This window comes from Magnolia sinica, chromosome 2, assembly GCF_029962835.1.
Source record: "Magnolia sinica isolate HGM2019 chromosome 2, MsV1, whole genome shotgun sequence".
Classification (NCBI taxonomy): domain Eukaryota; kingdom Viridiplantae; phylum Streptophyta; class Magnoliopsida; order Magnoliales; family Magnoliaceae; genus Magnolia; species Magnolia sinica.
This window is the reverse complement of record NC_080574.1, coordinates 109,590,375-109,662,463: the sequence shown is the minus strand read 5'-3', so window position 1 is coordinate 109,662,463 and position 72,089 is coordinate 109,590,375. Positions and strand designations below refer to the sequence as shown.

The 72,089-nt window shown below is 39.1% G+C and overlaps 1 protein-coding gene across 2 annotated transcripts; it reads left to right on the top strand.

The window, feature by feature from the left end:
* Window positions 1-20,082: 20,082 nt before the first annotated feature.
* LOC131237371 (thioredoxin Y1, chloroplastic) lies at window positions 20,083-52,810 on the top strand. 2 transcript variants are annotated; one of them, XM_058235091.1, is made up of 5 exons: window positions 20,083-20,376; window positions 35,313-35,401; window positions 51,961-52,138; window positions 52,249-52,322; window positions 52,739-52,810. In XM_058235091.1, exons 1-4 carry the CDS (start codon window positions 20,200-20,202, stop codon window positions 52,312-52,314), a joined length of 510 nt encoding a protein of 169 aa, XP_058091074.1. In that variant the 5' UTR covers window positions 20,083-20,199; the 3' UTR covers window positions 52,315-52,322; window positions 52,739-52,810. The 2 variants fall into 2 exon arrangements, with proteins under 2 accessions (XP_058091074.1, XP_058091073.1); XM_058235090.1 differs by lacking the exon at window positions 52,739-52,810 and having other exon boundaries at window positions 20,092-20,376; window positions 52,249-52,556.
* Window positions 52,811-72,089: the final 19,279 nt, after the last annotated feature.

The following is a 72,089-nucleotide window of genomic DNA, read 5'->3' as shown; positions in this document are numbered from 1 at the left end:
TCCAAAAATTTTAAAATTTTGTGGGGGTGTGTCCCACCTATGGTAGTGTCACTCTGTAAAATTTCAGCTCCAACGGACCTCATTTAGGGGTCCAAAAGAATGGGCAAAGATAGTTGGACTGCCAGATTTTCTGCTGTACAGTGCAGCAATATGCCTTAATAAAACCATAATTCAAAAATATTTCCTCTGAGGGTGGGCCACCTTTTTGGGTTACGTCTCATTGTATACATGATGAGGGACCTTGGCCCTCAATTTCCAGAGTTTTAGAGGCCCTGGACCCACTCCAATGGAGTGCCCAAATTTAAGACAGCAACATGTTATAATTATGCTTGGCCTTTGGGCTGAAATTTTGAGGAGTGAGGCCCACCACATTGTGAAGATCTTAGAGGGAATAATTTATACCTTTGGTTCCTTAAATGCTGGGCTTAATAAATGTACTTTTGAGGCCCACCTCAGTTGAATTTTAATTTGGGTCCGTGAATGTAGCTAGTTGTTGAACTCTTTAGGCCCAATTGGGTTGGGACTTTTCAGACAGGCTCATTGAACTCATGGGCCATTTTTACCATAATATTGTGTTGGGTTAGTGGGCCGGATTACACAAGTAGATGGGCCCTTGGTTGCCCACCAAATCAACTTTAATACTTGGGCCGGGTTGTAGGCCCAACTTACTTGACTAAGAGCATGACATTTGCCCATGTGGTTTGAGCAATGGGTTGCCCACTAGGCCACCACAATATATGGGATTAGTGGCCTTTATGTTGGGCCCTAACCTTTCCCCTATGGGCCCATAGCGGTTATGGGTTGGGCTATGTGTGTCCCTTGGACCCATGTTGTAGATAGGCCTTGGGACGCCTTTCTGAAGCCCAACATGATATTTGCGATATGATTATGGCTGCCCGTTTCTTATTTCTGATGTTGCGTGGGCCTTGAGCCTTGATCCATGATCAATTAGAGATGGGCTACCTCTTGGGGACCAATTGTGGTTGGATGTCCACATTGGTGGCCCTAAGGTAGGCCCACGGGCTTCTATGGGTGGTTAAAGGTCCACCATAGACCCTTCCTAGGCCCGTTTCATCTATTTAGGCCATTGTTCTCCTTAGTCTCGTGGGCTACCCCAGGTGTATGGGCCCCCACTAGAGGTTGTATTCCTTATGAGGAATTGGTTAAGTACCTAGACCCTTCATGGTTAGGTAGAGAGTTCATCTTCACCTCATCGGCACCCCTATTCATCTTTATGGCCCACTCCCATACGCATCATATGCATGATTGGTTGAGGTATGATTAGCCACGGCTGTGTCATTGTGTAGGACATGTTGCTATCTCCTCAAGAGATGGATACTTGAAATTGATGCATGTGTGATTGTGTGATTCATGTACCTGGCATTGCATATCTTGTGGATATTCGCCCTTACTTCATCAGGGCCTTGCCTCCACAGGGGTATTCGTGGATGGCCGTATGTGTGGACACCGGAAATAATAGTTGAGCATACCGGGTGCATAGGATGCCCATGGGTGAAATTCCCAAAACTTCCATGCTACCAAGGATCTGCTCCAACGCCGTGACCGGGTGGAATACATGAGCGCACGAGGGCCTTATACCTTTAGGCCGCGACTCCCACTATCGTGTAGTCAGTTGGATAGGGGTGTGGCCTTACCTGCCTGGTGTGAGGAGGCATTGCTAGGCTGAGTCTGACCAGCTAGTAAATGGGTCCGCTACCTTCAGGCCTTGTTGGTGATTGGTTATCCACAGGCGGGTAGTGAGGTCTCTTACGCTCGTTTGACTATGCGGGGGCTGTAGAGCGGCAGTCATTCAGCAGTGTAATGGACCCCGGTGATTTCCTTATGATTGAAAATGTACTTGACTTATGGTTTGGATATGAGCACTGACATTACTTGCATCGCATTAGCATTGCCTGTACAAGCCCCCCTTCATACATTACCTTGGTATGGCACCCATTACTTATTACATCGCATTCATGTGAAGCCTTGGTAAGATTAGTGATATGTTCATTGATCATGCTTCTCTCCTTATACCTCCCGCTATTCTTCTGTACACCATTGTCACACACTTACACCACCTCTAAGCTTCTATAAGCTTATGCACGATTGATGCGTGCAGGAGACTCTAGGTAGGCGTCGTAGCAATAGAGCGTGGAGTAGAGTTGAGCAGTGAGGACTCCAGTGTTGCTGATTTCTTTCTCTTTTCCTTTTATTCTCATGTATGTCCTTTTGGACCTTTTGGATGATTGTAAAAGTTCAAATTTTTAGTGGATTTTGTGATGTGTGCCTTTGTTATTCTCAGATGTACTTGCTATGATCTTGGGTATGCTCGCATTGGAAGTGATTATACTGTTATGAAAATCCTCCTTGTAGGATCCCAGGATCGGAACCTACCTCAGGAGCCGAGAATGGGGTACTACGGAGGCTGTTGCGGCCAGAACCGGCCATCGGGTTCCTTGTGAGTCCGGTTACCGAGTCTAGGGCGTGACAATTCGTCACATGGGGTTTCATGGGATTCCGCATCACATGGACCGTTCAGATTAGACACCCATGACACATGTGCAAAGGTGCGCACGTGTGAGTATGACCCATATATATATATATATATATATATATATATATATATATATATATATATATATATTGCACATATTAGTTATATAAGAAGTAATATAATATAATTTAGAGAGTTTTGGTAAAAATGTATATTGTGTAATGTACAAATAATCATATAAAATGCATTGTAGATTTTTTTATATGCTTGAAGGGATTACTTTTTTAAGGCAATCCTTAATATACAATAGATGGCTAAAATAATAAGGTCAAATTAAGGTGAATTAGATCATCAAATCAATGTGATTTTCACATGATAGCCATTGAAATGAGTCTTGGACCTAATGGACATGTTGATCAGTAGGATTGTCAAATGATCTGTTAAATTTTTGGGCCCTCAACAAACCCAAATTAACCCTAAATATTAGAAATTCGATCTAATACTATTGTTAATTTGTGCGCTTTTAGAAAACACGTGAAATGAATATAGAACAATCAAATAAACAATAACCAATCAAAGAAATACATAAACACAAATTATTTAACATGGAAAACGATTTCGAAAAAAAAAAAACTATAACACAAAATGATAGAAATCCACTATAATCAAAGCCTTAGGGATTAGATAACTTACCTTCTTCAATTATAGATGAAACCCGATCTCCCCTTATAATGCGCACCTAGGAAAACCCTGCCCATTGAAAAAATTCATTCCCAAGCCCTTATAAGCGCTTAGAACCCTCTCACCTTGCAAAACTCTTTCCCTTGGAAAGAAAACACTCGTATTAACAGGCCATTGTTACAACCAAACTTAAATACTTTGATTTACATTGATCTACATAACCCATTCTGTTGGACTATATGTAACCTTCGGTCAAACCGAACCAAACTGACTCCGCTTTTCAGTCAAACCGAAAACATGTAAATCTTCACAGCATGCAACGCGAGAAACCACCCAATTTTTGGTCAAACTGAAAGTGACGTAAGTCCCACTGAAACAAGACTTCTCTGCACAACAAATTGGAAGAATCCAAGGCATCCTGCACAATAATTTCCACCTTGACTTGCATTGTATAGTCACCTACCTTAAAGACATCCCACGCAAGCTCCACCTTGAGTGTAGATTACTCGTTGCATTCTCCACTTGGAACATAGCTCACCCCTAAGCAAGGGTACCCAATCTCATCAATAGCTGGAGAGATTGATCAAGTTCAAACAATGCTTAAACTTCTCTATGGTCGCTAACTTCATTAATATGTCCACGACATTCTCATCTGTGTGAATCTCCTGAAACAGAATCTCTCTCAAAAGTAATGGGCTCCCATATCTTGTGGAACCACATATCGATGTACTTGGTTCTCACACGATACACCCAATTTTATTGCCAGACAGATAACACTTTGACTATCACAATGTAACTGAATCATCTCATGCTTCAATCAGAGTTATCTTATTAGACCTTTCAACCATAATGCCTCTTTTGACACATTCATTACAGTCATATATTCCGCATCAGTTGTAAACAATGCTATCATAGACTATAGTGTACATCTTCGACACGTCGGTCTACTTAGTAATGTGGAAACATATATTGTAGTGGACCTAATGTTGTCCAGATCACCTGCATAATCCAAATCCATGTAGCCCATAACTCAACCTAAAATTCCATGTCCACCGAATATGATTCTAGTGTTTACTATACCCCGAGATACCTTAGAATTCACTTGACAGCATTCTAATACTTTTTCATATATTCGTCATATATCTGTTAAGCACACTAACTACCTGTGAGATATTCAGCCTCGTACAAACCATTGTATACATGAGACTCCCCACTACACTAGTGTACAACACCCATGACATATCCGAAATCTCCTCTTATGTACTTAGACACGACCTGGCTAACAACTTAAAGTGACTTGCGAGAGGCATGCTAATTGGCTTAGTACCATCCATGTGAAACTTTTCTACCACCTTCTGCACATATCGCTTTTCAAAAAGCCATAGCTTCTCAAACTCTCTGTTTCTATATATATCCATGCTTGTGATTTTTTTCATAGTGCCTAGATCCTTTATGTTAAACTCCTTACTTAATAGAGACTTAAGCAAGAGTATCTCCTTCTTCTCCTTTATAGTAGTTAACATATTATCAATGTAAAGCATTAGTAGAACGTACGACCTATCCTCAAGCACACTGTAATATACGTAACAATCGTACTTACATCTCATATACTCAATCTCCACCATGTACGAATCTAACTATTTGTACCACTGCCTCATAAAACTGCCTTACCCCATACAATGACTTCTTCAACTTACACATGTGGCCTTCCTTACCAAACTCCTCAAATACTTCAGGTTGCCTTAAGTAAATGACTTCCTCCAGGTTTTTATGAAGGAACGTTGTCTCTACATCGAGGTACTTCAATTCTAAATTGGATTCTGCTACCATTGTTAGTAACACCCTGATTGACGTATGTTTCATGACTAGAAAGAAAATCTCATTATACTTTATTCCTTCCCTCTGCGTGTACTCCTTTGCTACAAGTTGTGCCTTGAATTTTCATCCCTCCCTTGTTCTTAATGCTTCCTTTTTACCTAAACACTCATTTGCAATTCATAGCCCTCTAACCTTTAGGAAGTTTCATTAACTCCCATGTCTTATTCCTATGTAGAGATTTCATCTCCTCTATGATGGCTGACATCCACTTGTTGTCATCTTTTCCAGATTTTGCCTCTTGAAAGGTAAAGGGATATTCATTCCCTATGAAAAATGCAAAAGAAACTATGTTCTTAAACCCATACGGCTCTAATGGTTCTTTTCTCCATGTTCCTGGTTATACTTTCCTGAGTATCGTAATGGTGTTTTGCTCAGTTTCTTACTCCTGTTGAATTTTACCTTCAGTAATTGACTCAACTAGCTCCACGTACACCGACAATTTCTCTGTCTCACCATAGTTTTTGGACTTTTCCATAATTTCTTGGTCTCAACATGGTTTTTTGACTTCTTTTCAACCTCCTTATTGGCCTTCAACATTGATGCCTCATCAAAAATGACATCTCTGCCAATGACCACCTTCTCTAAATTTAAATCCTAAAGCTTGTAGCCCTTAATACCTTCCTCATACCTAATAAAGATGCACTTCCTAACTTTTGAATCCAACTTTAACCCATGTCCACTCTATAAGTGGATGTATATTGGACACCCAAAAATCCCCATCCCTAAGTAATCAACATCTTTACCTGTCTAAAAGTTATTTGCAACCTTGGAGTCTAGCGTTGTAGATAGTGGCCAATTTATAATATAGTAATTTATGTTCATTACTTCTACCCAAAAGCTTTTAAGCAGCTTCGCATGCAACCACATACTTCTCATCATCTCCAATAGAGTTTTGTTTATCTTCTTTGCTACCTTGTTCTGCTGTGGGCTCATTGGAATTAAGAAGCGCCTTGTGATGCCTTATTCCATGCAGAATTCTATGAATTTTGCCTCTCTGTACTCCGTACCATGATCTCATCTTAGACACTTAATATGTCTCCCGGTTAGCTTCTCTACTTTCGCCGTTCATTTCTTAAACTTGGCAAAAATCTCAAACTTGTGTGTTAAGGAGTAGACCCAAACCAACCTCAAGTATTTATCTAATATAGCTCATGAAGTATCATGCTCATTCCTTAGACGGTACTATCACTAGCCCCCATACATTAGAATGTATATAATCAAGCACTCCACTGCTAGTATGTGTAGCAGTCTTGAACCTTACCCTGCACTACTTTTCATAGATGCAATACTCACAGAAATCTAAATTTCACGTCTTAACTTCCTTCAATAGTTTTCATTATAGAGTTCCATTATACCCCTCTTGGCCATATGTCCTAACCGCATATGCCATAGATTAAATCTATGTGATGTGGTAGCAACCTCACCTATAACCATGCTCCCAACTAACTTGTACAAACTTTTCATTTTATGTCTCTTTATTAATACCATTGTACCTCTGGTGACCTTGATTACACTACTAGATGCAGTGAATGTGCACTCATTCGTATTTAAAACTCTTAAGGATATTAATTTTTTTTTTTAGATATGGGACATGCCTAACATCACCTAGAGTCTGTATAACTCTATCAAGCATCCTTGCTTTGATGGTCTCTATTCTGATGGCCTTACATATTGTGTTATTCCCCATCAAGACACTTTCACCATAATAGGACTTGTAGGAATCAAACCAAGTCTTATCCGAGCATATGTGATATGAACATCCTAAATCGAGTATTCATGTGTCGGAAAGATGACTCGTACCTAAAGAGACCGAGAGGAGGTCTCCTTTTGAGCTCTCTTCTGCTACACTAGTCAATTCACCTATGTTATTTTTACCCTTACTTTTTAGGTCATCCTTTCATTTAAGGCGGTCTCTCTTGAAGTGCTCTTTTATGCCACAATAGAAGCATCCATCCTTTCCATTCGATTTTGATCTTGAATTTTTCTTCCTATTAAACTGAGATCACTCCACGAATCTCCCATGTCCCTGACCCCTTTTCACGACCAACCCTTTCGCTTAAGAGTCCTCATTGCTAAACTTTGAAATTACATAGAACAGTCTACCACGACACATGGAAGCTAGGTGGAGCTATAGAATGGTGGCTATGTCCTAGGAGGGTGGTTAGGATCGAATAAAATTTATGCCTTTTAAATTCAATTGCTTCTTAAACTAATATGTCAATTCAAACTAAGGCCCCATTTGTTAAATCTGAAGTCTAAAGACTGAATCTGAAATATGAAGCCTGAATCTGAAATCTGAAGCCTAAATATGAAATAGAAGTTAAAAAACTTGTTTGATAATTATGGCTGTAGTCTAAAAATTAAGTACTAAATTTGAAACAACCTGTTTGTTAACAAACATCTCAAATGTCTGAAATATATTGATTTGACACATTTGCCCCTATCTCTTGTATGGAAATGTTTTACATTATAAAGAAATTATTTTTTGTTAAATGAAAATAAAATCATTATGTTTAATTCAAATAAACTAAAATATTTAATAGAAAACTAAAATATCATTATTCATGTGACTCTCAATTCTTCTTAGCGGGAAGATTGTCACCATGTGTCGTGTGAACTTGAGCACCAATAACAACAAAACCTTCAAATAAGGCTCACAGAACTAGTGAGACAATGGCGAGATTCGCTACCGAAGTGACATCACCAAGTTCTGTGGGCACACTATGATGTATGTGGGCCCCACTATGATGCATGTGCTTTATCTACACCGTCCATCTATTTGGAGATATAATTTTAGGCCATGAGTTAAAGAATGAGGCAAATCCAAATATGTAGTTGACCCCACCACAAAAAACAGTGGGGAGATTGATGCCTACCGTTGAAGCCTTCCTAAGGCTCACCATGATTTTTATTTGAAATCCAACATGTTCACAAGTTAACTCAGACATGAAAGAAGGGAAAAAAACAAATATCAACTTGATCAAAAACAAATATCAACTTGAAACCATTAAGTTTTTAATGGTGGGCGTAACTCTCCCCACTGTTTTCTCTAGGGAGGTCCATTGGAGCTTTGGATTTGACTCATTCTTTAAACCTTTACCTAAAATTATCTTTCCAAATGGATGGACAGCGTGGATACAAAACATACATCATGATGGGGACCACAGAACTTGGTGACGTCGCTTAGTGAGTCTCGTTAATCAACCTGGGACGTTGATTTCCTGCGGAAGCCTTTCTCAAGGATTCTGAGAGGGGTCTACTACGATGTTTGTAAGAAATTGAACCCGTCCATCTGTTTTTCGACATCATTTTAAGACATGCTACCAAAAATGAGGAGGATCCAAAACTCAAGTGGGCCATAGGAAATGAAACAGTGGGGAAAGGAATGCCTATCATTGAAACCTTCCTAGGCTCCACCTTGCTGTTTATATCCCATATAAACTGTTTATAAGGTCATTTTCACTCAGATAAAGTGAAAACATAAAAAATGTTTCAACGATGGTCACTTTTACTCGGTGGCCATTACAAAACTTTTATGGCCATATAAATGTTTCAACGATGGTCACTAAATCTCCACTGTTTCCTCTCGTGTGGCCCACTTGAGGTTTGGATCCTCCTCATTTTTGGTCTCACATCATAAAATGAGCTTCAAAAACAGATAGAAGGGTTGGATTTCTCACAAACATCGAAGTTGGCCCACACAGAATCCTTGCACAGGAAACCTGTCAGTATCCCATCCATGTCCACGGAAACGGATTGGCTACTCCCCTGTCACCAGCCATTGGTGCTATGTGGGCCCCACCATGATGTATGTGTTTCATCCATGTCGTCCATCTATGTTTCTAGATCATTTTATGGTATGAGACCAAAAATGAGGTATATCTTAATCTCATGTGGACCACATTACAGGAAAACAATATTGAATGAACGTCGACCATTAAAAACTTTTTAGGGGCCATGAAAGTTTTAGATCAAGCTGATCTTTGTTTTTTTCCATTCATCTGGGTCTATATGACCTAATCAACAGATTGGATGTCAAATAAACAGTACATTGGGCCTTAGGAGAATTTTAATGGTGGATATCCAATCATTATTGTTTTCCTATGGTATGGTCCACCTGAGATTTATATTCCTCTCATTTTTGGTATCAAGCCCTAAAATGATCTTTTAAAATGGATGAATGGAATGGATAAAGCACATACATCATGGTGGGCCCAGAGAAGTGCCCCATGTTAAAAGTTGAGATGTGTATAATGCAAGGGAGAAAATCTCTCTTGCAAAGGACAATTTTGGATTAAAAAAATAATAATCACAGAGCGCATTTTTCATGCCCCATTAAGCCAGACTCCCATCACGGAAAAATTTCAGCATAAAATCGTGGAGCACTTTCCTTCTTATGCATTAACAAACACCACTAAACATGGAACATTTTCCAAATTCCATGTTAAGTATAAAAGTTCAGCATTAACAAACAGATCCTAAGTAAAATAATTAACTCTAAGGTTTCCAAGCCAATAGATGGTCCAATCACATAGATTACAATAGATATGTCATTCAAGCAATTAGTTTATATATGATAGTGTACATGTGTGTAGGATGTGCTAACTATTCAAATCCTAGCATTCATATAATTATGCATACATATAATTCACTAATCAATCACATAAGCATAATTAGAAAAGTACTCAAATGACAATCTCAAACACAAGCATGTATAGTTGTTCGGTTTCCCTACTTCCTTCCTAGCAGACACACTCTCCTTGAGTATACCGGATTTCACTATCAGAGGTTTTAAATCAAGTTCACGTCTAACCTTTACAAGCATACACTCTCACTAGAGTCCTACACAATAACTTAGCCACATACTTACTCGTGTCGGTGGCCTACGCAAGGACTTACCATGTACACACCAGTGTCGGTGGCCCGCACAAGGACTTACCCACGTACACACCTGTGTCGGTGGCCTACACAATGACTTACACACGTACTCACCCATGTTGGTTGCGATATGGTCCTATACAAGAACCTACGTGAGTTTGGGTTACAAGCTCTACACTTAATCCTACACAAGGAATGAGTATATAGATTCTTACAATTGACGACTTGCTTGTCGGATTAAGCCTCTTTTGCAGTGCCTTCTCGGGTTGCTTGATTGTTGCTCTCCCATGGTTTAATCATCTCCCATTGTGCTCCTCAGATTGTTGATGCTAATAACTGTCAATGCTTTAGCTCCAAGATTAAACATCATGTATGCAATGCTCCATTGAGGTAAACAAGAAGATGAGAGGATAGTGAAATATCCTACAACTAATGAAAGGTTGTAATCTTAAGTGATTCACCTAGATGGCTCTTATAGAGGATTTAGACAAATGATATACCAATTAGGTTATGTCTAATCTCTAGAAAATGGTGGAGTTCAAGCTAATCTTTAAGGTGGATATTAGAATCATCATTAGAGTATTAATCTTAAGAAAGATAGCTTATAACTCATTGGTTTAAAGGCTTAGAATGAGGGATATGAACACGAAATCACGTAGGCTTCTATTGCACAAAAAACCCATCATTTTTTTTAAGAACAGAATGCGTTCTTATAAGAAACCAATTTACAATGTCCATAAAACGGCTAGTTAACGACTTTGTTGATAAGATCGAAAGGCCCTTCGATGAGATTGGAGGTCATTTGATGGGATCGAATTGTCTGTTAATCCCATCGAAAAATTCAATAATTAGACAGTTTAGTTGTTGAACTGTTTCTTCAATCGGATCGAGCAGGTCTTTGATTTCATCGAGACCTATCGAAAGTCTGTTCATGGGATAGAGGATCACTTGAAAACTATTGTTTTGAGCTATATATTTTACAACAGTTCCACACCTTTTTTAGCCTTATATATCATGTTCCAATTAGGCTCCTAAAGCAAATGGATGATCAAAGAAGGTTCACCGATCAAGCCATGATCATCTAGAGGTTTAAGATTGTTTTAGGTTCAAGGGTTTGGGTCACCAAGGAACCTCATATACATGTTCTTTTCTCTTTGATGCTCATGTCCATTTGTGTCTTTGGTTCAGCTTTGAAGGGCTCAACCGACTCCGTGACATAATAGCTTACATAATTGACAAATAAGGTACACAAATAAGTACACTAATAGACTTCTTTCTCATCTTGTTAGAAACAAGAGTCACGGTGATACAGCTTTACTATATTCTTACATAACAAAGAAGTGACGTGATGGTCATATGATGTAGAAAGTAATCTTAAAAGTAGCACTGCGAGTTCATGTGCTCCAAGAGATCGAATCCTTCTTTCATTCGTAGCCCAAATAGTTGTTTCTTCACAAACAACTTGTTAGTGAGGAATTTTTCTATGTATAGGTCTTCTAGCTTCTTCCACATATTTAGGAGAGATTCCTAATTCATAACCTTGTACATAACTTTTGCAACACCCTATACCATGAATTCCTAGTTTATTGAACCATTCACCAACACTCCAGTCAAAATCTAACTATTAGGAGTTGTCTTCATCTACAAATCAAGTCGTTCATCCATTGATTTTCAAGATAGACTATCACGTCATTAGAGAAACCTATTTTAGGATTTCAATCACCATGTTAGATAAATTGAACCGCATATTATCAATCATAGGACTTATATCACACGATCCATTTTTTATTCTACTTACATCATGATCATTGACAATCTACTCAAAATTAATACAAATCTAACCATATTATAAGATTAATCATTAGTTTAGATTATGAACTTGTTTAACCGCAAGATCGACCATCTAACAATTCATTATAGACCATGGAGTGTCTTGATCATTCCTATGATCATTGGTGGACTCCCACTATCATTAAAGTATATTTGAAGGCTAATTTAGACCGTCTGATCTATCATCCATTAGTCCATGATGTTTAGTCAAACAAAATCCTCACTTAGATGTACCAGATTGGCTATTCAATTCAACATCACTAGTTAGATTCCGTGTAATTACTCTTAGAACCCTAGATACTCAAATTATTTATTTTGTGAAATGATCTGGCTATCAGATCTTCATAGGTCACAGGATAACCATAAAGAAAGTGTGACCTATATGAGCTTAGGATCTGCCTCATCTCTGGATGGGTGTCCTAATAGGACCTATTGAATTTGATGAACAGAGTAGATTTATAAAAAACATCACTATGGGCCCCACACCCTATGTATGTGTGCATTAGGGGTAGTGCACCGACAATGCACCAAACCGGAAATCCAGTCAAATTGGGAGCTGACCTAATGATGCCCAAAATTGAGACATCTTCTCTCTCTTTCCCGCCCGAGTAGAATTTGAATGGACATTATCTATTTCTCTCGATGTGGCTCACCATCACGATCGGCCTGGATGATCTAAACTGTTCATTGTGTGTAAGTAGAGAGTCCGACCAAACCCCGGTGGTTTCACATATAAGAGCACACGTGTATAAGCATAATCATAATCACAAACGATGTGTGTGTGTGTGTGAGTTTGTTCTGAAAATCGGAAATCATTTCGCTGCTAAGCTGGCAATCTAAGTAGGGGTTCTTTACGCCATCCTAACCCTCCATTTCCGTCATTCACAACCCTTCAAATTAGGGCTTATCTAGTAAAGATAGAGGTGCGTGCGGAAAGAATCTTTTCCCGTTCGTGCGCTGTCACAATCCTAGCTACTCATCCATTTCTAAAAACCTTCTCAAGGCTTCTCGTGTGTCGAATCTAGGGCATATGGATGCCCTCTACATCAGATTAGGAGATTTGGCACGAGATCTCGCGAGTTCGGAAAATATCATCCATAACCATATATCTCATGCATCTCAGATATATCATTAATATTTGTTCAAAATGTGGGTCCTACTATTTTCTCTGACCCAATCATGCTATTCCAAAGCTTTGGATTATAAGATTTACCATTCATTAACAATCCTCCATTAACAGTGGGATTATCTTCCCCATTTAACCGAAAAACCCATCACCACATGATGGACCCCATTCTCCGATCTAAAACGTTCATATGATGGCCCATAGCATTAGGAGTCTATCTATGTCGTTAGAATAGTGTCATGCAAGATATTTTGGACAGATCATGTCTAAATTCAAGGAAATATCATTATGTTGTGCTCGAGTTTAGCTTTAACTAGGCGTAACTAATACAGGGATTAGTTAGCTCAAACTCTTAAGAATAAGATTAGTAAGGCCAATAAAAGACTACTTTTTAGGGTGAACTTTCCAAAAATAGAATATATATATATATACACATATATATAGAGAGAGAGAGAGAGGGTGTGCGTCGTTCTTCCTTGCCGCTCTGCGTCAGTCACCTCGGTTCGAGTCATAGGTTTAGGCCTGAGTTTGGGCTGAGTCCAGACCCTATCTAGCCAAGTGGAGAGAAAGAGAAGAGAAGTAGGAAGAAAGGCTACTAAATTGAGTTTGACTCAGCCATGTGGTGTTGCATCTACCGAGTCTTGAGTGACTCAAGCCGAGTAACTCCCACTGACTCCTGGGTGCTTTGTTGGGTTGGGCAGGAATCTGAGTGGCTATTGATAGTCGGGTAGATCCAACAAGTTGTGCAGTTGGTTCGAATTAAGTGATTCGGTTTGTCCCCATGTGATTGATGGGTTGACTTAGTCAGTTCACCAAGTTTGGGCTTTAAAAAGAGGCTTGAGTTGGGACCTATTTCAAATCTGACCTCTTCAGAAGGATGTTCGTGGGCTATATTTTTCCAATGATCTCTAAGAGGAACTCGGTTTACCACCAAGTCAGGTCTTGCCGAGTTTATGTGTTTGAGCGAGTCTCAGATTGACTCAGTAAGTTTTGTTGAGTTTATATTGATTGCAATCTGACCACTAAATCATTTTGGGTCAGTTGTCCAAGCAAATTAGTGATCAAGTTCAAAAGACTCGGTTTAAATCAAGTTGAAGCCTAGTCGAGTCCAAGCAAGCCTAGTTAAACATCTAAGTGAGTAATCTTCTTAAGTACTTTCTATTTTAACTTAATAATTTCCTTAAGTACTTTCTATTTAAACTTAATTAGAGTTTAATCTAGATTAATGATTTTAAATCTTGTAATATGTAGGAATGGAATTTCTAAGAACTATGTTTAAATTCATCTAGTCGAAATTTGAATTGGTACGTGTTCAGAATCGGGTCAGTTGAATTGAGGTGAGTTGATATACCAAACCTCTCATTGAGTTCCAATTAGAGAGTAATTTAGTTTAAATGGACTTTTACCTCTTGAATTAATGTAATAAATTAGGATTTCCCAAATCATCCCAATGGACTCCATCTTATACGATCTAGTTCCATGTTTCAAGAATTTGAACAGGTCTTGGATTATTTAAATCCTAATTATTCAATGTTGAGAATTCTTGTTAGGTTCTGATCCCGAGCTTGATTCGCATCTTTTCAACATTAGATCACGTCACGACTTGAATGTGAGGATTACCCTTCAAGCTTTTTAACATTATGATAGTTAATTTAGTTCATTTGTCATTATTACATGCTTAATATAGTATTCAATGAAACGAATGATAAATGCTAGTTTCTATTTAGATAATTCTTTATATATGATTAATGTTTAGATTGAAATTCAAATATTTTAACATGTTATGGATAAAAAAAATTCTCTATTCTAATTTAAGATGAGTACTTTGCATGTGTATTTGTTATTGATGATATATGTTGAATTTATTATGGCTTGATTTACTACTTGAAAATTATTTAATGGTATAATTAGAGATTTCTCGAACTAGTAGCCATTTGTGTAATGGATTAAATAAAATTTTATTGTATATTTACCATCTTGTGTATCATTTGTGCCTTTATGACTTTTAAGTTAACCCATTTTTGTCGTATCCTTGAATGAGATTTTTGCCCAATATGGCTATGATGATCTATTTTTATATAAACTTACAATGGTAAGTCCTATTTTTTTTATCATGATATGTAACACCCGTAATTTTTGTTAATAAAATTTTAATTTTTAATTTTAAGTGGGAAAGAGATCCACCCATCTTATCATCTTTCCTCTTATCTCTCTTTATTGAAAACTTTCCTCATATCTCGTAGTCTCCTAACGCATCATCTTTCTTAAAAAGGGAACGTAAGAGAGAAAGAGTCCTATCAAAACTAAAAGAACCGAAGAAAAACTCGTAGAAAAAAAAAACACAAAAGGAAAAGTGGGAAGGAGGATTTTTAGAATTCACTTATTTAGGTTAGTATTTTATTTTATTTTTCTTCATTTTATTTATGCAATACTTAATTTGGTATGATCTACACATTCGATGGATTGGATCAATCAAACATCTATTGTATAGGTTTAATTCATGCATGTAAAGAGGTATGCGCATGGCTTTAAGGCTAATATGTAGAATGTGAGATTTTAAGGTATGCACATGGCTTTAAGGCTAATGTGTAAAAGGTGAGATTTTTTCCATGATGGATAGCGATTAGTATGATTTATACTATTTATGGGTGTTATAAGAATTAATTATGTAATATTTTTAAAAATCAAACTAATTCGATACTTGAATGGATCGTACTGATCATATATCTACCAATTTTCTTCATTAATCTAAAGAAATTGAATAAATACCAGAATAGTAATTTTTTGCGCAAGATACAACTTGGCATAGAGAATTATATGACATAATCTGAAATGTGTGATTAAATCATCACCATTCATTAGTTCCTTAAGATTAAAATAAATTAAAATCTTAAATTCTAAACCGATTAGACCATTGAATGGGCAACATCGATTTGAAGAAATGATAAATAATGAATCATAAGTTTTATTCATTATGTATAATCATAAGATTAAATAAAATTCTTATTTATGTGATTTTAGGAAGTCCTAATTTAATTCAAACCGTTGGTTCACGAAATCATCTTCACTACATCAAGGTGAGTGATTCCAATGTGTTTCTCATCCATCAAGTTAAAACAGATGGATTGTTTGATATGTTGTATAATTGTCATGTACTCTTAGTTGATTTAGATGACTGTGTTATTTCTGTATTAATATGATAATAATAATATGATTTGATTAATGTGTTAGACTCTGTTGATTCAAATGTGATAATTGAAATAATATATACAATACATAATTCATGATTACTTTGTGCATCTATAATTATATGCACAACACGTGCAGAATTCATGGGGGATCTTCCTGGATGGTATCTTGGTAGAATCATTAGCAGAAGCTCACTATACTAATGAAAGCTTACTCAAGGAGTAGATGAGGGTCTTACCTATGTCTATCAAATGGTAGAAGCCTGCCAAGGGGTAGATGCGGGTTTACGAGTTTCCAACTCAAGCAAGTGGACGAATTCTCTTTTGATGCATTGATGCATTGCATTTGCAGTTTTTAAAAAATTATATTGTATATGATTATTGGCATTCTATTATAATTTGATGTAAAGAACTATATCAGAAATTCTCACTAGGCCTGGCCAACTTATCCTTTATTGATGTAAAACCGTACAAATTAAAATTAGCTGATGAGTTGGTGCAAGAACAAGAAGTTGTGGTTGAACTGGTGCACGGTACATGTAAGACATAGCCGCACCTATCAGAAGAGGAACTGGTCGCATTTGGACCATTCCTAATTATTTTATTAGAATTTTATATATTAGGATAATCTGATTAGTTGTAAAATTTTAAGCATCTAATTAATTTTATTTAATTGAATTGTTATAGGTTTGTAGCAAGTATTCATTGGTAAGCTGTATTGACTGATAAGAAAATTTATGTTGATTGAATGTTTATAAATGTTGAGAATGGACAAATGTTAATGATTAAATCATTGTGTGAATGATTGTAAATGAACCTATTTGGAATCTAGAAATGAATTTTAATTTTGCCTTTAAATAATTGTGTAATGGAATAAAATTAATACACTTTGTATACAAGTTACAACTCGAAACTCGGGTCTGAGGGTGCACACTCTATATTCGAATTTCGGAGTGTGACATGATAGGTCACCAGTTGTAAAGGTTACTATTAACATCATATTTGTTGAATTCTCATGAGTCGGGCATAGTGTTATGGGATACTATGCTCGAGTTGTCAACCTATGCTGGGTAACGCACCACCATAGTGACCTTGAACTTTTTTAATATAATTGTTTGTAAATTGAACTAATAACGGTTGAGCTAATCATGCATTCATGTCATGCGGATTTTACCGAGTGGTCGATATAAGACACAAGGTTTCTCGGGTCATTATGGGTTGTATTGTAGAGTATTTTATTAGATGATTCTAAGTTATCATCGTGTGCATTTGAACTACTATGAGTTGTCCTTATTGCATGGACTTTTCTAGGTATCTAGTTTTCCTTGTGTATATCTTAGAGTACTTTTTGGTAGGCTATTTTGCCTTGGGTGTCCTCGTTGCATGGTCTTTTCTAGGTGGATAGTTCTCATTGGACATACCTTTGAGTACTTTTTCGGGTGGCTAATTTTCCTTGGACGACCAATTCACCAACTAGATGTGCATTCCCAAGTCTATGAGTATGTGTATGCATCCATGCATTTTAAAAAGATCATGTATTATTTTAAATGATATATGCTTGTCATTATAAAATTGTCTTATTATTATGATGATCAAAACAAATATTTCTTAACTGTTACGATGATATAGTAAATCTTTGAAGGGAGGGGGAGTATACCTTATTAGGATAGCCATTGACACTATTAAACCATATTTAGTTGATGCAAGAAAAAAGATGATATACAGGTTGGCATTGGTGTGGAGCTTGAGGAGTTGAATGGTTTAACAGTTTAAGACCAGTTACATTTTAGTTTCCTTTTATTGTTAAGTTGTTTTATTCGTGTATTTTGTTTGGATTGTATAAGCCTTTTAGGCAACCAAGTGGATGTTTTGGATGTATATTTGGACATTCCCTTTATGCATTATTTGTTTTTCTTCTCTTACAGTGCTCACTTAAAAAATATATTGTCAAATGTGGGTTATCATTAAAGGTTAATATTCAAAATTTCAAAAAATGAGTACTAAACTCGGGTTACGAAATCTGGAGTTTTACAACTTCATCCGATGGACGTGTATGGTGCTCATAGCCCTCTCTCTGAGTTTGCTCCAATCATTATCCGATAACTTCTTCGGCTTAGTCTTCAATAATGCCTTGTTTAACCCTTGTGATGCTAAAATATCATTAATCTTCTACTACCACAAATTTAAATTGTTCTTCCTATCAAATTTTCATATATCAAATTTAGACATCTTCACTGAATTCTCAAACTCCCTTAAACCTGATGCTTTAATACCACTTTGATGAAATTCTGACCCCTCAATTGAACCAAAACAACCCTAGTTATTAGAAATTTATATCTAATATCCCTGTTAATCTATGCACTTTGCAAAAGCACATTCAACGAAGATTGAACAATCGAATAAACAATAACCAACCAAAGCAATCCCATAAACACACACAAAAAAAAAAAAAAAAAAAAAACGTGAAAAATCCTTAAAAAAAAAAACTACGATATAAAGCGACATAAATCCACTATAACCAAAGCCTTAAAGATTACATCACTCACCTTTTTTTTTTTTTTCCAAATGAAACCAGATCTCTCTTTGCAATGTGTACCTAGAAAAACTCTAGCCCCTTGAGAAAATCTCTTCTCAAGCCCTTACAAGCATTTAAAACCCTCTAATCTCGCAAAACCCTTATTCTTGGAGAGAAAACACTTGTATTAATAAGCTCTAATTGCAATCAAATTTAAATACCCTGATTTGTACTAATTTGCATAACCTGTTTGGTTGAACCAAATGTAACCTTCAATCGAATTGAATAAAATTGACTGTACTTTTGGGTTGAATCGAAAACATTCTTTACATTCACGTAACATGAGAAAACCACCCTATTTTCAGTTGAACAAAAATGACTTCGGTCGAGCTAAAACAGGACTTCTTTGCACGGTAGATTAGTATAATCTAAAACAAACTGCACAACATGATTCAATGCAGGGAGCACCATAACTAAAACAAAGAAGAGCACTATTCCTTAAGAGTGCAGCATTGAACCACCCACATGCACACCCACATGCGAACGTAATGTTTTGTGCACATGCATTGTTGGTACCAAATATTCTACATGTCCGATCATTCATGGTTAAGCACCAGCACGTGCCATGTACTACCTTAAATCTTCAAGTGCATCGTATATACCACGTGTCATTACCGTGCACATGAGTGATACTCCCAGGTTATTAACAATCTTAAGCTCTCACGGGTTCTTACACAAGTTAAGAGTACATTTAGTCCAAAATTGGACATCATGTTTGGCCAAAAACATCTAAATTCCAAATCCATCCAAAAAATTGGACTTTCCAAATCCATCCAAAAAATTGGACTGCCAAAGATCTAGTTGGAGGTCATCATTGGAGCAAAATTATAAGTATTATGGTGGGCTCTCATTTGATCGGTAATGTGGGCCCACACATTAGTTTTGAGCCCAAAAATGAACTCCAAACGCAATAAAGAAAAAAAGAAAAAAAAGAAGAAGAAGAGGAGAAATAGAAAGAAAAAGTGGAAGAGGAGAGACCACACCCTCCTTGAACGCTATTGACCTATTGCTCCTCATTTTCTACTCTTCCTCCTTTGCTCCATTAGTCTCTACTCCTCTCCTAACAAAGGGTATACAAATCAGGGTTGTATGCATTTCAGGACCTTGCATGGCATGTGCAAGAGAGCACCCGCAATTCACTGCTTCAAAACAAACAAGCGAGAATAATTAGCCAAGTCAGACAAACCGACGGACACAACGAGGACAAGCTCGGACAGAACATTCGCTGCTACCAAAGATTTTCTTGACGTTCTTCCTCCACCATATCAAGCCCATCCATTGCCATAAACTCCACGTGTCAGAAGATTTTTCAGGCACATTCCACCCACCGTGTAAGACTAATGGCACGGATTATCAGTGGCCTCACTTATAAGATTAGAAACACGTGTACAGGCTAAACACGTGGGGGCCGGCCGATTCTCCTAATTCCTTACGGTATGTGATGGACTGACCAAATCCTTTCCCATTTCTCGTCTATTCTTTTCATTTCTTCCCTTTCACACCGTCCTCGTCCCGATTTCCTCGCATAGCTCGCGGGAAGACTGCAGCAATGGCGATTTCCCTAACAACGTCGACCATCTCATCCTTCAATCTGGACCGTCAGACTGCTTTCCAATTCTCCAAGCTCTCTCCGTCGACGTCTCTGCGATTCGCCCCGTTTCGGCGCCTTCCGTTTGGAAACCGCAAGTCCTTGTCCTTTACTCGGCCTCGTCGGATTCTTCCTCGTGTAAGTCATCTCTCCCATGATTGTTTTTTTTTTTTTTTTTCTTTCAGAAAGCATTCAGGGTGCGTTTGGATGCACTATCTACTCGAATTGCAATAATTAATCTAATAAAAATGAAGTACGGAAATATTGAGTGTTTCGGCTCAAAATCGCAATAACTTTCAAGTTGGAATTGGAAGAAACGGAACTGCAATCTGAAAGCTACATCATTTGCTTTTTTTTTTTTTTTTTTTGCCATTTTTCATTAATGAAACTGAATGATTACATTCCAATTCACTTGTGCATCCAACATGGTGAGAAAATCTTTTTCTCGGCCATTCCTCAGGCTGAGAGTTATTTTGTGATATTTTATTTTTGGAGTATTTCTTGGGATATTATTGAGAAAATGCCGCTAAAAATATAAATTTAAAAGTGTTTATTATAGTTAATAAATAATTTCAAAACTGCACACACATATTGCAATAATTATCACAACTTAACTAAAAGTACTGATAATTTAATTATAATCTTACAATAAAATCGTGAGAAAATAGGAAATTCTTAGATTTTGAAAATATCGCAATGTTAATTTGATATTTTGCTAAGATTCGCGGAATTTTCAAAATCTTGGTGATATTTTTACAGTGGTCCAAATGCAGTGTCAATATTCAGTTGAATTCCTGGCTTCTTCTTCTTCTTCTGGTTTGGGCCACTGTTCTGTACAAGCGGATCCTGGCTTTCTGGTGATCAGTATGGTTTATTTGGTGGGGCCTGCAGATGATGGGAGAAGCTGCAGGTGATTATCAAATTGGACAGTCGTGGTCGTCTGATTAGTGATCTGCAAATGGATGGTGATGGGTCCATTTAGACTGAAGGGGAATACATAGTATTCCTGCCCCACTGTTTATTTCAAGGAGATAATGTGCAGTGCTAACCCCAAATATTATACTATCACGGCTTTTGGGGAAGCTTTCCTCAAATACTGTAGTAATGCACCAAAAAGTATTTCGAAAATGCTCTGAGGGGCCGTTTGGCGTGAGGGATTTGGGGCAGGATTTGTGAAATCTACGGATTTGAAATTTCCCCTGTTTGTTTTTGTTGGGGATTTGCCAAATCTGTGGATGTCCCAAATCTACACCTCCATAAATGAGAGAAGACTTATCAAATCCTAAAAATGAGAGAATTTTTAGAAGAAAAAAAAGTAATTCCTTTATAATAAATTCTCTACCATGTAATAAATGCTCCCCAAATCTATGGATTTGTAGTTGGATTCCCAAATAGTGGACTTTGGAATTTGTGAAATCAAATCCATGAATTTGACAAGTTCAAGGATTTACCAACCCATTCTCATTTCCTTGATCCCAAACAGGGACTATGTGCTTTGTTGGGAGAAAATAACAAGATATTCTACCATCCTAAATGTCCCTTGAGAATAAGAAATAACTAGTAAAGAGAAGTCTACAGATCTAGTGGTTGGGTTGTTTTACGGAGGTTTTCTTCAATCAAACAAAGATGTCCCTTTTCAAACTTGAAATCCCTTTGGAGGATTACCTATGCATAACGGAAGACCTACATAAGATGGAATAAACCTCGACTTGCATCCCATGATATTGGTTAGATTCTCTAGATTATTCCATGCACCTCTCCTAATATTTTCTTCTTTCACAATTTGATCTACAAGTTATAAGAATTTTGAAATAGATCAGTAACACTAGATACACTTACAGCTGCAATGGTGGAGATCCAACTATACTCTTCTTGCCTTTTAGGTTGAGTTGTATAATTGTACTACATTAAAATTTTAATATTTTCTTAATTAAATGGTCTAAATTGAAGTGGACTAGAAGTAATGAATAACGTGGCTCATTAGAGGCCATGCTTTATTTATTATTATTTTTTTTTTAAGGCAAGGATAAATTTAGTCGCCACTCACCAACCAAAAAGGGCGAAAGCCCCAGATGTAGTAAAAATGCACAACAATAGACTAGGAAAGAAGAAGAAACTAGTTCACAACTTGGGTCAAGAAACTTAAAGTCCACATCTTGGGCTAGGATTCATAAGAACCATATGATATGTGATTGGGTTATAAACTGAAAGGGACAAACAAAGAAGGGAATGCCTCTGATGATGCTGATCCAACAAAAAAATAAAAGAGAAAAGAAAAAAGAAAAAGAAAAGAAAAGGACACAAGCAGGAAGTAGAGAAGAAAAAAGGATGATTAATTGTTGTGATTGAAAATGGAGATGACAATACACTATCGATAGCTAGGGGATTCACTCACCCAATGTTGAGGATTCACTCACCCAAATACAAGAGGATTCACTCACCCAAATACAAGAGGATTCACTCATTCTTAAGGATGATTATAGATATTACAAAAAGGGAAAATACACTAGTGCCTTTTCTCCACTTATAAAACTATATTTATAGAGAGAGGGAGGGAGATTAAATGGGGCGGGTGGGACTGTGGGAGAGAGAGGAGCATTGAATGGAGAGGGGCCCAAGGTGACCATTGGTATCTTGAAAGCTACACTTAACTATGATATTGTGCTTTTTGGTGTACCAAGGGTTGCATCAATCTCTTTCCCCTAAAAAGAACTTGTCCTCGAGTTTGGCTTGGTAATTCTTTCTCACATTCTTCCATTGAGATCCCATAACAACTCCTCATCGTTGATCCAAATATCTTTGTATCGAGGCTTTTTCTTCCACCAGAAAAGGTATTTAGTGTAGGCACATTGCCTTGTACTCATGGACCGTTGGTAGAATATTGTTAGGCCATGAAAGCATCACACTTCAGTAACCGATTTTGGGGTTGACCACTCCATACTTGCTTTGATCTTCTCTTCATCTACTTTAATGCCTTGAGATGAGATAACATAGTCTAAAAAGACTATTTTGTTAACAATGAATAAGTATTTGTTGAGGTTGACATATAACTTTTCTCCATGCAAAACACGTAGCCAATGGTCTTCGGGTGCTCAAGGAGTGGCCAAAACTTCACGAATAACAAGATTTTCACCTTCATTTGATCTGGTCATTTCATCAAGCACTTCATGAGCATCTTTGTCATAAATAGGCTCATCATCATTGAATTTCATGTAGTCTTTGTTCACTTTACCTTCATTTGGTCCAGTTATTTTATTAAAACACTTCATAGGTATCTTCGTCATAAATCAACTTATCATCATCAAATTCCATGTTGTCTTCATTTACTTTACCTTTATTTCGTCTAGGTATTTTATCAAAATCTTCATAGGTATCATTGTCATAAATTGCCTCATCATCATTAAATTTCATGTTGTTTTCCTTTAACTTTATTTGGTCCAATCATTTCATCAAACACTTCACGGGCATGTTCATCATAAATTGGAATACTTGTGAAGGCTTGTGTGTGTGAAGTCTTCATAAAACCTCCTCCATCATGCATTGTAGATTGTTGTTGGCATGCCTCGATTTTACAATTTCTCCACGAAGGTGGACATCTTGAATTGAAGTCATCCGTTTGGTCCGGTTTCCTCTTCCTCTTGTCATTAGAAATTAAGCCCAATCCAATAATCGAACTTGCTTTGATACCAGATGATGCCAATCCAACACACACACACACACACACACACACACAAAAGAAAAAAAAAAAGAAGCACATAAGCAAGAAGTAGAGACGAAGAATGAAGATTAATTGCTTTGATTGAAAATGGAGGTGATAATATACTATAGATAGGTTGTGGACTTACTCACCCAATTACAAGAGGGTTCACTCACTCTCAAGGATATCAAAGATCTCACAAAAACAAAAAAATAGACTAGTGCCTTTTCTCTACTTACAAAAATATATTTATAGAGAGAGGGAGGGAGATTAAATAGGGTGGGTGGGGGAGAGAGGAACATTGCATGAGAGGCCCAAGTGAGTATTGGTATATTCAAAGCCACACTTGAGTATGATTTGGTGTTTTTTGGTGTACCACGGGCTGCATCATCTAATCTTGAGCATTCTCTCCCAATGAGAATGGGAAGCGAAGCTTAAGGACTAATAGTGGAGCTTTTTGAGAAGGAGGCTGACTTGTTTGGCATACATGCTGAAGCCTCAAGTTGAGAAGTTATAATCTTGAATTGCTTGCACATTGTTGCTGCTATGCACTTCAAGATTTAGTGATTGATAGCCTTCAACGTTCATCCTTTGAATGACTCAAAATATGGCATTTTAAGGAGTTTTTAAGAACAACATGACTTTTTGTATTCTTTGCTGTGTTGGCTTTTATTTAGTAGCCTTTTGATAAATAAATTCATTGCTCTTAAAAAAAAACATTGCTTTTGGTAAAGAAGAGGGTGCCTAATGTAGCTTAAGAGAGAGGCTCCAAGCCTCCAATGGTCACCTTGGGCCCCTCCCCATTTAATGTTCCACTTTCTCCCACCCACCCTCACTTTTGCTCTCTTTCCCCCTCTCCCTCTCTCTTTATAAATATCATTTTATAAGTGGAGAAGAATCAATAGTGTATTTTTTCCTTGTTTGTGAGATCTCTTGATCATCTTTGAGAATTAAGATCTTGTATATGCCTATATGGGTGAGTGAATCCCCATGCCATCTACCTTATATTGCTCCCACTATTTTCAATCAAAGCAATCTTCATTTCTCTCTCCACTTCTTGCTCGTGCCCTTTTTTTTTTCTTTTTCTTGTGTGTTGGATCGACATTATTTTGTATTAGAGAAAGTTCGGTTCTTGGATCAGGCTTGATTTCTTATGTTATGAGGAAGAGAAAACTAAGCCAAACGGACAGTTGCAATTCAAGATGTCCACCTTCGTTAAGAAATTGAATAATTGATGCATTTGCTAACAACAATTTACAACGCATAATGGAGGAAGTTTTGCGAATATGGGATCGCACAAACCTCCACAAGTATTCCGATTTGTGATGAAGATACCAATGAGGTGTTTGATGAAATGATTAGACCAAATGAAGGTGAAGTGAACAAAGACTATATAGAATTTGATGATAATGAGCCGATTTATGATATAAATGCCCATGAAGTGTGTGAAACCGGACCAAATAAAGGTGAAGTGAATGTCAATGAAGACTACATGGAAATTTGATGATGGTGAGCCGATTTATGACGGAGATGCTCATGAAGTGTTCGATGAAATGATCGGACTGAATGAAGGTGAAAGTCTTGTTATTTGTAAAGTTTTTGCCACTCCTTGGCACCCTAAGATGATTGGTTATGGACTAGCATGTTCCATACACGGTGCACATGTGGTAGGAAGGTATTCAATGTCATCATAAATAGTGGGAGTGTTGAGAATCTGGTCTCCAAAAGGATGATGGAAAAGTTTCATTTGAAAGTGGAGGTGCATCCTAAGCCTTACAAGATATCATAGTTCGAAAGGGTTAATAAGGTAAGCATTTCTAACGGATTTCTCGTTTCTCTTACTATTGGAAAAAGATATAAAGATAAAGTATGTTGTGATGTGCTACCCATTGGTGCATGCCATTTGTTGTTGGGAAGGCCATATATAATATGAAGTCCAAACATGATGGAGAAAATAATACTTACACATTTTGGAAGGATGGCTATGCTTTGCATGATGGAGTCCCCTTCAAGGGGTTCCAATTATGTGTTCTGGATTGTTTACTTCGACAAGTTATTATTGTGGAGTTTCGTAGTAGTGGGCTTAGTGATCACTTTAGTCATGACAAGACGATAGCCATAGTGGTGGGAAAATATTTTTGGCCAAATTTATGACGGGACATGGTGCAGCATGTGGAGAGATGTGGAATTTGTCAAGCTTCCAAGGGACACATAGAAAATAGAAGACTCTACATGCCATTGATGATTCCTATGTTTTCTTGTGTTGATATTAGCATAGACTTTGTGTTTCGGCTTCGTAAAACCCAACAAGGTATGGATTCCATCTTTGTTGTTGGGAATCATTTCTCCAAGATGGGTCATTTTATTGCTTGTTAGAAGACTATAGATGCTACACATGTTGTTAACTTGCATGGTGTATTGAGGTCTATAACTTCGGACCAAGCTTGAAAATTTCTGTCAATTTTGGAAGAGAGTGGAATAGAACTATAAAAAATATAAAGAGGATGCCGACACATGCTTTCCATGGTGTTTGCGGAAGGCGATCTGGTTATGGTGTACTTGTGCAAGGGCCGATTCCCAACCGGCAACTACAACAAGTTGAACCCAAAGGAAGTTGGCCCCATGTCAGGTGTTGAAGAAAATCAATGACAATGTGTATCGGATCGAGCTACCGGAAGGCTTAGATATTTCACTTACTTTTAATGTGGCGGACCTTTTTAAATTTCACGAAGATGTCGATGATGCGAACTCGAGGACGAGTTCTTTTGATGAGGGGAAGATTGGTGTAGTTTAGGAGAGGGGCTCTAACAACATGGTGTACCGTAAAGGCCGTTATGAGGCCGTAAAGGCCGTTACGTAAAGGTAATGGTGGCAACCGTTACATGTTACGGGGTCGTAACGGCCGTAATAGCCGTTATGGAAAAAAATGACCCATAATTGCCGTTAACGACACGTTACATCCCGTATAAAGGCCACAATAGCCCTGTAATGGTCTATTACAAGACATATACATATTTTTCATACTTTTTAATCAACATTACAGGGCATATGCAGGTTTTTTGGGGGTTTTTTCAATAAATAAAAAATAAATAAAAAAGAGAGACCATAATGGCCGTTATGGGGCCGTAATAGCCATTATGCCCTGTGTTGTAAAGGTAACGGTGGTGGCCGTTACGGCCACCATTACCGTTACGGAACACCTTGCCTAACAATCACCTTGGGCCCCTCCCCATTTAAGGCTCCTCTCTCTCCCAAGTCCCATCTACACCCATTTACTCTCTCTCTCTCTCTCTCTCTCTCTCTCTCTCTCTCTCTCCCCAACCTTGGGTGAGGGAATCAACAAGCCATCTACCTATATTGTTACCACCATTTTCAATCAAAGCAATCTTTCTTTTTCTTTGTACTTCATGCTTGTGTCCTTTTTTCTTTTTCTTTTTTCCTTTTTTTCTTTCCTTTCTTGTGCGTTGGATCGGCATCGGTGCCCTAGTGGATGGCATCATTTGGCCTACAATAGAGGATATCAAGGCTTTCATTATTCAACGGGAGGCACACAATCGGCCATCAAAGATGGTTCAGCTGGGTAAGGGAGTCAAAATGGGTTTGCGGTGTAGTAGACTGACCAGTAGGGAGGTTCCATGAAGCTGAGATGGATTGGGTGACTTGTAGAAAAATGTGGGCTTGTTCATGAAGGTAAAATGGGACCAAAATTCCTCAGAGAGAATCTGATAAATGATACCCTTTAAATATTCAAGTGTTTCTTTCATTCCTTGAGTGTCAAACAGTAGTAGGTGATCCTGAAGCTGGCAGATTGACATGAAATTTTGAACTTACCCTTGTCATAGATTCATTTATTAAATTCACAGTTTAAGAAAAGATGGTTGGAGGATTATGAACCATGAGAACAAAGCCAGCAATGGTCTTCATTTACAATGTTTAAGCTCATAAGAAGATCCTTTGTCTTTAGCTTTTTACGGAGAGCAACCCAAGCAGCCACAGAGTGCTTGGGAATATGTCCTTGGAACCAAACTGGATATGGCCAAAGGATTTGTGGGCAGTGACTGACACAGGTGCCACCGATATCAAGTTATTTTCCACTGTGACTTTTTGTATGACCCAAGATCGGACCATCTGGGGGCCCATCTTACCTTGTATTTTGAGCAAAATGACATCTATGATCCCTGTGTCCCATCTATATGATGGCTAGCAAATCAATGGTCCTGATCATTGAGCATGAGTGCCACATTTACAGTCAAAATGTTTTGTCCCAAATTGTAGTTTGTCGGTTCATACATAAGGCCTGCTATCAACATCAGAAACATTCTTCTAGTTGGTCCAAGCATAGATTGATTACTGGCAAAAACGTCAGCTATTCGATGATCCAATTTCCATCATTGCCATGCAAAGAACAATAAGAAAGAAACCTTAACCAATAAAATCATTTACCTTGGCCCCATGTTAGATGGCATGTAGTACAAAAGTTATCCTGCTTGAACATTACTAATGATCCAATTAATAGACCTGTTCGTTGGATGTTAACCATTAGCCACTTGGACAATTAGGTTCATTCATTTGGAGTGCTTTTTTTTTTTTTCAGCCTGGGGAAATTGTAGATGGGGCCCACTAGGTAATCATCTAGATTGATTTAGTGCAAAAAAGAAGCCAAAAGTAGGAGATTGAATTAAAGAACAGCTTATTGAATGCTACCTTGTCAAATTTGTAGAATTCCAAATATTACAATGAGATTACCAACATGGTCTACTCAATACAAATATAAAAACAAAACCTACAAAAGACGATTTGTATTTAAAGTTTGAAAAAGCAAGAAGAGAAATGGAGGAATTTAAGACCAGAAACACAAAAATTTGTGAAAGCAATAGAAAACCTTAAAGAATAGAAAGATATTGGATCGAATCTGAAACCTAATCCAAAAATAACCAAAATCGACATTGAAAAAAAGAAAACAGAAGCATAGATCCAGGGAAAATCCATATCAAGGCCTCAAATCAAAGGAAATGGATGTCATCTACAAACCAATGGAAAAAACAACATTGTGAGAAATTGGGGAAGAAAATCAAGAAGTCTCGAGAAAATGTATGAAAAACCCTAAAAATACTAGAAATTTGTTAGAAGCTATGAAAAATAAAAGGCAACAATGGCACTTAGGGTTTTTGAAGAGATATTGATTAAAGATGGAGGTTTGAGTGGTCCAAATTCAGAGTATATACATCCATGGATGGATGGATGGACGAATGGACGGACGGATGGATGGATGGATTATGAGGGGCAATCTTGTCATTTTCATCTGCATTACTGATGGCATACTGGACACGGTAAGAAAATGACTCCACACCTTCGCCGTGAAGGAGCAATGAATGAAAAGGTGATCAATTGACTCTCCGTCCTCCATACACATCAGACTTATGTTAGGGAGGATAAATGCCCTTCTTTGCAGATTATCAATGGTGAGGATCCTTTTCCTTCCCACCAACCACACAAAGGTAGAGATACAAGGAGGTGCCCCATACGACCATTAGTGATACGAAGGTGCCAAAGAGCCGGGGTTAGAAGCCTCAATTGAGCAGACTAGCAACTTTACTGAAAATAAGCCATTGGAACTCTTAACCCCGATCATTGAGTCCTCCTCTTGGTTGGCTAAATGACTTTTGAAAGGGTCCTCAGGAGTTGAATGAGATTACCTTCTTCACTTTCCAAGATACTTTTGTGCCACGGCGGAGCCACACTACCGAACCCCTAGACTAGGAAAAGAAATTTGCCACCAGAATAGATTGGTCAGTGGCTATGCGAGTGATGCTAGGAAACTGGTTTGCTAGTGATCGGTCTCCACACCACACATCCTCCCAAAAGTGAACCCGTCGACCATTTGCCACTAAGAATGCAACACCCTGCCTAACCATGGATTCAGTAGACGCCATTACTTTCGAAATAGCAGAGGCTCTGTATAGAGATGAGTGCTTGGTGTACCACCCTCCCTCGTAGTTCCCGTAACTATGTGCGATCAACTCCCTCCACAACCTGCCCCTCTTTGTCTCGAATCTCTAGATCCATTTCCCTAGCAAAGTGGAATTCACAACTGTTAGTCGTTTTATACTAGCTCCGCCATTCTTATACGGCTTACAAACCTCATCCCATCTAAGCAAATGGAACTTCTTACCTTCGCAAGCTCCTTTCCAAAGAAACTCCCTTATAAAGGAAGTGTGAGATCATCCATTAGTGTTAAGATATTGCTATGACATTACCTTGGAATAGTGTGAAATCATCCATTAGTGCTAAGATAATGGTTTTGGATATTGTAAAGGAAGTGTAGGATGCATTATGATAGATGTATTCATTTAACAAAAACATCTCTTGTACTACCAAGTATTTGAAGAAATATTTGGATTTCAACAAGGAGATAAATTTCTAAGTGAATATTATTCAAAACTTAAAATGAATGTGGGAGGAATTAAATGTGTTCCAACCTCCCACTACGAATTTGGAAAAAAAACGTCAACAACGTTAAGTGTTCCGAGTGGCCAAGTTCTTATCTAGATTGAAACGTGAATATGAATCAGTTTGTGCACAAATTTTGGGTGGCAAAGATGTGCCATCTCTAAACAAGGTGTATGTTCGCCTCCGACACATATCTTTGGGCTTTACAAGTGAAGCCAATGATAGCTCAGTTCTAGCATTGTTGTTCTCTAGATGGGGCCGCAGTGGCAACCATTGTGGAAGAGATGGTCATCATGACATGAGAGGTGGTCGTGACGTAGGCCGCTGACTAAGAAGTGCATGCATTGTGGGCTTTCCAATCATTCTGTTAAAAAATGTTGGGACCTCCATGGGAAGCCTGGATGGGCTAATCAAGCATCCCATATTGGTCGGAGTAGTGGGCCTCCTTTAGATAATTCTTATCTTTTGCTCTACTGACACATATGAATGGTGAGATGGTTACTCTAACTCAAAAAGAATATTCTAAGTTGCTAAATAATCTACAAAATTAGTTTGTTCCTACTATTTCTGTTGCCACTTCCACCCATATGGCTACATTCGTGATCTCAAGTATAGCTTATTTAAGATCCAAGTCTCATACTCCATCGGTAGTTGACTCTTGAGCGTCCGATCATATGACAAGTCAGTCTAATATGTTTTCATCTATTGATGGCTCATTAACAGGCCCTTTTGTCATTTTGGCAGAAGGTACCCAATCCAAAGTATATGGAATGGGTATCATTTATACAAGTTCCTCTCTTTCATTATCTTCTTCTTTATTTGTTCTAAAATTTCTTTTAAGCATTTTGTCTAGTTGCAAACTTACCAGGCCCCCTAACTGTTGTATCACTTTCTATCATTCACATTGTATTTTCTAGAACCTAAAGATGAAGAGAAAGATTGGTGGAGGACATGAGCACAACAGGCTGTACTATCTTGATCATGATGTGGCGTAACAACATGAAAAAGACTTCTCAGCTTATTAGTGGCACTACAGTCTCAGTCATTCATCATTGATGATTCTTAAGAGTGTCATTTCTTGTCATCGATGTCATGTCTAGAGTGTGATGTGTATGAGTTGAGTAAGTCTCATCATGCTACTTTTTCACCCCATGTTGGGAAGTGTCATTTAGTTCATTCAAATATTTGAGGTTCAGTTAGATTATTTAGTAGGTTTGGGTTCAAGTATTTTGTTACATTTGTTGATGATTGTTTGAGAATAACATGGCTTTATTTAATGAAAGATAAATCTAAATTATTTTCTATTTTTAAGACCTTACACATGGAAGTACAAAATCAGTTTAATTCGAAAGTGTCTATGTTTCAGTTTGATAATGTCAATGAGTACATGTCCTAAGCTTTTATTATTATTATTATTATTATTTTCTTAAATAGAAATCCTACATTAGACGTCATGCACACACACACCCCACAATAAAATGGGGCTGCAGAATGGAAAATTGTCACCTTCTTGAGATAATTTGTGCTCTCTTAATTTACATAAATGTTTATAAGAGTTTTTGAAGTAATGCAGTACTCACAATATGTTTTTGATAAATTAGATGGCTTCATTTGTTTTAAAGGGTCAACCACCTCATCAAGTTTTGTTTTCAGATACTCTGCTATTTCCTTTACCTCTTAGAATTTTTAGATATGTTTGTTTTGTCTATCGGTTGGAGTCTGGCCATGATAAGTTTGATCCTCAAGTAGTTAAATCAGATGCCATAATAAATGTGTTTGCAACTTTGCCATATCCTTGCCTTCTCACTTTGATCCCAAGCAGTGTTCGAAATATTAGTATCGCGTTATGTATCGCACCCTTGGGATACGGATACATATCAGTTATCGATTGAGATATATTGGTTGTATCGCGTAATGTATCGCTGTTGTTGGAAACATGGGGAAACACTGGACATTGGTCGAATTTTTCAAGGAAATTTCAGTGCTTATTAAAAAAGACATCAATACATACTTACAAATCAAAACATTATGAAAAACAAGTGCACATAATAGGGTTTCTTTGTATGAGGTCCTAATCTACGTGCAGTCTAACTGAATTGATGCAAGTATATTCATATAATTTATAAATGTAAGAAGACGTGTGGAAACACAAGCAATACATTCAAAAGCAAAAGAAGAATCATTAGATTAGGTTACATACATGTTTGATTATATGTTTGGACACAAAGATTGCAACTGATTTGCGAGAAATTGGGCAATTTTGAATTTTTTTCAAATTTCCGCAACTCCGTCCTTCTCCTCCAAATCTCGAAATCGAAGCTCCATGGATTTGTAACAATTTGACACTGATTTAACATGATATACAGAAAAAAGGATCGAAAATAAAAAATTCTCACTAGATCGAACATGTGGGATATATCCCACTACTTGTGTGTTTTGAATCGCACAGGTGGGATACAAGATATATCTTGGGATATCTCAGTTGATATCGTCGATATTTAAAATACTGATCCCAAGTCATATGAGGGAGCTCTATTACGTAGTGGGTGGAAGTAAGCTATGGGGGAAGAGATGGATGCATTTCATCGGAATGACATTTGGGAACTTACCACTCTTCCGAATGGTAAATGTGTTGTGGGTTTCAAATGGGTTTTCAAAATCAAGTTTTATCCTAATGGTACTATTGAATGGTTAAAGGCTTGCTTAGTCGCTAAGGGGTACACTAAAACACTTAGTGTTGATTACAGTGAAACCTTCTCTCTTATGGCCAAGTTGAATTCCATTCAAGTTATATTATTTGTAGTTGTTAATCATGTTCGACCCCTCTTCCAACTTGATGTAAAAAAATGCATGCTTTCATGGTGATCTTATAAAGGAAGTTTATCTAGAGCAACTTTTCGGATTTGTTGCTCATGGGGTGTCTGACAAAGTGTGTGAATTGTGAAAGGCAATTTATGGTTTAAAATAGTCTCCACATCCATGGTTTGACAAGTTTAGCAATGTTGTATTAAACTATGGCATTATTTGAAGTCATGTTGATCATTTTGTTTTTGTACGAAAAGTTATCTTAGGTCTAATTGTACTTGGTAGTATATGTGGATGATATTCTTGTTACTGGAAGCAACAACAAGGGGATTGAAGAAATAAAGAAGCACCTTAAAAAATATTTTGCCATAAAAGTTCTGGGTCATCTTCGATACCTCCTTGTTATAGAAGTAGCCTGATCCAAAGGAGTTAATTTATCTCAACGGAAATATGTTTTGGATTTATTCATGGAGATGGGTCTTCTTAGGATTAAGCCAGTTGACACTCCAATGGATCTTAACCACAAGCTTGTAAGTGATCAAGGAGAAGTGATGGAGGATCCGGGGATGTATAAAAGATTGATTGGAAAACTTATTTACTTAACTATTATTCGACCAAACATAACCTATGCAGTGAGCTTGGCAAACCAATTCATGAGTTCTCCAATAGTATCTCACATGGAAGCATCTATTCAAATTCCGTGTTACCTCAAAAAGAGGACTAAGTAAAGGAATTTGGTATAAATGGAATGGTCATCTTCAGGTCATAGTATATTGAAATGTAGATTGGGCAGGTTCATTAGCAGATAGATGATCTACTATTGGATACTGTACATTTGTAGGAGGAAATCTAGTCACATGGAAGAGCAAGAAGCAGAGTGTGGTGGCCCGATCAAGTGCTGAAGAAAAGTACAGAGCAATGGCTCATACCTCCTGTGTGTTGATGTGAATCAAGAAATTGTTGTAATTAATGGGATTTACAATGCACCTACCTATGTAATTATTTTGTGACAATCAGGTTGCTTCACGCATACCAAACAATCCAGTCTATCATGAAAGAACTACATACATTGAAGTTGACTGTCACTTCATACGTGAGTTAGTTTCCAGTGGCGAAATCTCTACACCATATGTTCGATCGTAGGACCAACTTGCTGATGTGTTCACCAAGGATCTTCGTTCCACTTAGGCTACACATATATATTAATATCTATGCTCCAGCTTGAGGGGGAGTTTTAATGAATGTGATATGGGCCTACATGAGCGCACTTAGATGGGTTATTTCGATCTAGGACATAAGAGGGGATTTTTGCTTTTTGTTATAAATAGCATTTTTGTAATTATGAAACTAAAATAATATAAAAGGAGAGGCTGGGTGTGAACCCAAACCTCAGCTTATTCTCTTCTCACTCTTTCTTCTTCTCTATTCCATCTCTCTTGCCACTATTTTACAGTTTCTATTCCAATCCATATAGCATTCTCCCCCTTCCCTAGGGGCCAAGTTTCCGCTTGACGACCTATCAACATTGAGCTTCATTGGATATCTTAGTGGTCTAATGCATTTAGTCAACAATGTATAGGAACCCTAGCGCAGTGTGGTTCTATACCTAAGGAACAGAGGGCTAGAGACTCCGAGTAGGAGACATCATTTTTGAAGTGCATTAAGCTACTTACATCCATAAAGTGGACTGCTTGTTTATGAGTGGTCTGCAAGCCCCTATCATTACGAGGAACTTTAGTAATCTCAGGGAACAATATTTGCAAATTATCTAATTGCTTCAGCATTCTGCTCAGTTGTCCTCATATATCATTGGTGATTTTTGCATTCTGCTTCAGAAACCACAGATGTCATTTATATGGGTGATTTTCGCTCTTGATCTTTGGATTTTTCTTTTATGTTCTTTGTTTTTATTGTGAACATTTTATATGAGATGCAGGTTTTAGTTTATAGAGATATTTAATTTGAATGAGTAGGAATAGGGATTTCACTTCATTTTCATGTTTATATTCTATTGTTCTTTGGTTTTTTCATCTCTATAAAACATCAATACAAGATATGACTGAGCTATTGAGTTGAAATAGTTTTTTGAATATAATCCCTTATTTTGGTCCATTTTCTGTAGGTTGAAGCAAAGAAGCAAAAATTTTCTTCATTTGATGAAATGCTGGCAAATTCTGACAAGCCTGTATTAGTCGACTTTTATGCAACATGGTTAGTAGCATATATTGAAGAGGGTATACACACGCACATGCACATGCGCATACACCGTGTGCACACATTTTGGTGTGTGAGGAATTTGTCCTCACATCCACCAGTTGCTGAATCCAGGCAATTATTTTGATACGCCTCTGGGAATAACATACTAAAAAGTTGGAATTGGATGTGGAACTCATTTGATAAAGCACTTCTTATTGATGGTCCAAAAACTTTTCCTAAAGAAGTCTACAAGAACCCCTGCTTTGGCGTTTGGATTTTGGATTTTGGGGATCATCCAATAACTTTGATTGTAGTGTAGATCTCCTAGGTGGGGTCCATCAAATCAACCGTCTGTGTGCTGCTGCCTTGTGTAGCTCCCCATCATGGCTGAGAAAATCATTAAGTTATACATGTAAGTTTGGCCAAGAAAAAATATGTTTTCTTTTTCTTCATTTTCTTTTTTTGGGTGTGTGTTGGGTATCTTGGATGAGACATGTCCTGAAATTCTCCCTTGTTAGATGACTGTCCTCCTTGTGGACCTATACTAGTTAAATTTTAACCATTATCTGAATCATCTTTAACAGTCCATGTGCCAACTACCAATTGGATGGTTTAGATCATTAAATGGGGTATGTTTTCCTGCAGAGACCATCCTATGATGGTGCCTGCCAAAGGAATGATTGGGATAATGTAAAGATGGGGCCCATTTGTCAGTTGTCGATGACTGATCAAAATGACGTTGCTTTATTCAGTCGAGCATGACATAATAGCTTATGAGGCCTAATGGGATATGCTAAATGAGAGAAATGATTCTATTCGGCATAGATATGGTATAGGTGAGGTCCACCTTTTGATGATAGAGGCTGTTGATTTGGTGGGCCTGTCACAACAATGGGACATGCTCAATATCTTCACCATCATATGGTCCTATCCATTTGATGAAATGGATAATTACAATCCATGATATACATTTAACAGGGTTCCACTTGGATGATTATCTCATATGATGGGTAGATTTTTGTGGTTTCTTAATTTGGTCCACTTGGATGATTCACCATGTTGACAATTATATCATAAAAAGGTGGGTCCTTCTTGTACAATTTGTGGGTTGAAGAAATTGATTGAACATAGTATATTTCCTCTGTAATTATCTATACCCGGGCCGTGGCACGTGCCCAAGGTGTTCCATAACAGTAACAGTGGCCGTAACGGCCACCACTGATACCGTTATGATATGGGCTGTAAAGGGTGTTATAGCCCTCGTATCGGCCATTACGACTCCCGTGTTGACCGTTACGGCCCTTTTTTATTTTTTTGAAAAAACTGTTATAGGACTATTATGGGACCGCTACGGTCTGTAATGGGGCCTTTATGGCCTGTTTTTTCTGTAACAGCCGTTTTTGCCCCGTAACGCATAATGGTTATGATCATTATTGTTACGGCTGCTATGTAACTGATTTTGAATGCCTTGCACATGCCTTGCATGTGTGGAGAGAAAGGAAAGGAGATTGGGAGAGAGAGAATCAGCGTAGAGAATCATGAAGAAAGAAAGTAGGCACTGGAGGCCTTTTTGAAATGACAAAAATAACCTTGGTTGATGGCCCACATTTTTAAAATGCTCCAAATACCCCGATCTATATTGAAAATCACTCCTACGTCCTTTCAAATCTTAAGATCGAGGACCCTCTTAAAAACTTAATGCGGGGGCAAAATCATCCAAAACTGCTCACATTATGGAGATATGCATGTAAGGTATTATATGATGGTTGTGAGAAATGGCCTTTGAACTCGACTTAGCAATGGTACACGTGAGGTCCCTTCACTAATATAAGCCATTGATTTAGTCTTGCCCATCCAGAGATGGGCCATGCCCAATGGTTTCCCCATCATATGATCGTAGCCATCTCATATAAAATGGATGCACTGACAACAAATAATACACTATTTAACTGGCGCAAATTGGATGGTTAGGTTTTTCTTTTGAGGAGTTTTTTTTTTTTTTTGTTCATTTGCACATATCCTCCCTAACATAGTTTCGGTTTGTCTGGATGCCATGGCCAAGTTTGTCTTCTATTTTTTCTTAAAATTCTAAACTTCATATTTTTAAGTGTTATTAATTTTTAAAATTTTCTTACTTTTTGAAATTTCTAGTGCTCATGTTACAAATGTACATTGAATATAGCCCATTCACTAACTCTTTGCTAATTAGCCATTCTTCTCATACATGATACACCCACCTTCCTATTTGAATATGTTAAGAGTACACAACCTTCATTGTACTTGAAGGTACCATATGTAAGGAGTTATCTTAAAGATATCTTAGAGGATATTTTATGATCTCTTAGGATATTTAGATTTATTCTCTATTAATGTAATGCTCATATCTTTTATATGTTGGGGATTATAAATAAATGTGTTTGGAACTGTAGAAAGAATTATCAAACTCTCCTCCTTTATTACTCCTATGTCTTCTTTTCTTTCTCATATTCTTCCTTGTTAGATTTGCTCAATGACCCTCAATCGAGTGGTCCTTTTCTTATATATAAATCATTTTCCCTAATTACAATATATCCCTTAATTACAATATCCCCTAATTACAGCATAATATCTCCTAATTACAGTAACATCTATATCCCCTAATTACAACATAATATCTCCTAATTACAGCATCTATATCTCCTAATTACAGCATAATATCTCCTAATTACAACATCTATATCCCCTAATTCAGGAAGGATATTTACAGATCTGTTTCCTAAATAACTATACAACAATATATAGTAGGTTTGATGTCTATCCTACTAACATCTCCCCTCAAATTGATGTTGGTCGATCAAGAAGCATCAATTTGCCAAGAAGAAACTGATGACGTAGTCGTGTCATACCTTTGGTGAAGACGTCCGCTATTTGAAGGTCGCTTAAGACATGTGGAAGAGAGATAACCCGAGTATCAACAGCATCCCGAATAGAATGGCAGTCCACCTCGATATGTTTGGTACGCTCATGATAGACGGGATTGGTAGCGATCTGAATAGCACTCGTATTATCAGCATGAACAGGAGTGGGAGTAGACTGAGGAAAACCAATTTTAGCAAGCCACGGAGCCACATAATCTCCGAGCAGGCTGCCGACATGGCACGGTACTCGGACTCAGTCGAAGATTTGGAAACACGATCCTATTTCTTACTCTTCCAAGAGGTAAGTGAATCACCAAGAAACATATACCACCCGGTGACAGACCGGCGAGTATCAGGACATCTTGCCCAGTCAGCATCACTAAAAGCTACAAGGTGAAGAGGAGTACCAGTAGAGAAGAACAAGTCATGGTGAGAGGAACCCCGAACATATTCGAATAATTCGGTGAACCGCGGCAAGATGAAGGTGGCGAGGAGACTACATAAATTGACTGACTTGCTGGACAGCCAAGGAGATGTCAGGCCATGTAATAGTGAGATAATTGAGACTACCAACTAACTGTCGAAACACTATGGGATCAGGAAGGAGATCCCTTCCTCACGTCGATACTTGACATTCATTTCCAAAGGAATATCCACTAAAGAGGAGTCCTGCAAACCAGATAAGGAAATCAAATCCTCCGTGTATTTATGATGATGCAGGAAAACCCCAGAGGAATCGGACTGAACTTCCAAACCGAGGAAATATCGGAGAGGACCAAGATCCTTCATATGGAATGAATCATGAAGATGCTACTTGAGTTGATCAACGAGGGCAGAATCAGTCCCAGTGATGACAATGTCGTCGACATAAACCAGAAGAAGAATAATACCAACATAAGTCGTACGAAGAAACAACGAAGAATCATACTGGCTTTGGATGAAAGAAAATCGAAGCAAGGTAGCCCAGAACTTATCAAACCAGGGCCAGAGAGCCTATTTCAAACCATACAGAGAGTGCTTTAGCTTACACACATTCGACGTCGACCACGAGCAAAGGCCAAGAGGAGGTGTCATGTAAACATCTTCCTGTAAATCACCGTAAAGAAATGCGTTATTCACATCCATCTGGCAAATGGACCATCCCTGAGAGGCTGCAATGGCAATAATAGTACGCACAGTGGTCATTTTAGCGACAGGAGCAAAGGTCTCCTCATAGTCAACCCCATACTCCTGGCGGTTACCAAGGGCAACCAAACGAGCCTTATAACGGTCCACAAACCCATCAGGCCGAAATTTCACAGAAAAAATCCACTTACACCCAATTAGCTTAACATGAGAAGGACAAGGGACTATGTCCCAAGTCTGATTTTCTTGAAGAGCTTGAAGTTCTTCCTGCATAGCCTTTCTCCAACACTCATGTTTATCAGCTTGTGAGTAGGAATTAAGAATCGACACAGTTGATAAAGTAGCCATGAAGGAGGTATGAGGGAAACCGTACATATCCGGTTGATGAGAAGTACGGCTAGATTGTCGAGGAGGATGTAAAACGGGATCAGGTGGCAGATCAGACTCAGGAAGGGGTAGAGTTGGTCGACGGCGTTCATACACAAAACCAGGCTTGAAGCATTCAGAAGGGCACATCAAATCATCAAAAGTGAGGAAGAGCAGAAACTGCAAGAGATGATGTAATAAAACGAGGAAAGAAATATTGATGCTCAAAGAAAACAACATACGAGATATATGAAATTTATTAGAAGAAGCATCATAGTATACAAATCCTTTTTGAGATAAGTTATATCCCATAAAGACACATTTCACAGATTGCACAGAGAGTTTGTGACGTTGATGCGGAGGTAGATGCACAAAGCAGATACAGCCAAAAATGTGTAAGTCCAGAAAGCTAGGGTGCTGTATGCAGACGATAGTATGGAGAGTTGAAATTTAGTACTTTAGAAGGCAACCTATTAATCAAATATACTGCTGTAGCTAAAGCTTCAACCCAAAATTTAGGAGGAACAGAAGATGCAAGTAACAAGGTCCTAGTAACATCTAACAAATGTCGATTTTTGCGCTTAGCCACGCCATTCTGTTGAGGCGTATAAGGACACGAGCGGTGAGAAACAATTCCTTTGTGACGAAGAAACTCAAGAAATTCATGGGACATATATTCTCCACCAGAATCAGATCGTAAAGTCTTAATGCTAGTGGTAAATTGATTCTCAGCATATGCTAGAAACGATTTGAAAACAGCAAAGACTTCAAACTTATAGCGCAGAAAATATACCCAAGTTTGCCGACTATGATCATCTATGAATGTCACAAAATATTTATAATGAGCATGAGAAATGACAGGAGTAATGCCCCATACATCACTATGAACAAGGTCAAAGCAATTCTTTGTCCTACTCCTGAAAGAAGGGAAGGGGAGAATCTTATTTTTTCCGATTTTACATGTAGAACAATCAAAAGACAAAGCATGAGGCAAAGAAGAATCTTTTTTCCCGACGAACCAGAATTCAGCAAATGAGATAAAACAATATCGTTTGGATGGCCTAAACGTTTGTGCCATACTTCACAATTATTGGAGACAGTAGTACAAGCTAAAGAAATGATACTAGGAATGGAAAAGTATAATGGAAACAGTCTCCCAACTTTAGGCCCCTTCGCTATTGTCCTCCCCGACACCGGATCCTGCACATGACAACCATCACAAGAAAACTGAAAATTATAATTATCATCCACTAATTGTCCAATCGAGATAAGACTCGTAAAAAGCCTAGGTGATACAAAAATATTAGTAAGTGATGGTGCGATATCACCAATCCCAGTAATCGGTAAACGATGGCCATTAGCAACTTGAATATTAGAAGAACCAGTGTACTTACGAACATTGCTAAGCATATCAAGAGAACTGGTCATGTGATTGGATGCAGTGGAGTCAACAAGCCAAGATTGAGAGGGTATAGTACGTATAGTACCCTTACCTTGCAGCCCTAAAGTGGAAAATGCCGATACAATCATTTGCTGCACCATTTCTGGTGTAAGGGCAGGTGTAACAACAGTGGAAGATGACACTAGTGCGAGATTTTGAGTGCTGGTTACCCCATCCGAAGTGTGGCTAGTAGCAGTAGCATGATAAGCATTTACGAGTCGGTTTTGAGGACGTATTAGGCATTCTTTGATGATGTGTCCCTTCTGTTTACAGTAGCTGTAGAACTTTTTAACACAATGGGCAGCAATATGCCTATAATCTTTGTAACTGTAGCATTGAATTGTACTCATGTCTCGACCCTCCTTTTGCTTTAAGCAGCGTATGCGACAGCATTCTCTTGCGGAAGCGAAGATTTTCCTCTCGAAAAAGTGCTCCAAAACACACGTCAAGAGATGCCGAAGGATCCCTGTGCATTAGGTTGGAGCGAATACACTCGAATTCTGGCCTTAATTTCATTAAAAACTGGTCTCTTTTGCTAACTTCGTGGACTGCTTGAATAGCAGAGAGGGACTCGGCCGACACGTCGGCATACACAATGTCGGAAAACTTAGCCCAAAGATTCTGAAAACCATAGAAATATTCCTGAACAGAGAGTGTACCTTGTAAATAGGCAGCAAGATCAGTTTCCAACTGAAATCGCCGGGCGGTATGATCGTGATGATAAACCTTTTTCAAGTACTCCCACATCGATTTAGCTGTCTTGTGCGGCCTTAAATTGAGTATAAGTAATGGATCAATAGACCCAAGAATCTAAGTCATCATGCGAGCATCTTTTACCTTCCATTGAACCAACGTCATAGGATCGGTAGGTGCTGGATCACTCCCATCAACATGAACCCACAACTCCTTTCCCATGATAAAAAGTTAAAACTGAAACTCCCAGGCAGCATAATTCTTCCCTGTAAATCGAGTTTAAAAGACTTCTGAGTTGGAGTTGTTAGCCATAACTAGAATATCTCGAAATGCACCAAAAAAACTGCAAACCAGAACCCGCACCCAAGAAACTAGAAAACCAGAGCCTAGAACCATGAAAATTAGACCAAAGACAAGGTTGCAGAGAGTGGCTCTGATACCATGTCAGATTTGCTCAATGACCCTTAATCGAGTGGTCCTTTTCTTATATAGAAATCATTTTCCCTAATTACAATATGTCCCTTAATTATAGTATTCCATAATTACAGCATAATATCTCCTAATTACAGCAGCATCTATATCCCCTAATTACAGCATAATATCTCCTAATTACAGCATCTATATCCCCCAATTACAGCATAATATCTCCTAATTACAGCATCTATATCCCCCAATTACAACAGCATCTATATCCCCTAATGACAGCATAATATCTCCTAATTACAACATCTATATTCCCTAATTCAGGAAAGATATTTACAAATCTGTTTCCTAAATAACTATACAACAATATATGGTAGGTTTGATGTCTATCCTACTAACATTCCTAACTTCATGGTATCAGAGCCGTGTGTTCAAGCTTCCTCTTTCCTCCCTTTCTATCTTTTCTTCCTCCTTTTCTTTTTGTCACTTTTTTGTTGTTTTCTTTTCTTGTTTTGGGAGTCCACGGGCCTCTTTGTATTCTATGTTATGGTCCTAAGACGATGATGAAAGAAGGGTGCGGATAACTCATCATCTTCATAGGATGATCTCAATCATTGTCATGCCTCACCAGAAGTGCATCATTTTAGAATTTAGATGTGTGCCATGAAAGGCCAATGCTATATGTTGATCGATTTGGTTTATTCGTGACCACTTGGATGAGTGAAATATACTTCCTTTTTTTCATCATTAATTGTGTGTGAAACTTATGCATTAAATATGTTTAGTCGGTTATAGGGGTCTCTTGTGGGTATGTGGGTAAAGAATTAAGTGGACACGACAGTCATCATGACTAAGGGAGAGTTGTGACACCACGGTTCTCGAGTACCCTAAATTTCCATAACAACTTTATCGGGTTTGGGTGACCTGGGATTAGTTTTGTGGTTATCTTGTGTGACAAGGAATCAACAATGAGTTAGGATGGATTAGTCTTTACCATTGGGCATCTTGTTGGCGGCGCCCTTCACCATATGGGGGTGGGAATATTCACTTTCTATGAGCATGTGTACTAGGCTCAATTGGACATTTGCATTGAAGGATCTCATCAGTCTCCTAACTAGGAGGGCCATCATGCGCGGATTGCATTAAATTGATCGTGTGCTAGCTTTCAATAATCCTTAGACCTGAGGTCTAGTAAGGACTTCATGGTCCTACTCTCATGGGCCTTGACACACCTTTTGAGATTACATTGGTCAACATACTGGTGTTGTTGTTAGGAATACATGTTAGGATGCGATGGAAGCCTTACATGCACCAACATGGGCTACACTAGTCTTCCTGAGACTTAGTTGTAGATAGATCTTGTCCATCAGACCGTCCATCAAGTGTTTTAAAGCTGGCCAACACTCTTAGATGTTTTCAAAAGGTTTCTCGAATGGTTTCAATTGTTCAATTTTGGGTCAAGGATTGACACCATGGTGGAAGGATTTGTGTCAATTGGGGTACACGAATAGGCTGGATGCCTGGATCACAGACTTTGATTTAGCCCATACTAAATTTCGTAGGGGTGAGGACCACCATATGGTGGTACTCCTTTAAAACCCCAAACTCCTATATATCCTATCCACAGAGGGGATTGCCATAGAATGCAAGGTATACCCCTTCCCCAACCCACAGTTAGAGTCGTCTCCTAGAGGAGAAAAAAGAAAGAAAAGAAGAAAAGAGAACAAAGACTCTCCTCCTCTCTCCATCACACATGTGGTCCACCTTAGTGGACAACTCTGCTTCTTTTACGCCTCTAGCTATAGTGCAGGTGTGAGAAGGCTTTCAAGGGATCCTTTCGCTGGAGATAGATCAATGAGAGACCCACTTTGAAGGATCGGCATCGGTCGGATAGATGACAAAAGAATCCAATTAAAAGGTATGGTGTTAACCCTTGGTTTCCGCATTTTAGAAATTTGATATCATCTGGATGGGAAGTAGGTCCTACTCATGATAAAATTGCTTTTGAAAAAGTTTCTGCTTCCGCTTTCGAAAAACTCCATGTCAATCCACTGGTAGCTCTCCATGCCCATCAATAGGGCCCTCAAACACCATCGGGCAGCACAATAGATGCACACAACCCTCCACGCATCACAACAGTCTGGCCAGTAGGTCCAACCAGTCCTCTAGATTGACTAGAAGACCCAACCAGTCCCCCTAGTCCACCCATAAGGCATAACAAGCTGATAAGAAGGATCAGCATTTCAATTCATATTAATTGTGGTTATCTTTTAATGATGAGCTAACATATGGGAGTGAATCAAAAGAGCTAGATTGCAATAGGACAATGATCATTTTGAACTTATGATCACTACAATTAAATTTGATGGTACAAATTATGTGGAATGGTCTCAGTACGTGAAAATGTTCACAGGAGCTAGGATATACAACTGGAAACAAGAAAGAACTGAAAATTGATGATCCATCCTATGATGACTGGGAAAGTAAAAACCTGATGGTCGTGTCCTGATTGTTACTTTCAATGCAACCCAGCATCTGATGTGGGTTACTTTATTTAAGGACAATGAAAGAGATATGGCATATAGTAGCTAAAACATATTCTTAAAGAGATGATTTGACCCATATATACTAACTTCACACTGGGATTGACAATCTTCAACAGGGAGAAAGTACTGTTGAGGAATATTTTGGTGGCCTTTATAAAAAATGGGAGGAACCATATCGTTGTCAAGGTATCTCCCTAAACTAGAAATAAATCAAGAAACAGATGGGAGCAGTTGTAGATATTAAGGTTTTTGGTAGGACTTCATCCACACTTTGAGCTTTAGTGGGTATTGGTTCTTGGTAGGGAATCCTGACCCTCAGAATCTGTCTATAACTGCATTTGAGGGGAGGCTTGTAGATGGGCCACCTTGAGTGGGAAGAGTTCCATTATCTTGGAAAGATCTGCTTTGGCAAGCATTCAAAGGGCAGGGATCTGGTAAAGGTTACCTCGATAAAAAAACAAATTAAGACGCACTGTGGAAAAAGAAGGCATGTTAGAGACAATGTTGGATATTGAATCCAAATCTTCACCCCAAAGAGTTTTGGACAAAACTAAGAGCCAATATGACTTTCTTTGTGCAACAAACTGGCAATTCAGTCAGAAGTTTTGATTATGATCTAAGAGATAAAATCATTAGCGATCATTAATAACAAATAGCCCTTAAAGTATCTACCACTACTTTTATTCTAGGAGAGCAGTGGCATACATCTGCATCTTCCAATCGTGTCTCTCAAAATTCCTGGTTCATTGATTTAGGGGGTATCTGATCCATTGTTTGGAGTATCCCTGACATTATCGAAATATCCCCAATATTATCGATTAACTCCATTTGGTGGGGTAAACAAAAAGAGTGGCTAGCAGCGGAGGTGGTTGGAACAGAAGAGGTATTTTAATGATATGGAATTCAACGATGTGGAGTAAAGAGGACAGTTGGATAGGTAATTGCCAGTGTCAATGCTACTAAAAGAAAGGGGATCTGAATTTATGTGGTGCTTCTCATCAGTTTGTGAACTGTGCAAACCGAAACAACGAGACAACTTCTGGGCAGAGTTAGACTCATGTTGAAATAGATGGGATGTGCTGTGGTGTGTTGGAGGAGATTTCAATGTAGTTAAACTTCATGAAAAGTCAAATGGATGCTGGATTTCAACAAGTATGAAAACCTTTTCCGAATGGATCTTGAAGAATGAGATGTTAGACCTTCTGATGGGAGGCGCTAAATTTACATGGTTAAATGGGCAAGCATCACCAATCAAGTCCAGGCTAGATAGGTTTCTTATCTCTTCGGAATGGGTAGAGAAATACTTATTAATTATCGAAGAGGGCTGCCTAGACCTTTTTCGGACCACTGCCCTCTTTTGTTGGAGATGGATGTGGAAGATGTGGAAGACTGGGGGCTGCGACCATTTCAGTTTGAGCTAGCATGGTTAGAAATAGAAGGTTTTTTTTGGAAAAGATTGTGGAATGGTGGTCATCCTTCTCAATTCAAGGGGGAGCAGGTTATTCCTATTTCAAAAATTAAAGTTGCTTAAACAAAAGGTTGGGGAATGGAAAAAAGAGCATATGAATGCTCGAAAGAAGGAAAAGTCCATTCTCCTTCAAGAGATTCAAAGGCTAGATATAAAAGAAGAGAAAGAGGATCTATCGGAGGAGGATAAAGTGTTGAGGGAGGTGTATAGTGCTAAATACAATGCCTTGCTGCGAGAAGAAGAGATAAAATGGCAGCAAAGGTCTAGGGTGACATGGTTGAAAGTAGGGAATAAAAACACCAAGTTCTTTCATGCGGTGGCTAATGCTAGAGTGCAAACAAATAAGATCACATTGTTATTGGTAGATGGGGAAATGTTTCAGGAGAAATCAAAGATTTGTGAAAACATAGTGCAATTTTATAAAGACCTTCTGTCTAAGGATTAGGAGAAATAGGCCGGCTCTTGATAAATATCGTCAGATGAGGCGGATTCTTTGGAACAAGCTTTTTCTGAAGAAGAAATTAAGAAAGCAGTGGGAGAATTAGGCAATGATATAGCTCCGGGGCCAAATGGATTTCCTCTAGCTTTTTATCAGAAATTTTGGGAATGTGTGAAGGGTGATGTGTTAGACTTTTTGCAAGAATTTTATGATAAAGGCTTTATAGTGACAAAACTAGGGGCTACATTTATAGCGATGATTCCTAAAAAGGAAAGAGCTGAATGTTTGAAAGATTTCCATCCTATTAGTCTTCTAGGTGGTCCATAAAAGATATTAGCAAAGATTCTAGCTTCCAATTTTTGGTAGGTGCTGGGAAGTGTTCTCGGAGTCTCAAAGGGCTTTTGTTGATGGTAGGTAGATAGTTGATTGCTCTCTATTAGCCAACAAATGTGTTGTCTCTTGGTTTAGAAAAGGGGAGGCAGGCTTAGTGTGCAAGCTTGATATTAAGAAGGCATATAATCATGTGGATTGGTCATTTCTAGACTATATATTGGGCAGATTGGAATGTGGACCAAAATGGCCCTCTTCGTTTTAGGAATGTGTGAGATCGGCTAAATTCTCCATATCGGTAAACGGATCTTCGAAGGGGTTTTTTTGCCGCTTCTCGGGGGCTTCAACCAGGCGACCCTTTATCTCCATTTCTCTTTGTGATAATAATGGAGGCTTAGTAAAATGATTGATAAAGGTGTTCAAATTGGTTTTCTAAGAGGGTTTGGGGTGGACAATTTAGATTTTCAGGTTTCGCTTATCCAGTATGCAAACGATACTCTCTTACCGTGTAAGGTGGACGACTTCTATGTTCAAATTTTTTGGTCAAACAACCACTTTCTCTAAAAGCTCGAGCCATTAGAGGATGTCATATCAATGTATATCAAGGGACTTTAACACGCCCCCACACGTGTGAGGTGGAACGCCACACGGGAACATATTGGGCAAGGGTGGAGAAACACAACTCACACCTAGCTGGGGGGACAATCACAACTCGCATCATAAGTGGGCCCTTGTGGGAGAATATATTATGGATGCATATTTACTACTCCCGAGATTCGAACACAAGACCTTCCACTCTGATACCATGTCAAATGACCGCGTGCTCTAAAAGCTATCAATGTATATCAAGGAACTTTGGCACTCCCCTGCACATGCAGGGTGGAACTTTGCATGTGAACATACCAGGCAAGGGTGGATGGGCACTCGCTACTCACACGCAAATGGGGGGACACTTACAACTCACACCATAAACGGTCCCTCTTGGAAGAATATATTAGGGAGGCATATTTTCTGCCCCTGGATTCAAATACAAGACCTTTCACTTTAATACCATGTCAAATATCCGCTTGCTTTAAAAGCTCGAGCCGTTAGATGATGGTGTATCAATGTATATCAAGGAGCTTTTAACATTTCCCTGCACGTTCGGGGTGGAACGCCACATGGGAACATACTTGGGCAAGGCAGGAGGGACACTCACTCATACCATAAACAATGGTCCCCCTGTGGGAGAATATATTACGGAGGCATATTTGCTATTCCCGAGATTCAAACACATGACATTCCACTTTGATACCATGTCAAACAACCACTTTCTCTAGTGGCTCAAGCTTTTAGAGCAAGTGGTTGGTTGACATGGTATCAGAGCGGACGGTCATGTATTTAAATCCCGGGAGTAGCAAATATGCCTCCGTAATATATTCTCCCACATGGGGCAATTGTTTATGGTGTGAGTGAGTGTCCCTCCACCCTTGCCCAAGTATGTTCCTGTGCGGAGTTCCACCCCTTACGTGTGGGGGAGTGTTAAAGTTCATTGATATACATTGATACACCATCATTTAAGGGCTCGAGCTATTAGAGCAAGTGGTTATTTGACAGGTCCATAATACTTACTTTTGACGTGGTATCTGGTTTGAAGGTCAACATTTTCAAAGGGGAGATTTTAGGGGTAGACATTTTCAAGGAAGAAAATTAGGTCTTTGCGGATGTGTCCAGTTGTCAGGAAGCCTCTTTCCCTACAACTTATTTGGGATTACCATTATGCATAGGGAGAATGACAAAATATATGTGGAACAGTTATTGAGCGATGCGATAGGAAGATGTCCAAGTGGAAATCTAGGTATTCATCAATGGGTGGAAGAATGGTTATGATTCAGGCATCTTTGTTAAACCTTTCGGTTTACTTCATGTCTCTCTTGTGGGAAGGGTTGGATGAGAATCATAAATTCCATCTTTTGAAATGGGATGATACTCAGAAGGATAGAGGAGGTGCGGCGTTGAGGAAGCCAGAGGAGATAAATTTAGCTTTGTTAGGAAAATGGGTTTTAGAGGTTTGGGGTGGAGAGGGATGCAAAGTGGAGGGAGGAGGAAGGGGGGGTGGTGGACAAAGGCATCTTCTCTATATTGATCTTCTTATTTGTGGAAATCAGTAGTGTCCCTAAAAGATAGTGTGGGAGGGTATAGGTTTTAATTTGGGGGATGGTGATAGAATTAAATTTTGGGAGGATAGATGGGTTGGAGAAGCAAGTTTGAGGATATGTTTCCATCTTTAGGGGCAATTACTTTTTTAGTGAGAGGTGAGGAAGCATCTTGGACCCCTATCTTTAGAAGAAATCGTGTTGATGAGGAGATTGAAGAATTGATTCATTTGCTTCGGGTACTAAGAAAATTTCCCTAGTGCTATCAAATGCGGGTTCTTTGAAGTGGTTAAAAGCTAAGTCCAGCTCCTTCTCTGTTGGTTCCCTTTATTAGTTTCTGATTGAAAATGAGGAGAATGTCGGGGTATCTTCTACGGAACATCTTTGGCGCTATGGTGCTCCTTTGAAGGTGGCAGCTTTTGGATGGCTAGTAGGGAGGAATAGATTACTTACAATTGACAATCTTTGCAAGAGGAAGATGGTCCTTCCAAATATTTGTTTGATGTGCTTCAAATATGCGAAATCTATGAATCATCTCTTTATTCATTGCTCCTTCGCTAGGGAGGTGGGGAGTATTGTTCTTCACTCTTTTGGGGTCCTATGGGTATTCCCCAATTACATAGAAGATCTTCTTGCTTCTTGGCATGGTGCCTGGTGGGGGGCTAGGGAAATTGGGGAAAATGAGGTGGAGATTAAGTTTGTTAGCAATTTTTTGGGCTCTATGGTGGGAAAGAAATGAGCGATGCTTTAGGTATAAGAAGAGAGGAGTAATAGATGTCTTCTAGAGGGCTATTCTCTTTGTTAAGGAATGGGCAGAAGCGTAGATCTCTATGCTTCCTTTCCAGGCCCTAGGGTGGGTATGTTTAGATGTTTTTTTGTGTATATTTGTATATTTGTAATTTTTGGCTTTGGCCTTTTTAATGGAATATTATCATAGTTTCAATGTGTGTGTGTGTGTGTGTGTGTGTGTGTGTGTGTAATATATATATATATATATATATATATATATATATATATATATAGAGAGAGAGAGAGAGAGAGAGAGAGAGAGAGGGGGGCTTGCTCTCCTTCGCATGTTTTTAGGTGACCACCTGTGTGCACCTTTGCACACATGTCATGAGCACAAAATCTAAATGATCCATGTGATGCGATACCCTATGAAACCTCTAGGGCCCAACTTTCAGCCCAATCCAAAACAACTCAAGGGACAAAACTGTTTCCTTTTGCCATGGCCCACTAGAGTACTGGCTCAGGCTGATTTTTTCTTCTTTTTTTTTTTTGGGGGGGGGGGGGGGGGTGCCGTATCACGTGGACAAATTGGATTTTGTGCCCATGACACGTGTGCAAAGGTGTGCACAGGTGCTCACCTAAGAAGCATGTGAGCTTTTCTATACATGAATAATGCTCACCTACGTGGGCACCTTCACACATGTCATGGGCACAAAATCTGAATGGTCCATGTGATGTGGCACCCCATGAACCCCCCAGGGCCCAACTTTTAACCTGATCCAAAATTCTTGTGGGCCATAGGAAAGAGAGGCAAATCAAGGGAGGAATCTATTTCCTTTTGCCATGGCCCACCAAAGTTTTGGATTAGGGTACAAGTTGGGCCCCTGGGTGTGTCATGGGGTGCCACATCACATGGACCGTTCAGATTTTATGCTCATATCACGTGAAACGAATTCTCAAAAAGTTCTCACGGGTTCTCATGAGAACCGGTTCCCAGGTGAGCATTTCAATATATATATATATATTCATGTGAAGTCTGTTGATTATCCGTGGTCCTACGAGTTATCTCCATGATCCAGCATTGGCGTGACCACACATTATTAACTACCAACGGCAGCAACAACAGCAGTGACAGACATTAAGTGAATTTGTTCCTCAAGGTTCAAATTCTCTCTGAACACACCATATCCCCATATGAGTTTATTGTGATACATCCCTGATACGATACTATACTTTCCAATATTGCTGATATTGGCAATTGGTATAATATTTTATTCCATTAAAATTATTTGGGAGGAATGTATAGATTTGTACATTCTGATACCATGTGTATCGGACTGTATCAACAATACAAACTGATATGAGGGATACTTTCTGATACATTCACATCTTGAAACTGTTATCCTATTGCCTGGTCAATCTATTGCCATATATTCCTGATATGATACAATACATTCTGATGTTTTGGTCCATGGGATTTATTGTTAGTTAACATTTACCACTGTCTTGATTTGATTCAACACCCTAGCTTCTCAAACACGTCCTCTTTTCTGTGGATGGATGACCTTTCCAAGATGGAACCTGCAATTGACTCTTACCTTGTTTATCTTGACAAACAAACAATATTATAGTTGGCTCATACATCACCTCTAACAACAGAAGTTTGGCTACTGAAAGAAAAAAGAAAGGGAAAACTCTTAGTTGGCTTGTACATCATCTCTAACAGCTCAAGCTTTGCAACACATGAAAATAATAATTTTTTTTTTTTTTTTTTTTTAAGGAAAGAAAAACGAAAATGCAAATATGACTCGTACATAAAACCTAACATGTCGCTCCTATGATGCTCAAGCACGAACCAAGTCAGAAATTGAAACCACTTTAAAATTCAGTTGCCCCTTTATCGTGGTCTTCCTTTTGCCTATATAAATCCGGATGTTAGCCAGCCCTTTCCAAAATCACAGCATCCAGTCTCTCATTTGCAGGTGTGGTCCATGCCAATTCATGGGTCCTGTTCTCAATGAAGTCAGCAATTTATTGAAAGATAAGATCCAAGTGGTCAAAATTGATACGGAGAAGTACCCAAGCATCGCCGACAAATACAGAATAGAGGCGCTACCCACATTCATTATTTTTAGAGAGGGGCAGGTCTGCGATCGCTTTGTAAGTCAAAGGTTCTTTTCAAAATCTTCCTACTTTGGGTGACCATTAGGCAAAGGAACTCCCATTTCTCCTGTTCTTATTTTATCGTCATCTCTCTGGTTTATTTTCAGGAAGGTGCTTTGACTGCAGATAAGCTAATCCAACGCATCCAGGATGCACTGAAAGTTTCACAATAGCATACGCAGTGAGCGTTTTTATGTAACTATGTTGGTTGTTACATTCTTGTTGTTTGTTTTGTTTTCTTTCTTGTTGTCTTCTTACCTGAATTGCAGCAACCAATTTTCGATTATTCTGTAGTAACCAGATCTAAGACATCTGGGTACTGGACCACAGCTCCATATCTCGCACTGATTGATCAGATATTACTGTATCAAATTCATTAAACATGAAACTACAATGGAAATGATATTGGGTTGAACCCTACAGAATCCAATTCAAGTCCTACATATCTGTAGGTTACACCCTAACATACATGGTCTCAGTTACTGGGGGAATGCACATCCAATGTATTCATATCATGTAAGATACCTGTTTATTTGTTTTCATTCAATGACATGAATACTGCTCTAAGATTTATACTATATTTATCTGTCAAACCAGGTGATGATTATGTAACAAGGACACTCCAACTGAAAAACAGAAGAAAATTGCCATGTCTGACAATGTTGTACACTGTACACGCCAGCCCACTCACACACACACACAAAGACACTGACAATTAGCTACTAGGAAAAGGTATCAGTTTATCATTTATTTTGGTACTAAACAGCATTTTATTTTTATGTGCTAAGCACGTATGCGTGTGCAATAAAGCTCATGTACACGCCACAAGTGCCGGCATCTATGACATGCTTGCCAAGGTATTCCATGACAGTAACAGTGGATGTAATGGCCACCATCGTTACTGTTACGGTACAGCCATTATGCAGTCTTTAATTTTTTTTGAGAATGACTGTATTGGTCCTGTAACAGCGGTATGGTTCATTTTCTGTAACAGCTGTTATGACCCCGTAATGTAACTCATGCCGGTCAACTTTTAGATGGGCCAGATGTAAGAAAATAATGAGCCAAAAGTTTTTCTTATATATTTATTTTTATTTTTTAATTTAATTTTGACGTCCAGTCTTTTTGGACCACCTTACATTTGATTGGCCTAAGTGTTAGACCCAACTGAGGCGCTGCTCCGGATGTGTGTGTATGGGAAATGGTTCTATGCGTTCGAGCTCATGGGAACTTCCCATGAGGTCGAGCTGCGTGGGCCCCACTGTGATGTGTGTCGAACATCAACACCATGCATTTGATGGGTCTCCTTTAAATGATGGGATATCCCAAAAATCAGCCGTATAAGGAACTCAAGTGGGTCATACCATCTAAAATAATGTGAAGACATGTCTAAAACATATAAAATCATTTGGTGGGGCCCGCCTAAAATTTGGATGTGTTTGAAACTTGGTCTGACCCCTCATCCAAGTGGGACACACATAATGGATGGGCTGGATTTGTGAACCACATCTGCGTGTGTAGAGTAATGCTCTCACACAACTAGTTAGACATTTCATTTTTGTCCAACTAGCTATACATTTAATTAAAAATTTCTTGTTAATTAATGTAAGTAAATCCTACTAGGTGGTAGACTCTTAGGAGTTTCAACACCTGGTCAAGGGTTCGAGTATCTATAGGTGGTGAAATCCCACTATCGCGTGCGTGCGTGTAAAAAGGAAAAGAAGGTGTGGCCCATCTGAATCACGGGTTAGCCGGATTTATTGGCACTAGGCCTATTACTTGATTATACATCTGGTCACGGATTAGCTGCTGAAGTGATGTCACCAGCCGAACTGAGTCGATTTGGCCTCAGCTCGAATCAGCTGGGCGACCAGCCGACCTCAGCTCAAACTTGGCTTGGGTCGGTCCTCAAGCCTTATTGGCCAACTCAGCTTGGTTCGGTCAGCAACTCGGCTTGGGTCGGTCCTCAAGCCTTATTGGCCAGCTCAGCTTGGTTCGGTCAGCAACTCGGGCTAGTTCGGCTGAGTTCGAGCCAAGATACACTTGGTTGACTCATTGCATCAAACACTGGGTGAGCAACATCAATATCAAAGTAATCGAGTCACCAAACTGGTTTGATCCGAGTTCGATTCGAGCTAGATTCGATCTGAGTTGAGTCGAACTGGGCCAGCTCGAGCTCAAAAAATCAGCTGGACTCATCTTGAACCAAGTCGAATCGAGCTTTTTCGAGGCGAGGCGAGCGAGCGAGCTAACGGAGCTAGCTCAGTTCGTGTACACCCCTAGTTGTATCCACACCGTTCATCCATTTGGAGAGATCATTATAAGGCACGAGTCAAAGAATGATATAGATCCAAAGCTCAAGTGAACCCCACCACAGAAAACAAAACAGTGGGAACAATGACACCCACTGTTGAAACCTTTATAGGGCCCACCATGATGTTTATTTGAGATCCAACCTGTTTATAAGTTAAAAAAGACATTTAATAAGGGAAAACATAAATAACAGCTTGATTGAAAACTTCTGTGGCCTCAAGATGTTTTCAAGGGTATGCGTTCGATCCACACTATTTTCTGTGGTGGGGTGCACTTGATCTTTGGATCTCCCTCATTCTTTGTGTCATGCCATAAATGATCTCTCCAAATGGATGGACGGTTTGGATACAACACATACATCATGGTGGGGCCTACAGTACATCACTTCAGTAGTTAATCCACGTCATTGCTGGCGGAGAAGTAGCGTAATTAAAGGTGGTAATTAATCCCTAGTGTTGGCATTATCTAATCCATGGACGTTAGACCATGTAATCCACCTTAGACGCATTGGATGTCATATACATATAAAATGTTCGACGTTATGTAATGGCTGGACGTTAGACCAAAGGTAAGATGGCAATAAACATCATGGTCAGCCGTACGAAGGTTTCAACGATGGGTGATTGTCCCAACTGCTTTACGTAGTGTGGTCCGATTGAGCCTTGATCTACCTCATTCTTGGGTTTATGCTTTAAAATAATATGAAAAAAATGGATGAATGGTGTGGATATAATACATACATCATGGTGGGCCCACAGAATTTGCCACGTCAACACAATACGGCCTGGGTGTTGTGTCGCTGGGCAAACCCAGTGGTGTATAACTGGGTGTTGCGTCACCTGTGTGAACCCGGATCAGACCGTTGTGGGTATTTCACTGATCGTGCGGTCCACCTTCATGTATGTGTTGTATATTCAGACGTCCATTAGTTTTTCTGGATCAATTTAGGATATGGTCCTAAAATGTGATTGACCATTATAAATTTCTTGGGGGCCATAAAAGTTTTGGATCAAGCCGATATTTGTGTTTTCCCTTTATCTATGTCACCGTGACCGTATAAATAGGTTGGATGGCTAAAATACATTACGATGGGCCTTGGGAAGTTTTTAATGGTGGGTATTCAATGTCTACTATTTTCTGTGGTGTAATCCACTTAAAATTTGGATCTCCTTCATTTTTAAGGTCATATACTGGAATGATGTGAAAAAACTGTTGGATGGAGTGGATATGCAGCGCATACATGAAGGTAGGCCCCACGGTTAGGTAAGCACCCTACTGCTTTGTTACAAGGTAACACTGATCCACTCCCCCACCAATCTCGACACGTCCGACATTTTTGGTAACCAACCGTCCAAAAGGTCCACCATTTATATTTGCACAGGGCCTACTGTAACGCGTAACACGAGATCTACTCCGATCATTGGTTTTGTAATCCTGTTCAAGGTCAAGATAAAAAATCAGACTGATATGTGATTCAAGTGGGTCATACTAATCGAAACAGTTAGGAGAGACGTCCACCCTTGATTGTTACCAGACTCACCGTGATGAGTATGTGAAATCCATTCCAACCATTGGATTCCACATAATTTTAAGCCTGATGGCTAAAATGAAGGCTCATAAATGATTCTAGTGGGGCCATACCAAGGGAAACAGTTTTCAGGGTAGGCAATCCTTGTAGATTGTTTTTAATCCTCTGGTGTATCTGAACCACTGATGTGGCTGACTAAAGGGCCCTGGGTGGAATGAGGTGGATTTTACATGAACACCCTCTCTCTCTCTCTCTCTCTCTCTCTCTCTCTCTCTCTCCCTCTATATATATATATATATATATATATATATATATATATATATATATATATATATATATATGAGAACACAAATATCGGTTGATTCAAAACTTATTGGCCTCAAAGATATTTCAACCATCTACGTTCAATTCTCACGTTTTTGGTTCACTTGAGTATTTGATTTGGCTCATTTTTATTTCCATGTCCTAAAATGATTTCAAAAATCACATGGACAAGGTAGATTTCTAAGAAACATCACAGTGAGCCCCAACTAGGTTTACAACCGCAGGAACTTCATGTGAAAGGCTTTGGCATGAAATCACGTCCTTTCAACCATTACGCACGTACATGCAAAAGACGTAAATCCATTTTAATGTGAATCGTTTCAAAAAACAAAACCGTTTCAACCTTTCCATGAAAAGCTTATAAATGTACTTCTCTCTAGGCAACACTAACCAACAACTACTATAAAACAGTAAGAGTCGAGATAAATAAGCACACATTCACTGAGGCCAAGTTGATGGATCGGACAGCATCAATGGCGATCTTATTCATCGCCTTCACCGCTGTGTGGGTCCCAACAGCTTTTGCAGATGTGGCTCCTCCCCCAGAAGATGAGTATTACATCGCACAACCGCCAGGGCCTGCGGAGAATTGCCTGTACAATCCGGTGAACGGATTAAGTTATGAGTGCGCCAAACAAGTGTATTTCTCGATTGATAAGAAGAAAGTCGATGTAACTGATGCATGCTGCCGGAGAGTTATAAGCATTGGGAAGACATGCTGGAGCATTATACTCTCTATCCAAGCTGATGATCCCTGCCACTTCTTCCGTTTCGTCACCGATCATTGCAAGAAAGTCGTAGGAATTGAATCAGACGGTGATGATGACATCCCCACATCTGATTGTACCAAGTACTGAACTGGGCCTCACTTAGAAGAAATATATAGTGAAGTCTGCATGTGCTTCTTATTTTAGGTTCCTTGTGTTGAATAACGAAACTCCAGCTTTCTATGAAACAATATATTTCCTTATAAGCTCTACTGAACTATGACATAATTAGCAAAATAACATGCTAGAAGAAAAATGGTATGGGAAATGTTTGTGCTTAATTCGATCTAGAATGTTAAAAAGATGGTAAATTTTTGAAAAATAATAATAATAAAAACACCAAAAATTGGGAGAGTGAAAAGTTCGGCTATAATATAGTTTGGAATTTTTTTTATTTTATTTAAAAAAAAAAAAAGAAACTGAAAGAAAGACTGTGTGTGAGAGATTATATATCATGTATAACGAAGGTTAAATTAGAAAACTTTACTTAAAATAATTAAAATTTCTATATGTATGAGCAATAATACATATCGTGGTAATCAAATGGTATATATAATCTTTCCTTTTTCAAGTAATCTTTGTATGAATTGGTTTGTTTTTTACTAAAAAAAAATGTTACATTTTACTCAATCCGCAAATGTCTATTGTTTCAAGGCATGTATGGCAAAAATTCTAGGGAATTTGATTTTAAAAAGTAATGCAGGAGGATTTGAAAGGAGAAGGAAGGGATTCTTGAGAGATGAAACTATGAAAATGAATTTATTTATATTTTTTCTTTAAAAGGTAATGAAAGTTGATACTCGTGAGGGTGAGGGCTACGTGTAACATCCACCCCTATGCAATCCACCATGATGATGACACAAACAAAACATCGGGTCAATCATATCATTGGATGGGTTACACTTGAATTGGAATATTTTTGAATGGTATTATTTTTTATGAATTGACCACCTTATAATTGGATCCATTGTATTTTTTGTTGGCCTAATAATTATGTTTGTTTGCATCCGTTGGATGGGTTGGATGTGAGACACATACAACATGGGCTCCATAATTCTTGATTCTCTATGTTGTTGTACAAAAACATAAAAGATGGCAGTAATATAATTTTAATCTGAAAATGCATACAGAAAATCACATTACTAGCAGAATTTTGCGTTAAAAATTCTTTTTTTCAATCACTTTTAAAAGTTTTTTTATTGAATGAAATGTTTCTTTCAGAAAATTTTGTTTAATTTAATTTCTCCAAAAATGATTGTTTTTTCCTATATTTCGAAATTATAAATGCTCAATCAACAATACAAGTTTTAATTTCTCAAAAGTAGAAATTTTAAGCAGAGTTTTGCAAACCACGGATATGGTTAAGGACCAGAATCCTTAACAAAACCTGTTGTAGGCCGTGTTTAAAACACCCCAGCTCTGTAGGGGACCATCCACTCCGTCCATTAGGTGCACTCTTCTATGTTAGGTTCTAGGTCCAATTCACAAATCAAGTAGGCCACATCACGGTGAAAAGTTGGAGGGGACACTAACGGTCGGTTTGTATTTAGCGTCCACCATAGTGTCTATTTTTCATCTAACCTATTCTGGTGGGCATGCAGTCTTGTTCTGTAAATGGCCTTAGCCTTTTCTACCATAGAGTCACTCTCAAGTCCAACCTCTTGGACCATACCTTAAGTTCAACCAGTTTAGATGCCGTTAATTTGATTCAAAAGACCAGATGTTATTGTAATTTCATTTCAAATAAACATGAGAGAGATTTCACAATGGATTATTTTATTTCTTACAATTATACTTAAGGAACACTTGCTTACAAATATGAAGAAAGTTTGGTTTAATTTAGTTTTTTTTTTTTTTTAAATTTTTTTTTTTAATGATAGCAGGACTGAAACGTCTTTCAAAGTGCATAAAGCACCCAATCTCTGTGGGGCCACCATATTGAATACATAATTTTTTTACATGGATGATTTTGTTATATTCATTTCATCACAGTGGGGGACGCGGATTAGATTCTTTCATGTCAGTAGCCAAACCGCTGCTGAAGTGATGTCACCGAGCCCTGTGGACCCTACCATGATGCACGTGTTGTATCCATGCCGTCCAACTATTTGTAGAGATCATTTTATTGCATGAGAAAAAGAATGGGATAGATATAAACTTCAAGTGGACCCACCACAGAAAACCATGAAAGCAGTCACACCCACCGTTGAAACATTTATAGGGCCACCATGATGTTTTTTTTAGATCCAACCTATTAATAAGTTAACGTAGAGATAGATGAAGTGAAAACAAAAATATCAGCTTGATCGGAAACTTCTGTGGCCCCTGAGAAGTTTTGAAGTCCCCACTGTTTTCTATGGTGGGGTCCACTTGAACTTTAGATCCACCTCATTCTTTTTCTCATGCCATAAAACGATCTCTCCAAATGGATGGACGGTATGGATACAACACACGAATCATGGTGGGGTCCGCAGAGTTTGGTGACGTCACTTATTTGGACCTTGTCAGTATCTAATCCGCGCCCCTTGGTGGGTTACACCCTATTTAATGGGTTTGACGAAAGGTGCCACGTGGCCTCACAAACAAACCAATGTTTGAAATCTCATCCCCATGGTTCACAGCGGTGTGGCCTACCCGAGCTGTGGTTGTCACTGATTTTTTTTTCCTAGGGGTCTACAATCGAGGATTGAAGGTTTGGACGAAGTTGATGTTACATTTAAAATAAGGTCGGTCAAAGCGTTTCCTCTGTTGCAGACGATTCTGAATATCTAAACTAGCAACCATTATTTTCACCTTGATTTTCCCGTGTCCGTGGCTTTATTAAGAATCCATCGTTTATATTCTTTCAAATGAAATTGTAAAGGTTGCTTATTTCATCTGTTTCGGCATGATCCAACCAACCAATCAATTTCCTCATGAGTGGGGAGTAAGATGCAATCCCAATCTCTCATTTCGTTGGATAGACCATAGCAAAAGCATTTCAAAACGTTCCAAAACCAAAGAAGATTATAGTTGGCAATGACTGTCCAGCCTGGTGGGCTAGTTCTGCCATCTGGAGTTTGGACTGTGCTGAGCCGGCTTTTCAGGCCCAGAAATCCCAATAAGGCCCACCCTATACCCCGTTTAAATTCAGGTCTAGACTTGGGATTAATCATAATTTGTGTGTGTGTGTATATATATGGAAAAGGATTTGTGTGTGTGTGTGTGTATGGAAAAGGTTCTATGCGGTCGAGCTAATAGGAACTTCCCATGAGGTCGAGCTGTGTGGGCCCCTCCGTGATGCATGCCGAACATCTACCCCATCAGTCAAATGCACCATTCCATGGTGGGCCTAGCGCTTAAAAATCAATTAAATCCCTTACTTGTGTAGGCCACACCACATACAAAAGTTGAGAGGGGCTACCCTCCATTAAAATATTCATAATCATTTGTTGGGTCCACTGAGATGTGGTTCATAAATCCAGCCCATACATTACGTGTGTCCCACTTGGATGAGGGGTCAGACTAAGTTTCAGACGCATCCAAATTTCAGGTAGACCCCACCAGGTGCTTTTATATGTTTTAAGCTTGTCTTCAATGATTTTAGAAGGTATGGCCCATCTGAGTTTGTATAGGGCTATTTTTTGAGATATCCCATAATTTAAAGGAGACCCATTAAATGCATGGAGTTGATGTTTGACACACATCACGGTGGGGCCCACACAGATCAACCTCGTGGGAAGTTCCCATGAGCTCGTCGGCATAGAACCTTTTCCCACACACACACACACACACACACACACACAGCTTCATCCAAAATATCATGGGCTCATTAATTGTCAATCACAACCTTTTACTATGGTTTGGTCCACCATAGAATTGGATCTGCTTCAAGTTCTGAATCATATCCTAAAATGATCTATAGAAACAGATAGGTGGAGTGGATATAAAATTCATACATCAATGTGGGCCTATAATAAGGGCCACATCATCTTGGGTCAGGCTTAAGCCGCACCTAATATATTCCCCACACAGACAGCCTGTCGTCTGGATTGTGTGGGAAGGAATTTTTATCTACACAAAGATAGGGGGGCCCATTATAATGTTTGTGAGAAATCCATCGCGTTCATTCATTTTTTCTGATCATGTTAGGACGTTGCAAAATTAGTGAGGTATATCTATAATTCAATTGGGCTACACAACAAGAAAATGTGAGTAGGTAAATGCCTACTGTTGAAACCTTCCTAAGGTCCACCGTTATTCTTACATACCATCCATACTATTCTTATATGCCATCCATACTATTCACAGGGTCATTCCTACTGGGATGAACTGAAAATACAAAAATATTAGCTCAATCCAAAACTTTTGTAACCCCACCAATGTTCAACAGCAGACATCCATTCCTCACTATTTCCTGTCATGAAGAGCACCAGATTTTCGGATCTGCCCCACTTTTTGTCTCATGCCCTAACGTGACATGGAAAAATAGATGGACGGTGTGGATTTCTCACAGCATGATAGTGGCCCTAACTAGTCGTCAAGTCACTGTTGTTTATTTGTTATCTTCACACACACACACACACACACACACACACACATATATATATATATATATATATATATATATATATATATATATATATATATATATATGGAAAATGTTCTATGTTGTCAAGCTCATGGGAACTTCCCATGAGGTCGAGCTGTGTGGGCCCCACCGTGATGCGTCTCGAACATTTACCCCATCCATCGATGCACCATTCCATGGTGGGCCTAGGGCTTAAAAATCAAGTCAATCCATGACTTTCGTGGGCCACACCACATACAAAAGTTGAGAGGGGTTACTCTCCATTAAAACATTCATAATAATTTGTTAGGCCCACTGAGATGTGGTTCACAAATCCAGCCCATCCATTATGTGTGTCCCACTTGGATGAGGGGTCGGACCAAGTTTTAGATGCATCCAAATTTCAGGTGGGCCCCGCCAAGTGCTTTTATATGTTTTAAGCATGCTTCACATGATTGTAGATGGTATGGCCCACCTGAGTTCCGCATACAGCTGATTTTTGGGATATCCCATAATTTAAAGGGAACCCATCAAATGCATGGTGTTGATGTTCGACACACATCACGGTGGGGCCCACATAGCTCAACCTCATGGGTAGTTCCCATGAGCTCGACCGCATAGAACTTTTTCCATATATATATATATATATAGGAAATGGTACTATGTGGTCGATCATATGCAATGTTACTATAACGCCCTGAAAATCGGGGGTCGAGTAGAAACCCAATACCCAAGTTCCAACACATCGCTTATGCAACATATTTAATGATGGTTGTATGTTGTCTGTATTAGTGCATAAAACATGAATGAGATTAAGCCAAAACAGCAAAACATAATTCAGGGACAATTGTAGTACGCAAGCGGAAGACTGAAACGAATATACATAACTTTATAAACCAGTATAGGTCCCCAAAGTATGTATGCGTTGCCAGGTCAATAATTACAAGTACTGTTTCAAAATACAAATTTCCAAAAAAAATGTGATAGTCCACAAGTATGACCTTGAAGCCCCGCCGATCAGAGTAGTCTATATAAACCCGCCTGAATACTGCATATATAAGAAAGCGTCCTTATCGTCGGCGAAGTCCGCCTCTGCCTCATCAGTCGGGCAACTAAGACAGAGTTTGGATGGTGTTTAAAACACCGTCCCGTAACATGGGAGTGAGTGATCAACTCAGTGGAACAATAAAACAAAAGTTAACATGTTCTCAATTCAGTCAAGCAGTAATGATAAAACAATACAATCAAACATCCCTAAGTACTCTTATTAATGCAAAAATGGTATGTATAAATGATGCATGCCCTCGCCTGCACTCCCTATGCGATCTTCATCTAACAGTTGCGCATGTCAGTCACTTCCTTAGTGCTCTACCCAACACCACATGCAGTGCGGTGCATGAACGTGATTACCAAGTTCTTATTAGTCCTTTTCATACAGCGGGATTGGGAAGCTAAGGTACCTCCCTTATATCAATTCACAAACGATGATCCATTCTAGGGTCATCAATCCCAGTAAATCTCATACGATGTTACGGTTCTAGGTCGTTACAAAAGGCTCGTCACCTTATCAGTGTAGGCTTAGTTTGTACTCTTGTTGCTATGGAAAGGCTTGTCACCTCTACGCAGTCTTAGTGTAAGCTCGAATTTACTACAAAGGGCTCGTCACCTTATCAGTGTAGGCTTAGTTTGTACTCTTGTTGCTATGGAAAGGCTTGTCGCCTCTACGCAGTCTTAGTGTACGCTCGAAGTTACTACAAAGGGCTCGTCACCTTATGAGTGTAGGCCGACAGCTCGAATACAGTGTCCCATACTACCGTATTCAGTTCACGAGGCTGTGTTGCTCATTGGACACTATGGGGAGGCTCGTCACCCCAGTGTAGGCCGACAGCTCCACCACGGTGTCCCATACCACCATGCCCGGCTCATGAGTCTTGGCAGATCGAGGTACCAAGGTTAAAGGGATTTTCACTAGTGAGTTTGGTACCTTAGATTCAAGCAGTAGCGTCTATACATGGTGAATATACACTGGGTCAATTGGGTTACTTAACGAGCTCGATCGGTACGAGCACACATCGAATTGACCGACATGAAGTGCATGAGCACTCCGTGTGGCCTAATCACTGTCGACAACCGAAGTACGGCTCGGACTCATCGAACACGTCCTGTGGGGCGGAAATGACCTTAGCCACCAAATCAGGGCCTGTTACCGATTGCCTGGACTATATCGTAGTCCCAAACATATCCAATTCTAACAAATATTCGTATGAAATAGTCAAAGCAGTAACAAATACATAATTTCAATCCTACAACCATTTGAGCATGTTATGAAGTACAACATACACAGGATTTCACACATGCGCATTTCATAAGTAAAACAGACAATATAATATAAGTTGCATGGAGAAAATCATACACATAGTTAAGGTAGTTGAGAATCTTATCTCAACACTCATATAAAGTACCTGATGCTAAGTACTTGCTCATTCAGACATTTTTACGAACACTTGGACTACACCTTTATAACATACACAACGTATGTTAGCCATAACATATACTGGGACAAATCCTTTCGATAAGGAGTTGTTACACATACAACTAGTATAAACACATGACAATTAATTATGGCAAACACACTTTCAAATTCCATACATATACGATCTTTTCTATAAATACATGGAATACACTAAACTCCATATAGTTCATATATATCTGAAACGCGAAACAAACATCGTATTTGGCATGTGAAATATCACCCACATCAGTAATAAACTATTAACTAACATTGAAAGCCTTGAAAATCATAACCTATACATTTATAATCCGCACCTTTCACCGGTAGACTCGTAACGAACTCATTTTTAAAAGCTAAGTCTTTGTCTACGGCACCACAATAACCTATAACAGGGAATAAGTTAGCTAATTCATCTATTACGCTAGTCGAAAACCCTAAGAAAAGTTAGGGTTAGGTTTTCTTACCCAAGTACGGAGTCAGAATCGTCGGAATAGTGATGTAGAAGCGGTAGTTAAGCCTGAGGAGCAATGGGATCGAATCCCAAGAGGAATCCCCAACTCACTCTCTCACTTTCTCTCTCTTTCCTTTCCCTTTCCTCTACTCTCTTTCTTAGGGTTTTAGAATTCGTATTGTAACGACCTTGGAATTTTTGTGCTAATCTTTCCTTAAGTAGTTGTTTTGGGGTAATTAGCGCTTTACTTGATTGCTTGTGAAATTGGCATCAATCACTTTAAATTGTATCTGCATGGCTCTAAACGTGTAAATTAGTGAGCGCTACGTTACTCTGAAATCTGGGATCCATCGCTAAATCCAGTTGTTCTGGGAATTTTTTGGAAGATCTGGATCGGACCTAGACCGCGCGTCGAAAGTCCGATAGCGATGATCTTAGGCTGTTGCGGTCACTGAGTTGGGCTTGGTCTTCACCTCAAAAATCAAGTCGATCTGATGTTCTGGGTTGATTTGGTTGAGCTCGGAGTGAAGAGTGTGAGAACGGTTGGAATTTATTAAGCTTTTTATGAAATCTGAGTTTGCTCGCGCGACGATTTTAAGCTATCGACCGTTGGATTTCACCCAATTTTGCACCATAGGTTGAAGATAGTTGGCCCCGGCATATCCTAGTGCTTGTGGACTTGATGAGATTTAGTGACCGTTGAATTGAGTGTGGTCCGCCACCGCTGATCTGAAGACGTTGAAATCGCATCCTGACTTAGATCCATGGTCAATGAGCTTAAGTCCGACCTTTCGTGGTTATAGGCCCACCAGAAGTGCTTCGTTGGATCGAGAAGGGCGTGCTTTGGTTATAACCTAAGTATACCTTGACCCTGGGGTTATTTCCATCATTTTAAGGTCTATATATAGTCCTTAAACCCTAGCTCTCATTTCCATACGAATTTTCTCTAACCCTAGCTTGGAAAGAGAGTGGAAAAGAGAGAGTTAGTGAGAGAGATTGGTTGGTGAATCATCTTGATTCTTCCTTGTTCTTCTTCACCTTTGAACCTTCACTTTGAATCGTTCCTTTGGCGATTTTGAGTTCTTTTGGGGTAAGTTAACCTAACCCTAACCTGTGTTAGAGCTTAGACTAGACTTGGTGTTGTTGTATCTCATTTCTATCCTTATTTTAGGGTATTCTTGCGCCGTTGACGAAGACAACTCGTCTAAATCAGTTTGGCGGTTCTTTCTTTGCTTAAGGTGCGGACTTTAAGTGTATAGGTTATGGTTTTCAAGGCTTTCAATCCCAGTTAGTGATTTATTCTTGTTATGGATGAGATTTCACATGTCAAATGTTATGTTTACATTGCTTTCCTGATATGCATGCGCTATATTGAGATTTGTGTATTTTAAGTGTATTTATAAAGTACCGTATACGTATAAAATACGCACTTGTGTTTGCCATGATTTTTGGTCATGTATGTATGCTAGATGCATGTATGACAACTCCTTGGGAAAAGGAATTGTCTAAGTGCACGTATTTCAACATGCGTCATGTATGTTGTTCCATGTATGCTAAGTGTTTGTAGAAATGCATGAATGATCTAAGTGTAACTGATTACACTAATTGTGGGCGTTGAGAAGTGATTCTCAATACTCCTATCGATGCGCATGATTTTCTTTATGCAATTTACATTTTAAGTCATTTAAATTCAAGCATTCCTATGCTTACATTTATATTAAGTTGATTATTCTTCAGATGTGTATGTAACATGATTTGAGTTGTTGATCCATTACTGTTTTACATTCCATATGAATACCTGTCGTAGTGTAGGATGTTTGGGACTATGCCTTAGTCCAGGAATCGGTAATTGACCCTATGGTCGTGGTTGAGATTGCTTTCACCACGTGAGACGCATTAGACGAACCCGAGTCGTATTAGAGTTGTCGGCAGTGGTTCGACCACGCGGAGTGTTTGCGCACTCCATGTCGTTCAATTCAACGTGCGCTCGTGCTAGTCGAGTTCGTCAAATAACCCGATTGTCCAGTGTATGTTAACCATGTATGGACGCTACTGCTTGAATCTAGGGTACCGAACTTACCAGTGAAATCCTAATAACCATGGTACCTGATCCGCTAAGACTCATGAGCCGGACATGGTGGTATGGGACACCGTGGTCGAGTCGCGGCCTACGCTGGGGTGACGAGCCTCCCCGTAGTGACCAGTGAGCAACTAAACTCGTGAGCCGATTATGGTGGTATGGGACACTATATTCGTGCTGTCGGCCTACATTGATTGGTAACGAGCCCTTTGTAGTGACCTCGAGCATACCTGGATACCGCAAGGAGGTGACGAGCCGATCTGTGGTAGTAAAGGCATGAAAGGCGTGCATTGATTGGTGACGAGCCCTTTGCTACGACCTCAACTATATGATCGTATGCAATGTCTAGGATTGACGACCCTAGTATGGATCACTGTTTGGATGGTGATATGAGGAAGGTATCTTAGCTTCCCAATCCTGTTGTGTGAAATGGACTAATAACAACTTGGTAATCATAACCATGCACCGCATTTGCATGTGCTTTGTAGATGTGGCGCACTTTGAGGCGATGTCATGCGTAACGTAAGATGAAGACGCTGAGGGTGTACGCGTGAGGGCACGCATCATATTGCATTCATCCTTGCATTAACAAGAGTACTTAGGATTTATTTAAGTGTTCTGCGTTATCATTCTTGTTTGATTGATCGATAACATGTTAACCAAAGTGCCTTATTGTTCCACCGAGTTGATCACTCACTCCCACGTTTCAGGCGGTGTTTCACACCCACCGGACTGCTCTTAGGCCCCGATATTGCGAGATGTGGATGCGACGTATGAGGCAGAGCGGGAGCTGAATGACGACGAGGCCGCCTTCTCCTATATGCGGTTTTCGAGACGGGTTCTAGCGAGCCTCGGTGTATTGCGCGGGATCTATGGGATTACTATTTTGGGAACTGAAATGATGTAACTTGTACTTATAATTTTGATAAATAACACTTTTACACGATCTGGTTGTATATGCAATTCAGGGACTTACACTTGTACACATATTTTACTATAAGTCTTCCGCTTGCTTTATTCACTTATCCCCGAATCATATCTGCGTTTTGGCTTAATCTATCCCATGTTTATGTGCTAATACAGTCAACATACATCATTCATTAATTATGTTGCATAAGTGATGTTTTGGAACTCGGGAGCTGAGTTATGCTCGACCCCCGAATTTCAGGGCGTTACACGTATGGAATATAAGAGAGAGAGTTTAAGGCCCTTATATAGGCCCAAAACTAGTGGGAATGGCCCCAGGGCCAAGGTATACTTAGGTTATATCCAAAGGGCATCTGTTCCAGCCCAATGGAGCACTTCTGGTGGCCCCCTTTCCATGTGCGGTCGGACTTAAGCTCTCTGACCATAGATCTAGGTCAGGCTGAGTTTTCGTTTCGATCGGGCTTACAGATCAGCTGTGGCAGATCAGTTTCAGTTTAACGATCACCGGCACTCGATCAGGGCCACAAGTACACTGACATATGTGGGACATTTCTCCTGATCCGAGGGTGTATTTGGGTCTAAATCTGACAGTCTGAATCCTTATATTTGGTCCATAAGTGACACAACTCAGTTTACTTAAATTCGCATTTTATTTCTAAATATATTCACATTTCTCACATACTTCGCTTCGGGCTCAAGTTGTGCGTTTTTGGATACTATTAAGACTTGATTTCAGAGGGGGTTGTCAAGTCCCATAATGCGGTTCTAACTATATAGTTTTGCGGTCATCAGACTTTCGACGTGCAATCCAGGTCCGATACGGAGTTTCGGTGTGCTCCTGAAAGCAACCGAGTTTAGGGATGGATTCTAGATTTCAGGGTAATGTAGCGTCAATGATTCTGTACGTTTTAGGTCTTGCAGATCATATTTAAAGCAATTAGTGATAATTTCACAAGTACTCTAGTTTAGCGCTAGTCAATTCTCGCCTAATTTCTAAAGGATTTGGCCCTATGTGATTTCTGCCTGAGGTGGTACTCGGGTCTTTGTACGAATTTTTTCGAGATATTACAGTATATTACAGTTACCGTGAGGTCGAATCATGTTAAATACATATTTGTAAGGAGGAAAAGAAGCAGATTGTGTGGTGCCCTTGGGTTGTGTTGACGTTATGAACTTATGTGGCCCCACAATGATGTATGCGTTATATCCAAACCGTCCATTCATTTGGGTAGATCATTTTAGGGCATGAGCTCAAAAGTGAGACAGATTCAATGTTCAAATGGACTGCACCAAAGAAAGCAGTGGGGATTAATTGCTATCATTGAAAACTTCATAGGGCTCTCAGAAGTTTTGGATCAAGCTGATATTTGTTTTGCCCCTTCATTCCAGGCTCCGTGACCTTATGAAATGGTTGGATTGCAAAAAAAAAAAAATCAAGTAGGCTCTCAGAAGTTTTTAACAGTGGGTTATATTCTCACTGCTCTATGTGGTGTGGTCTACCTAAGCTTTGGATATGACTAATTTTTAAGTTCATCCTCTAAAATGATCTCACCAAATGGATGGACGGTGTGGATATAGAACATACAGTGGGGTGGGGCCCACAGAACTTGCTAGCGTGAACTTACGACCGAAGTTGGTGGTGCTGTGCACACCACGCAATCAACTTCCAGGAAGAAGATACATAAGCTGGGAGTGGATACTTTGTGGGTGTTTCCCTTACCATGGGGCCCACTGTAACGCCCTGAAATTCGGGGGTCGAGCATAACTCAGCTCCTGAGTTCCAAAACATCACTTATGCAACATATTTAATGATGAATGTATGTTGGCTGTATTAGTGCATAAAACATGGAATAGATTAAGCCAAAACACAGATATGATTCAGGGATAAGTGAATAAAGCAAGCGGAAGACTTATAGAAAAATATGTGTATAAGTGTAAATCCCTGAAGTACATATACAAGCCCGGTCGTATGAAAGTGTTATTTAACAAAATTGTAAGTATCAAGTTACATCATTTAAGTTCCCAAAAATAATCCCAGAGATCCCGCGCATCAGACCGAGGCTCGCTAGAACCCGTCTGAAAACTGCATATAGGAGAACGCAGCCTCATCATCATCTAGTTCCCGCTCTGCCTCAGAAGTCACATCCACATCTGCAACATCAGGGCCTAAGACAGAGTCTGGTGGGTGTTTAACACCGCTCCAGAAACGTGGGAGTAAGTGATCAACTCAGTGGAACAATAAGGCACTGGTTAACATGTTATCAGTTCAATCAAACAGTAATGATAAAGCAGGACAATTAAATAAATCCTAAGTACTCTTGTTAATGCAAGGATGTATGCAATATGATGCGTGTCCTCACGCGTACACCCTCAGCGTCTTCATCTTACGTTACGCATGACATCGCCTCAAAGTGCGCCACATCTACAAAGCACATGCAAATGCGGTGCATGGATATGATTACCAAGTTGTTATTAGTCCATTTCACACAGCAGGATTGGGAAGCTAAGATACTTTCCTCATATCACCATCCAAATAGTAATCCATACTAGGGTCGTCAATCCTAGACATCTCATACGATCATATGTTTGAGGTCGTAGCAAAGGGCTCGTCACCAATCAATGCACGCCTTTCATGCCCTTACTACCACAGTTCGGCTCGTCACCTCCTTGCGGTATCCAGGTATGCTCGAGGTCACTACAAAGGGCTCGTCACCAATCAAGGTAGGCCGACAGCACGAATATAGTGTCCCATACCACCATAATCGGCTCATGAGTTTAGTTGCTCACTGGTCACTACGGGGAGGCTCGTCACCCCAGCGTAGGCCGACAGCTCGACCACGGTGTCCCATACCACTATGTCCGGCTCATGAGTCTTAGCAGATCAAGTACCATAGTTAATAGGATTTCACTGGTAAGTTCGGTACCTTAGATTCAAGCAATAGCGTCCATACATGGTGAACATACATCGGACAATCGGGTTACTTGACGAACTCGACTAGCACGAGCGCACGTTGAGTTGAGCGACATAGAGTGCGCAAACACTCCGCGTGGCCAAACCACTACCGACAACTCTAATACGGCTCAGGTTCGTCTAATACGTCCTACGTGGTGAAAGCAATCTCAGCTACGAACATAGAGTCGATTACCGATTTCCTGGACTAATGCATAGTCCCACACACCTTACACTACAACAGATATTCATATGGAATAAAAAAAATAGTAATAGAACAACAACTTAAATCATGGTACACACGCATCTGAAGAATCTCAACTTAACATAAATGTAAGCATAGGTAATGCTTGAATTTAAATAACATGGAATGTAACTTGCATAAAGGAAATCATGCACATCAATAGGAGTGTTGAGAATCACTTCTCAATGCCTGCAATTAGTTTAAGAAATTACACTTTAGATCATTCATGCATTTCTACAAACACTTAGCATACATGGAACAACATACATGACGTATGTTGAAATACATGCATTTTGACAGTTCCTTTTACCAAGGAGTTGTCATACATGCATCTAGCATACATACATGACAAATAATCATGGCAAACATAAGTGCATATTTTATACGTATACGGTACTTTATAAATACACATAGAATACACAAATCTCAATATAGCACATACATATCAAGAAAGCAACGTAAACACAACATTTGGCATGTGAAATCTCATCCATAACAAGAATAAATCACTAACTGGCATTGAAAGCCTTGAAAACCATAACCTAACCTATACACTTAAAGTCCGCACCTTAAGCAAGGAAAGAACACCGAACTGATTTAGACGAGTTGTCTTCGTCAACGGCGATAGGATACCCTAAAATAAGGATAGAAATGAGATACAACAACACCAAGACTAATCTAAGCTCTAACACAGATTAGGGTTAGGTTAACTTACCCCAAAATGAACTCAGAACCGTCAGAAGAACGATTCAAAGTGAAGGTTCAAAGATGAAGAAGAACAAAGAAGAATCCAAGATGATTCACCAACTTATCTCTCTCACTTTCTCTCTCTTTTCCACTCTCTTTCCAAGCTAGGGTTAGAGAAAATTCGTATGGAAAAGAGAGCTAGAGTTTAAGAACTATAAATAGGCCTATTATTGATGAAAATAACCCTAGGGTCAAGGTATACTTAGGGTATAACCAAAACCCGACTCTCGCGATCCAACGAAGCACTTCTGGTGGGCCTATAACCACGAAAGGTCGGACTTAAGCTCATTGACCATGGATCTAGGTCAGGCTGAGTTTTCGTACCGACCGGCTCTTCAGATCAGCCGTGGCGGACCACACTCAATTCAACGGTCACAGAATCTCGATCAGGTCTACAAGCACAAGGATATGCCTCCTTGATCAGAGGGTAAAATTGGTTCAGAATCCAACGGTCAGATAGCTTAAAATCGTCGCGTAAGCGACACGACTCAGATTTCATAAAAGCTTATTAAATTTCTAACCGTTCTCACACTCTTCACTCCGAGCTCAAACAAAT

What these genes read in the sequence shown, in the direction of transcription:
- LOC131237371 (XM_058235091.1), top strand. Translation starts at nt 20,200, where the DNA reads ATGGCGATTTCCCTAACAACGTCGACCATCTCATCCTTCAATCTGGAC. An exon ending in GTCGACTTTTATGCAACATG is followed by an intron (nt 35,402 to 51,960) that starts GTTAGTAGCATA and finishes TCTCATTTGCAG; the next exon opens with GTGTGGTCCATGCCAATTCA. An exon ending in GGCAGGTCTGCGATCGCTTT is followed by an intron (nt 52,139 to 52,248) that starts GTAAGTCAAAGG and finishes GTTTATTTTCAG; the next exon opens with GAAGGTGCTTTGACTGCAGA.